We start from the raw sequence: 72,089 nt of genomic DNA, 5'->3' as shown, positions 1-72,089 counted from the left end.
CGTTTTGATTGAGTCAAAACAATTTCCTGAGAATTTGGTTTTGAAAAACTGTTTGAACTTTGAGATAGATTTTGAAGGAAAATCTCTATCTCGGTATTTTGAAAAGGGATAGAAAGTATACCTTTACCCTTTGCAGAGAAGGAGGACGACTTTGGAGTCGCTTCTGTCTTTGAAATTATTTACTTTGAAGATGGTTCGGATAGGGATTGAACCATCTGCCTTTTATATTCTTCAATCCTTTGAAGGAATTCAGGGTCTTGCTGAGCAAGCCATTCCTGAATTTGTTGGGCTTGATCAGCTTTGGAAGGATCCATTTGTTGTTGAACTGGATCTGGTTGATCAATTTCCTCCTGGATAATTTCAGTCCAGGTTCTGATAGGCTTTGAAGAAGAAGGGAGAATTTCCTTTACTGGGCTTTGAATTTGGGCCGGCTTTGAACTAGCCGTAGACTTTTCTTCTTTGGACTTTGATTTTCGTGGCATTTTTTTTCACTCCTGTTTTTGCAAGAATTCTCCAGTTAGAAAGTCAGGAATAGAATTTGATTCTCCTCGAATAAATTCAATTTCAAAATAAAAAACAGACAGAATAGCTTGCCAACGGGCGAAAATCTGTTTTGAAGCTATATTTTGGACATCTTTTTGTACAACTTCTTTTGCAGACTTTTAATCAATCCTTAAAAGAAATTTTTGATTTAAAAGATCGCTTTGAAATTTAGAAATACATAGAACTATCGAAAGGATTTCCCTTTTGATAGTAGAATAATTCTTTTGAGTATCGTTCCAGTGAGCAGAAGTAAACTAGACAATACACTCTTTGGAATTTGACACTTGTTTTAGAATCCCACCATATCCTAACTCTGATGCATCCGTTTCTACAATCTTAAATGCAGAAGGATCAGCTAGATGTAGGCATGGAATTTCCAAAACTTGTTTTTTAATGCTTTGGACTATCTTTGTATGCTGATCGGTCCAAGGAGGGTGGTTTTTCCTTAGCCTATCATGCAGGGGCTTTGCAAGACAGTTTAAATTAGGATAAAAATCCATAACATAATTTAAACTACCAAGAAATCTTTGAAGTTGAGTTTTTTCCAAGATTTTATCTGGAAACTTTAAAGTGAAAGCAAGAGATCTCTTAATTGGAGTAATTGTACCCCGAGAGATATAATGACCAAGAAATCTAATTTTCGTTTGAAAAAGAGATATCTTAGACTTTGAGACCACTAAACCATTCTTTTTGACAACATAGAAAAATGTTTCGAAGTGTTTAAAATGCTATTCAATGGAATTTGAAAATATTAAAACATCATCAATGTAGACAATGCAGAACTTTGAAAATGGATTAAAAATATCATTCATAATTTTCTGAAATTCATAAGGGGCATTTTTTAATCCAAAAGGCATTACATTCCATTCATATTGACCGAATGGAACTGTAAAAGCCGTTTTGTATCGATCCTTTGGATCAATCTGGATTTGCCAAAATCCTGATTTCATGTCAAACTATGAAAATATGAATGCAGAATGAAGTTTTTGAAGAAGATCTTTTTTATTGGGAATAGGATACCTAATCCACTTTAGAGCTTTGTTCAGAGGTTTGTAGTTGATCACTAGCCTAGGAGTCCCTCTTTCTATCTCACTATTCTTATTGACATAGAAAGCTGCACAAGACCAAGGTGATCTAGACTTTGAAATTAAACTCTTAGACTCAAGATCTCTAATCTCGACTCTGCAATGGCTTTCTAAAGACTTATTCATCTGGATGGGTCTGGCTTTAGTAGGGATTTGCTTATCTGAAAAATCATTTTCATATGGCAAATCTACCATATGTTGCTTTCAATTCCAAAAAGCATTTGGAAGATCAGAACAGAGTTCATTCTCAATCTTCATTTGAAAATCAAAAATTTTTCTTTGAATAAAATCATTTTGCAGTTGATCTAGGATTCTCTTCAAACCCACATCTTGTTGAAGATGAGAAAGATGGGTATGTTTTCCTTTGATCAAGGCATTGATTTCGAAATTGTAAATAGAATGAGCTTTGATAAGATTCAAATTTCTCTTTTTTGGTTTTTCTAAGAAAGGGAAAACAATCTTTGAATCTTTAGCTTTGAAAATAATTCCAGCAGTTGTCACTTTGAAGGGAGTTATCAAATTGATAAACGGAGTCCCTAAAATAACAGTTTGCTGAAGGTCTTTTGTAAAAATGAAAACATTCTTTAAGGCAACATTGTTATTAAGAATTGCGGCTTCAATTTACCAGCAATCTTAATCTTTGAAGAATTGGCTGAAGTCAGCCTTTCTTTAGTTTCTTGATGAAACCTTCTAGGAACCAGTTCGCAGTTGATACAATTGAGGTCTGCTCCTGTATCGAACAAGGCGATGGTTTCTATCTGGAAATCACCAGGGAAAACAAGCTTTATTTGAATCAAATATTTTCTTGAAGTAATTTCCTTTAAAACATTGATAAAGTTTTCAAGAACATTTTCAGATACTTCAAGGTTTTGAAAATCATTTTCCTCATCAGAATCAGAATCACTATTCTGTTTGAGGATCAGGCTTTGAAGCAAAATAGAATCATTTTGTTGTTTTTCTTTCAACTCTTTGAGTTCTGTTTTGATGGTTTTAATCTCCTTCTGGAGTTCCTGAACAGTAGGAAAAGGGTTTTTTAACTTCTTCCCTTTGTCCAAAATCATAGTAAGATCATAAGTATTCTTACTAGAAGAAGGAACCAGAGATTTAGTTTTTAAAATCTCTTTTAAAACCTGTTTTTGAATAAGAGGATCACTAATATGCTTTACAGCTTCAAGAAGAGCTTCTTGTTGCCTAGTGAGCATATTAATGTTCTTTGAAGAGCTTTCTGAATCTGTCTCAGAGCAATCAGTTGAGGTTTTGATTTCATCAATTTGAAATTCTTCCTCACTGTTTGAGAACTCTGATTCAGAAGAATCAAATAGAAGAGCAGAAATTTTTGCTAAAACTTCTTCTCCTATTTGGAGCTCATGGAGTCTCTTTGAAAATTTACAATACTTTGAAGTATGGCCTTTCTTACCACATTTAAAGCATGTAATTTTTGAAAAATCTTTTTTGGAATCTTTCTTTGGAAATTTTGAAAGAAATTTGGAAGAAGACGGTTTTTTATAGAGATTTTCCTTGCTTTTAGAAGGCTTTCTATGTTTTGAAAATCGTTTCTTTTTGAAAGATTTTGAATAAGAATCAACTTTGCATTTCCCTTTGCAACTAGAAGAGGGCTCTATTGGGTTGTACTCAAACTGGTTACAGAAACTACCTAGTTCCTGCCTAGTCTTTTTCATCTCCCATTTGAGCTGTCTTTGAAGCTTAAGGTCATGACAAATTTTTAAACCTTCTGGGTTAGACTAACTAACTCACCATAAGTATAGAAATCATAAGGGATCTGGCCGTTATGGGCTTCTCTTATGGTATTCCTAACTCTTTCACCTAAAATCTTAGGTAAACCGGCTAAGAATTTTTCTTTCTAGAAAGGTTGGCTAGAATCTTCCCTAAGCATGACTCTGGTTAGGAAAGTGTCTTTGTAACTTTGGAAGTTGCTAAGCTTCTTACAGGTAAGGTTGCTAAGGAGCTCGGCATTTTTGTCTTTGAGCAGAGAAGGGTCTCCTAGGAAATGAAGGGAAATATTGAGGATTAGAGTTGACACTGCATCCTCAATCAGATTTCCTATTTCATCTAGAATGGGAGTTCCTTCTACTGTGGTTTGGATACCACGTAGGATTTGGAGTTGCTGTGCTTGAGTGAGATGATAATCCCACCATCCTTTAAGCTGGCTAGAAAATCCAGCTATCAGGAGCTCAGCAATGGCTCTATCGGAGGTACTACTTTGGGTTTTGTAGGCATTGGCTGCCATGGTCATCTGTTGTAAGAGACCAAGGATATTGTACTCAGACATTCCATCTATATTCCATTCATAGACGGAGGAGGCATTGAATCTAGACTGGGTTAGGATGTTGTTCCTATTCTCAATTCCTAGATCTGGAGCAGCACTCCTAGGAGTATTCCAGGTCAATCTAGGGGATTGGATTCCCAATCTGTTGATATTGAAGGGGTTTTGAATAGGGCTTTCAAGCTCTGAATCATTAGACTCATCGCTTTGGGCTTGTCCTATAGCAACGATATTCCTACTACTTTGAGGAGTATCCGGTACTAGGTTTTGGATGACTCGGAGGTTGCTAATCTACTTACCGTTCTCGACGCTTTGGCAAACTCAGTTTGCTTTTGGAAATGGTCTTGGCTTGGCTTTGTAAGCTGATATGGCTTAAAAACTGGGTTTTTAAGCTTTTCTGACTGGTTCGACTCTTTTGGTTGACCAGTATTGGGGATTGGAGAGGTCACAACTACAGGAGGCTTTTGAATCTGGTTTTCTATCCTAACCAGTTGCTTTCCTATAGTGTTTAAACAGGTATTTGAGAAATTGTTCTGCTGAACAATGTTCTTGACATTCCTATCTAGGTCTTCACCTACCAATTTGTAAGGTGTAGCCTCTATCTCACTCTCTTCATAAGGAATGGTTATCTTCCGAAGGAGAGGATGTTCCGACTGGACAGTTAGGTTTTCTCCTACCTTCCACTCAGGGGCTTTGTTCCTTACTGTGACAGGACTAATGGTCTTATCCTTAAAGGGATAAAGGATACCATTTTCTTTGCAGTAAGTTTGAAACCAATCAAAAAATTTGATTTGGGCTTTGTTTTGAATGCAAAATTGATAGTATCTTTCTTGTATACTATCCTTTTCTTTTAAAAAATTCTTAAAAAACTAAAGTTTTTTAAGATGGTTTTTCTTTGAATAGAAATCTTCATGCAAGAGTTTTTTGTCAATTTCAAACTCTTTTGAAATCATGTTGATCTCTGCTTCAAGGTTTTGGGTTATGGCTGATGGTGATGGTGAAGATGGGGTAGAGGTTATCTCTATATATATATATATATATATATATATTCTATTATAGAAATATATTTATGAATTCTTTTAAATTTTTGTTCCATATGATTAGACTAGAATTTCTTTCTACTGAACATGTTGATTTATTGGATTTTGAATATGATAATAAGAACACTTAGAATTTTATATCTGATTTGATTAGGGTTTTGAATTTGATTAGCTAATAGTGGATATAATTAAAATATATTTCCATTATGTTGTTGATTTTACATATTCTAACTGAATTTTTACTTTCTATGCATGTGAAAATCGGTTCTAGGAATGAGAAATCGAAGAAAATTGCAAAAAGCCACCTGAAGCCCCCAGAGCCGATTCGGCTGTGCGTTGAGCCATTCGGCTGTGCATAATATTAGGTTGATTTTCGAGTTTTTGATGTATTTCTGGCAATTTCAGGTACTATAACTTAGTTTTAGGGTTTTCTTTCCAAAGTTTTAGTTGTAAGCGGGTTGTAATAGCTAGATTTATTTTCTACTCTTTGTTTTTACATTATTTGCGATGGATGCCAAATATATTTTGTATGACGGCCTAATTAAAATTGGACAAATAGACTTAAGCCCTAAAATCAAACTTGGCATGGACATTGTAGTTTATTAGGTAATAAAATGTCATATTGGACTTTAATCTAAAATCAACATAAACTTAATGGGTTGTCATGCTTTAATTAGGTTAAATTGGGCCATATTAGATTTAGGATCATTGAATTGGGCCCTTTCATAAAAAGTAGACTATTAGGTTTAAAATTAAAGCAAGATTTTTAATCGGGGTAGACTATAGGAGCCTTGTATATGATTAATAAGTTTGGTTGATAACTTTGAGTATGGGCTCAACTTTAATAAAATGGAATAGATTTAGGTAGACCACACATGTTATAGTACTTGATGTGTAGAAATATTTATGTTGCATTTATAGGGAATAGCATGTTAAATAATAAAATTAAAGACAAATATACACAAATAAGGAAGTTGGCTTTCGAATCCATCTCTAGATTTGTGATGTAAGCTTCCTTAAAGAATCGAGAATTGTCACTCATTAGTAAAAGTGTCCTAGTTACCCAGGTGGCGACTCCCATCTCTGTGCTAGTCTCTATGACTAGTTAGGGTGTTCCCAATTAGGTTGAAAAGCCTTGCAGTGTCGTAGTCGCTAAAGACACTTTCGGTGCAAGCTCAAAACTACCGCCCACAATGGTGACTCCACTAGGGATAAGAGAAGTTGATTCTAATGTACGTTTATCTTTAATTTTATTATTTAACGAGTAATTCTTGCATCATTACACCATTATCACATATTGTGCACTTTGGTCCCTATAGCCCTAATAGTGTCAGTTAGTGGTTCTTTGGTTCCACTCGAATCTTGAAATTGCGACACTAGCCAACCATCACTCATAAGTAATGAGTGAGTTTTCTTCATCGCATGGACCCTTGAGTGAAGACAAGCCAAGGAAGAATACTTTTTACCTGTGTGACCCTTTTATCCTTACCGAAGACTCAACTCACAGTAATGATAGTAGCAATCTCCTCTAGGAACCTTATTGCTTGCTATTTGAGATGTTTCTCCATATAAGTACATTAGGCCACATATTAAAAAGCCTTAGCCTAAGAACATGTAGAATAAGTTCATAGGCCCAACGTATGCAGGCTTGATATTTATATTGAGAAACATTGCCTTGTTTGTTTAAATCTGCTCTAAGAAATTATGGCATGCGTGTCAGGTCTACTATGCCCTGTTAATAGAAAGCCTAGACCCGAAATTATAGGAGAGAAAGACTCGCCATGAACTATGTGCGGGAGTAATAAGGTTGGAAGGATGATTGTGTAGTACTTTGTAAATTACTTTGTGCATCTCACATGCATCATGCTTACAATGCGTCTCATGTATCACTCTAACTCTCTATTCTTTAGCCATATAGATTTATCACCTTTGGTTTAAAAGAGACAAGAGGGTGGTAAGCTATAATGGATATCAAGAGGGCTCTTTTTACGAGCAATCAAGATAAGAGCCTAAGAAGTAGTACTTCATAAGTTGAAATAAAGATGGTCCACAAGCAAGACATTGATGCTATCAAGACTGAAATCATGGCTGACCTAAGGATTGTGATCCGAGAAGAATTCCAATAAGCTTTGGCTGAGATTTTTGAGAAACAAACTATCCCAAAGGCTGCTACTGCCTCTGTAACAACTACTCATGATGTCGAAGCACGTGGTGAGCACCTCTAGAATCTAAATGACTACCTGGTAGAAGAAGCTAAGAAAGAGTCTACTCTTACTATAAAAGCTGTTATAGAATTCAAGATTGTGCATAGTCTGACTAAAAGGCTCAACAAGATGCAAGATATGCTAAAAGATCAAGATTTAGATTCAACCTTTGATTTCAATGAACTGATGTTGATTGGAGAAGACAAGTTGCCTCCTAAAGTTCATATGCTTGAAATGTAGAAGTTCAATAGAACTAGAGATCGAAAGGTGCACTTGAAGCAATATGCTACTATCATGAGTACTACTCATTTGGCTAAGACCCAAATCATCAAGCTATTTATACTCTCATTAGAAGGGCTAACTGTGAACTGGTACCATGGGTTGGAGAGGCCCATCAAGTTTTATTGGAAAAGGCTTTTGATGCTTTTGTGCAGCAATATAACTATAACGCTCAGCTAGAAGTCTCTATAAGAGATTTGAAATCAACGAAGCAAAAGCCTAATGAATCAGTTTCTTACTTCTTGACTAGATGGAGGAACAAAGTATTTTTAATGAAGAATAAGCCTTCTGAAAATGATCAAGTTCATATGATGATCCGAAATGCTCTCCCATCTTGGGTAGAAAAGTTGCAAATGATGAATCCTAAGACCATTGCGGGCTTATACGATGATGGCTTACAAGTAGAAGAAATTGAAAATGCTAAAGCTAGTTGGGGCATGGAAAACTTTGAAGCTACAGAGATTGAAAAGCTACCATTTGAAGATGATGAAGCTTTACAAGATTCAACTCTTGATTTTTTTTAAGATAAAAACATGATTATGCTTTGATTTTTGCTTGTTTTATGATGTTTATCTTAATGGTATTTTGCATGACAATGATTACTACATGAGTTTGTTTGACATAATTCTATTCGAATTGATTGATTTAATTTGGACACAAATGATAATCCTATATACATTTCTATGTCACATAATATAACTCTTAAAGAGAGAAAAAACTGAGAAAATAAGAAAAGAAAAAGAAAGAGAAAAGATAGTATATGATACACATGATTCAATCCAAGATAATAGAATTATTTAATGCATTGGGGCAAAGCAAGAAGGTCGAGTTCATCCCTTATCATATTATAACCTTGAGAATAATAAGGACCTCCAAAGATAAAAGATATTAAAGATTGATGCTCTAGACCTGAAATATGCAAGACCGATTACATCTGATTCCAAAAAATAATTTAGATCGAGCTGGAAAATTTCTATATCAAAGAAAGAAAAGATTATGCTCAAAGATATTGAAAGGAGTTCAAATCTCAGGGGCAATAAGTTTACAAGTCGATCTTTCAAATACTATCTGAAAAAATAGAAAAATGAATCATGTTAGTTAGAAGACTTGTACAGGCTAGTTAGGCAAAAGTTACAAAATTAAAGTAAGAAAAATATTCGATTAGAAAATCCGAAAGGACTAGTTGATAACAAGAGTAGTATTATGTAAAATAGAAAATGTACCAATTTGTGCCCTTATTAAATGAATAAAATTTGATTAGAATTTTTGTTAAATTTACACATTAGTTTTCGTTACTTGTGCACTACCAAAAGGGAAAACCAAAATAAAAAGTGAAATATATGAGATCCGAATAAAAGTAAGATCATTTTCTTTAGCTCTCTTGCAGGAAAATCTAAGAATTTGTAGCACTCAAGTCTCCATCAATCTTGACATCATGCACGATGAATCAGCAGAGCCAGAGTCTTTCAGCTTTAATTTAGGAAATCTTATCTCAGGAAAAGTCCTAAAAATTAGTAGGATCATCTGTAAGCTTGACAAAACAGATTACAAGTGCTTCGGTTCACACTTCACAAGCAGCCAAATCTGCAAAAAAAAGAAAATAAGAGAAAAAAGACACTAAGTTGAAAATCCGAAAGGGCGGCTTAGGCAAAAATAGAGTCTGCTAAGTTGAAAACCTGAAAGGGCAGCTTAGACAAAAGTTAAGATAGTAGTTCGCTAAGTTGAAAACCTGAAGAGGTGGCCTAGGAAAAATTTAAGGTGTAAAAGTGACAAAAGAAAAGAGATCTGGTTGCTTTTTGCATGAGATTATCGTGAAGCCAACTATCATTGCACAAGTATCAATACAGTCTCCAGGCAAAAAAATTCAGTCATGGCATGCTTGAGTTAGCTCTAAATCTGCATTTTCTGTCATTATCATGACTTTTAGATCTTTGGTGTGAATCAACTATATGTGCTTAAAGAGCAGGAACTCTCAAAGTGTTAATGTTGACAAGCACCAGAATGCCTCTATCCAAACTGAAGAATGACTTTTAGAAATGCATTACATGTCATACATAACATGCATATCACACACCTTCATTAATTTTTCTTAATGTGATTTTTATATACTTGTATATATGCCACTAACTTGTAATAGGAAAGTGAAGAAAAGAAAATGCTCGATCCACACTCAAGTTTACTTTCCAAAGCGGAGATTATCAAGTTCACCTTCCTAAGTGGAAGATCATCAATTCACATCCCGAAGCGAAAAGTTGTCCAAAAGAGTGAAGTACATACCAAATCATCTGGCATGGTTCCCAAAATCAACAGGCGAGGGTTCCTAAATCATCATATGTGGTTCACCAAATCAACGGGTGTGGTTTCTCGAATCAACAGGGGTGGTCCTTAAATCAAAGTCAAAAACTTGCATTAGCTCGGGCTTACGAAGCGTGTCTTCTATGGCTCAAAATCATATTTATTTTTCCATATCCTTGATATATATGCTTTCTCTCGATTTATTTAAAGTTCATTTGCATAAATCTCAACAAACTAGGGGCAACTGTCAGCATCCATTTTCTAGATCTAGATATCGAGGAAATTATGAAAAATCCTATAATGAAAGTTGCCTTTCTCGAGTCTCAGTAGATGGAGGATGGTCAAATCTAAGTTAGGATTGAGAATAATTGGACTTAAAATCACTTTTCTAGAATCAATTTGCACCTAATTAAAAAAAATAAAGTTTTAGGGGTAAATGGTAGTTTTTAAAAGTTCAGGGACTAAATTGCTAAAAAATTTATAACTTTTGCTTCTTAGAGTCAATCCGCTTATGTACAATCGAATTGACTCTTTAGGGAGCCGATCGGCTTAGCATAAGTGAATAATCATTAGTATTTCCTAGGGATTCCTAACTCTACTCCTATAAATAGAATAATATAGCCTAGGTCTAGGGCAACACTAATTAATTACTAGAGCAAGAATCTCAAAAATTTTCTAGCTACATCGATCTATACAGAAGCCCTTAGCAAGCCACTAAGAAAGAACTCCCAAACTAGGAAACCCTTTAAAGAATGACAAAAGCTTTTCCGAAATCCCAAAAGTAGAAATAGATTCCCAACCACTCTTTGATTCAACAGCTTCCACATTTCCTAAGACTTGCAGAATGATAACTAATAATGACAACCTAAGGGTTCCTCGACATCCATATTATCAACATTTCTTCTTTAATTGCTTCTCATATATATATATATATGTATTAGGAATGTGTTTCAATGTTTGTTCCACATAATTCACATGATTATACTAGAATTTCTTTCAACTGAACATGCTGATTTTATTGGATTTTAAATCTGATAATAAGAACACTTAGGGTTTTAAATCTGATTTAATTAAGGTTTCAAATTTGATTAGCTAATAGTGGATATAATTAGATTATATTTCCATTTTGTTGTTGATTTTACATATTCTAACTAAATTTTACCCTTTGTGCATATGGAAAATGGTTTTGGGTGCGAGAAATCAAAGACAACTTCAGAAAGCCACTTAAAGCCCGCAGACTGATCGGTTGTGCATAATATTAGGCTGATTTTTGAGTTTTTGATGTACTTTTTGTAATTTCATGTACCCTAACTTTGTTTTAGGGGTTTTTTTTTTCAAATTTTTAGTTGTAGGTGGGTTGTAATAACTAGATTTACTTTCTGCTCTTTACTTTTGCATTATTTGTGATGGACGCCAAATATATATTGTATGACTGCCTAATTAAAACTGGACAGATAGACTTAAGCCCTAAAATCGGACTTGGCATGGAAATTGTAGTTTATTAGATAATAAGATGTCATATTAGGCTTTAAACTAAAGTCAATATAGACTTAATGGGCTATGCCATGCTTTAGTTAGGTTAAATTGGGCCATATTAGATTTAGAATAACTAAACTGAGCCTTTTCATAAAAAGTAGACTATTAGGCTTAAAATTAAAGTAAATTTGTAATCGGGCTAGACTATGGGGGCCTTGTATATAATTAATTAGTGAGTTAGGTTGATAACTTTGAGTATGGGCTGAGCTTTAATAAAATGGAATATATTTAGGTGGACCTCACATGCTGTAGTGCTTGATGTATAGAAAAATTTATGTTGCATTTATAGGGAGTAGCCATTAAATAATGAAATTAAAAATAAATATACACAAATAAGGAAGTTGGCTGCCGGATCAATCTCTAGATTTGTGACATAAGCTTTATTATAGTATCTAGAAACGTCACTCATTAGTAAAAGTGTTCCAATTACCTGAGTGGCGACTCCTATCTCCACGATAGTCTCTATGACTAGTTAATGTGTTCCCGATTATGTTAAAAAGCCTTGCAGTGTCGTAGTCACTAAAGACACTTGGGTGCACTCCAGAAACCGCCGCCCATACAACATCGAGGGAATTATGGAAAAACCCTATCATGAATGTTATAACCTTTCTCGAGTCTCGAGAGATTGAGGACGGGCGAATCCAAGTTAGGATTGAGAATAATTGAATCAAAATCACTTTTCTAGAATTATTTTGGAATTAATTATCAGAAAAATCAACTTTGAGGGTAAAACGACAGTTTCCGCAAGATCAGGGACCAACTTGTCAAAATTTTCTAAACTTTTTGCCTACAAAGCCAATCGGCTCTACACAATGCTGATTGGTTATTTTTTAAACTTCGATGCCATTCTGCTTGTATTTTGATTTTAAAACGCCTAAAAATATTAAAAGTAAAATAAGCTTCTAGAAGATTTTTATGATAATTATTTAGACTTTTTAAGAGATCTTTTTTTATATTATCGACTGATAAAGAAAATATTTAAGTTTATCATTCTATTCTTTTAAGGTTTCTAAACCCTAGTCCTATATAACATCATTATACCTTCGGTTTGGAGCTACGATCATTAAGCATTAGCAACACCCTTTTAGCAGACAAAGGTTATTTTTAGAAATTAAGAGAAATCTTGAGTTAAAGAGAAAATCCTACGTACAAAAAACACAGAGAGTTTTCTTTTAGGAATCACTAAGAAAGAACCTCAGATTAGGAAACTCTGTTTTAGAATGACAGTAATTATTTAGATCTCAAGTGGAACTAGATTCTCAGCTAATCTTAAATTCAACTGCTCCATCGTCTCCTGAGACTTGCAAAATAGCAATCTACGGTGACAATCTGGGGGTTTCCCCTACATCCACATCATCAACATCATGTTCCCTTCAAACTGGTTCTTTTATTTTATAATTCAAGAAAAATTTTTAGAATGTTTTGTTGTTATTTCATATGATCTATATGATTAGAATATATTTTTCTTGTGAATTAACATGCTACAACTTGTTGGATTTTGAATATGATAATATGAACATGTAGGATTTTGAATCTAATAATATAATGTTATTGAATTTTGAATCTAATTAGTTAATGAGTAGGTAAACAAATTGATTTATATTTCTATATAATTGAATTAAGTTTAGAGTTATATGATTGAAATTTGGAATCTTAAATTATTATGTCCGCCTACTGTCTGTTATAATTTCTAGAGTTTGTATTATTTTTAGGTCTTCTAATTAAATTTTATGTTTCTTATGTTTCCTATTTTAGTTTACATTTTTAATCATTTTTTTATCCTTTGTGTATGTAAAATCGGCTCTATGCCTTTAACCGATTGTCTGTGCATATTTTGGCCTTGATTTTTGAGTTTTTTATATCTTTCAATGATGTTTATATATTGTTTTTAGTTTGTAGGTGGCTTTCTTTCATCTGTTGTAGGAAGGGTTGTAATAGCTAGATTTAATTTTCTAGATTCATCTCTGGATGTGGCGAAGCTTCCTTATGGAATCTAATACGCCACTCAAATTAGTAGAAGTGTCCTAGAGAATTACCCGGATGGTGACTCCATCTCTGCGCTAGTCTTTATGACTAGTTAGCATATTCTCAATTACGTTGAAAAGTCTTGCAGTGCCATAGTCACTAGAGACACTTGGGTGCGCGCCTGAAATCGCTACCCATGGCCATCAATTTCTTGGATGATGCTACCACCTAAGTCATCATCATTAAAACTTATACCTCTAACCTACTTATCTATATGCTCGCCAACATCATTGTACTCACCATCATCATGGTCGTCCTCATCATCTTTAATGTCAGTATCATGACCTTTATTCACTTTAGCTTTATCGTTAGCATGACATTCAACATCTTCATTTACATCATTCATATGACTAATGTGTCAAGCATTATAGTTAATCTCATTATGGTTGAGAGAAAAAATGACCACATCTAACAGATCCTATGAATCTCCATATACATATCTTATATTCGGTCAGATATTGTACTACTTCTTCATGATTAGGAACCCCACCGCTATAAAAAGACTCTAATTTAACCATCGCCTTCCTCAACAGCTAATTCATTATTCCAAATAGGGCTAGGGCATTCTCCAACCCTAATTCTAACGGTCTAGGATTGGTTTGTCGTGTTTGTGAGTTGAAAAATTTAGCTCTAAATTAATAAGAAGTAAACTTAGTAGAATTTAATCTTATTTTTTTCTCTTCTTTTTAGGGCATCTTACATAATATTTTAATCTTCAAAAGCTATTATAATGGATAACAAACTACTTGGTTTAACTACATCCAACTGTTAACAATTAAGGGTTATAGTTATCTATGAACAAAATAACACAATTCACTTTGAATTTAATGCAAAATTACTAGGGGGTTATATATCAAGCCATTGATTTGATACGGCACGTACAAAATAAGCCATATGTACTAGTTCAACAATATATTTTTCCCCAAAGAGAAACAATCATATTTTTCATTTTATACATAATAACTATTTACTTATTGTTTTTATATTACTCGTAATTTTCATAATTATTTTTTACATATTAAATAATCGATTTTTCATAAAAAAGAAATTATAGGTAGGATTTATATATTCTTTTATTAATTTATCCATTATTATGATTTATATTTACACAATTCAACTTGTAATTTAAAGGATCAAATTAACATATGTATTATATTTCTCCTAATGAATCAAGCCATTCTATATATGTATGGCTCCAAATTGTTTCTTCTTTTATTACAGCTTACTCTATATACTCAAGCCTTATCCAATTTTTTCGGTTTCGCTGATGTAGCCCGGTCCAAGTTTATTTAATTTTTAGTTTGGTACATCTATTTCGTACTTTTACCATAATCAACGGTATATAATTTTTTACTTAGATGGGGCACTTCATCTCACTTGCTTTCCCTATGGACATCTTCCAAAGTCATTCTCTTACATGGGACTATTTGTCACTTTCACAGCAGGATTTTAACCACAACTTCAAAGTGATGCATAGATGTGTGCGTGTACCAGAGTCTCCGCGATATAAAATAAATATGTTTACAAAGCTATCATTTCCATTATTATTTTTATTTTATAGTAGAATTCAATTATATTAAAAGAAAAAAGTTCATTTAAAAAAACTTAATAACTACGTCATAGTTTAGCTAAATAATCTTAACCTCAATTAGCTTTATAAAAGGAATGTTGAAGTTGCCAAGTTTATTATCCGTACGGACAACATGATCTTATAGCTTAAGAATGAAGTTTTATACCAACAATTCGAATGAAATTAATATAAATAAAGATAATTTATTTTAATGTTTTATAAAAATAATAAGTATTAACTATTTATTTTATTTAATTATTTAAAATTACATCATATAGTAATTTAAATAATATTATTTTGAAAAATAAATATTCTTAACATGTTTTTATATTTTTCAAATTAAATTGTGCTAAAATAAAAGATTAAAACAAGTAAAATAATATTAATTATTCATATTTATTGGATACTAAAATCTATTTATGGTAAGAATAAAATTTTATCCTATTTTAATAAAAAAATATTTTTTGAGTGACTTTGATACTTAATTATATATTTAAGAATTAAATTATAATTTTAAAGTACAAGTTCCGTCCTTTGATTCTATTGATTTTATCTACAGGGGATAGTAGTTAGTTTTATTAATGTAATAAAAAAATATAAAGACAGATTTGTATATTAGACCAAACTTCAAAAGGCAAATAATAATTACCTTTAATTTTATAAAAAATAAAATAAAATAAATTTTTAAAAGAAATAATATAAAAAGGTATCATGTGGTTTTAGTATTTTATAATAAAGAGAGGTATGTGGTTACATATTGTAACAAAAAAAAAGTATATCACATTAAAATGTTTTGATTCGCAAGGATTCAACCACTTTAATTTCGATTAACTATCATTATTATATTACATGTGTTTGATAATATGAGTCTGGAGCTTAACAACCACTAATATTTGTTGATATATTATAATGTAAAAAATATAATAATATTAGTTAAAAATACTGAGATAGAAATATTCAAAAAAAAAAAACTACAAATTGAAAAAATAGGTAAAATTTAAAAAACTACCATGTGGTTTGACACTTTTACACATAAGGGATATATGTATTTTTAGTATCAAAAGAATAACATATATTTTAATTTTTTTTTAGTAATTTTAGATACATAATATATTTTTCGCATTTTTTAGATTGTAAACAGTATTAAAAAATATAAATTTTTAACAAAATAAATAGTTTAAAGTAATTTAGTATTCAACTAAATATTTTATGATCGTAATAAATTATTAATATATATATATATAGGCTTAATTGCAAAAGAATATTCGATTTTTGGCGGTTTTTTCAATTTAATTACGTGTTTTTAATTGTAACAATGTCATGCTCGACCTGATCAATTTTTTCAAATCGATACATAAATAAGATTTTCAGTGATGTTTATTCTACGTGGCTACTAGAGCTTTAGTAAATTAAACACGTAGAAACAGTGCGTTTTAAAGCCAAATCAGAACGGTGCGTTTTGGACACGAGAAACGGTGCGTTGTTGACATCATAATCAGAAACAAAAAAAAAAACGATGACATATATAGTGTAAGAAAATTCTAAATCCCTAAAATTGAAATAGCCGTTATTTGTTACTAAAACCATTTCTTTGAAGAGAGTGAAAGTAAAAGAGAGTGAAAGTAAAAGAGGAAATCATTTGTTACTGAATCCAATTGTTTGAAGAAGCGAAGACATTGTAGTACTTTGAAGAATCAAACACATTGTGATCCCTTGAAGCAGCAAAGACACTGAAGAAGATCAGATATTATGGTTCCTTAAAGTACTGACTACTAGAAAAGGACAAGTTATTATATTGTTAATGGCTTTTCTAAGAAGCTTTTACATTAACGAGATGAGTGTGATATGTGTGGGATAGGGCATGAATCATTTTTTTATTACTGCACTTTCGGGTTTGTCAAAATTTATTTGAGTTTGTCATTCTAGGGTACTATGATTTTAGTATTAACTTATTTGAGTTTGTCATGGTTTGTAGGGTCTTATTCATGTAATGATTTTGTTTGTCTTGTTGAAATATTAACATTCATGCACTCTTTAAACAGAATGCCTGACAGGTTTTCTGTGTATATAAACTGTGGTGGGCGTTTTGCATCTGTTTGTGGGAATATGGCTTATGTAGGTAGAGATATTATGCCTAAATATGGATTAGACCCATATAGGATAGGATTTTTGGACATACTTGATGAAGAAGAAAAACTAGGGTATTATGGGGCAAAGATTTCTTATAAGATTCCATGATTGAGTTTGAATGAATGGTTAAGGGAAATGGTGGATGATAAAGGTTTAATGGATATGATTAAGTATATAGATGATTCCAATGGTGTATTCCAAGTCTATGTCAAAGGAGAGAAAGGACAAGTAGCATTGCCTGGTGGCATAAGTCAATATATTCATGGAAAAGATGCTGGTGTTAGCTGTATTAGTGAAAATCCAGAAGGTGTAGATAATTTAGATGAAACTGAGGATGAGATTGAGTGTGATGATTTGAACACTGTGTTTGATGTCAGTGTTTAACATAGTGAGCAATTGCAGCAGCAAGTAGAATTAGAAGAGGATCCTGAATACTTACCAGTTGATGAGAGAGACACAGATGATGGACTAAAAGATAATGAACTGTCAGATGATGATGAGTATGTGGAAGCAAGGAAAAGTATAGCAAAGTATAAGAACTATATGCCTGTTGATGAGCTCGCTGACAGATTACATGGCAACACTGGTTTGCAGTTCAAAAGATCATCTACTGATGGCACTACTGGGGCAGAAAATGCTGGACAGGAAGCATCTAGCTTTGTAAGTGAATACGAAGACTTTGATGCGGATGTGAATTCAGACAGTACTGATGAGGATGGTATTGAAGAAGATTCAAGAAAGAGGAGAAAGAGGGTTGTATATGATCCCAGATGTGATCATGAGTATTTACAACTGGTTCTTAGAATGCGATTTGAAGATGCATATCAGTGCAAAGCTGCAGTTTGTAAATGGGCAATTATTAATGGTCACAATGTGCAGGTGATGAGAAGCAGTAAGTACCAACTTCAAATGAGATGTGACAAGGGATGCCCATGGAAGCATATGATTAAAAGAGAGCATACCTTTGCTATTAATACATATGTTGGTGAGCATAGGTGCCCTAGGAAGATGAGAAAATAGGCAAGCTACCTCTGAATGGATAGCTAAGGAATATATACATAGATTCAAAAGAAATTTCGATTGAAATGTGAAGGACTTGGAGGATGACTTACTTGATAAGTTCTATGTTCAAGTGTCAAGAACAAAGTGCTATAGAGCAAAATGGAAAGCACTTAATATGCTAAGAGGGTCTGTACAGGAACATTATGCTAAGTTAAGAGGCCATAAAGCTGAATTGCTAAGGGTGGATAAGGAAGGCAGATTTGATTTCCTCCTTGATGAAGACTGCACTTTTAAAGGTTTTTTTATAAGCTTTAGTTCCTTGAGGAAAGGGTTTTTGAAGTGTTGCAGGCCCATTATTAGATTTGATGAGTGTTTTTTGAAAATTTTTTTAGGAGGGGCATTATTGTATGCAGTTGCTAAAGATGGGAACAATCAAATGTTCCCCATCTTTTGGGCTGTAGTTGAATGCGAAAATAAGTACTTTTGGACTTGATTTTTAACCATTATTTTATAGGAGCTGCAAATTACAGATGGTTTAGGTTGGACCTTTATATCAGACCAACAAAATATGATTTTTCTTAACTGTTTTAATTGTTGTTTAGTTTATATTTGTATTTGCTGAATATTTATATTTGGTTTATTGCACAGGGTCTTACTAATGTTATAAAGAACCTAGCACCTTTTGCTGAATATAGGAATTGTGCTAGGCATGTTTATTATAATTGGAAGAAGGAGTTTAAGGGGCAAGTATTAAAAAATATGTTTTGGAATGCAGCTAGAAATACTTATGAAGTTGCTTATAAGGAAGCCATTAATCAAATTAAAGTAGAGAATGTAGCTGCCTATAGCAATTTTTTACAGAGGGATCCATCCAAATTTTGTAAGTCATTTATCTGTGAGCTTCCTAAGTATGATATGATTGATAACAATGTCAGTGAAACCTTCAATGGTTACATTGTGAAAGTTAGGAGTATGACCATTATAGACACGCTAGAAGATATTAGATGTGTATTAATGGAGAGAATGCACAATAAGTTGATGCATGCTAGTGGTTTAACTGACTCCATCACACCTAGAACAAGAACTAAGCTTGAAGAAATTAAGTACAATAGTAGATTATGTACTTGTAAACCTGCTGTTGGTGGCAAGTTCCAAGTGAACATAGGAGAGGATCAGTTTATGGTTGATATAAATATGCACACTTGTACTCGTAGAGCATGGTAGATAACATGCATTCCTTGTATCAATGCCTATTCTAGCATTCATTGGATGAACCAGGATAGTGCAACCTTTGTGGACAAGTACTATATTATAGAAACTTATATTGAAACCTAAAAAAATACTCTTAAGCCACTGAATGGCAAAAAAATACGGCCACAAGCTAATGGGCTTCCAATCAAGGCACCCAAATTTAAGAAAATTCCTAGCAGACCCAAGAAGAACAGGAAGAGAGATATCACTGAAGATCCAAAGAATCCTAATAAGCTGTCCAGACAAGGAATTCAAATGACTTATGCAGTTTATGGAGGAGTTGAGCCTAACAAAAGGAGTTGTATGAAGAAAAATGATCCATCTTTCAAGAGGCCTCATAAACTGCCAGTCAAGCATGGCAGGCCACGAAAAGTAACTTCTGGACTTGGATCTACTGCAACTTCCCCAACAACTCAGTCTGATGTCCCTAGCTCAAGTGGACCAAGTCAATTTGCTGACACACCTTCAAGTGAACCTCAATCTGGGCCAAGTCAATTTGCTGTCATACCTTCAAGTGGACCTCAATCTGGCTTAACAACCAAAAATGGGTCTCAAAGCAGGAAAAAAGAAATTGCATTAGTAAGTTATTTTAACACTTGTATTTGGTTTATATTTGAACAGTGGGAAGCCCAATTTGTATTCATTATGGCTGTACGAACAGGTTAACCAAGGTTATGGAGTAAGAATCTTTGAAGATTCTGGCAACATGTATTTGAGGGTAATATAATATCTATTTTTCTCTTTCTTATTATTTTATGCCTAGTCTAATGGAACAATTGTGTTTGTTTTCTAGATGCCTGAATCAAGGAGAGTGGAATTCATTTCTGATACAAAGGCAGTAGTTAAGGTTGCATCAGTAAAGGTAGCGGCAAGTAAGGGCAAATCAGTTTTCTCTTATGCCAGACCAATAATTACAAGTTCAACAAACAATAGAGGTGGAAGAGGAGGGGGCAGAGGTTGTGGCAGAGGAGCTAAAAATGGTGGGAGAGGTGTTGCACATGTTGGAACCCAAGAGAGTCAAGCAATTTGATTGGTTATTGCAGTTGTGATTAAATGTAGAGCAAGACATTTCCTTTTTTAGGCAAATATTGTGTCTGTTATCTTATTTGCAGACTTGTGCCTTTCTTTGTAGCAGTCTTTATACTATTGTTTGTAGTTAAATATTTCCTTTGTTTTCATACCTATGAACATAATATTTTGAAGGCAGATAATGCATTTATTTTCATCAGAAAATACTCTTCTTAAACACTTGTATTCTCCATTTATGATTTATATTAGTACCATATATGTGCAAGGCATCCAACTTCAAGTTATATAGCCTATGTAAAAATGCTCAATAATCATAAATTAACATTGTCATTTATTCAATATTTTTTGTTCAAATTACAATACAAACATGTCAAGCAGCATCATCTGTTTTCTCAAACCAACAGTTAAGCTAAACTCATAGGTATTACAATACCAATACCAATAACCACAGTCATGAGTAGTAGAATACAAAGCCTTCTCAAACCACATCAGGATACTCTCTTGTAGTATTTTCTTCTCAGAATTAAGCTTTCTGTAGTCATCAACAGTTTTCTGCAGTCATCAACAGTTTTCTGCAATAACTCAAACTATTCCTTCTTTTCTTCATAGCTACATACTTTCTCAACCATCGTTTTCTCCATTACCATCTTCACTTTTATTATCTCTTCTAATGCGTCCCTTTCAGCCTTCAAATGATTCATCACCTCTTTCGTATAAGGAGCCATTGCTATGTCAGGGTGAAGCCATCGAACTACTGATCGAGTTCGCAATTGAAGCATTACACGACCAGAATAAAAAATGAATTAATTTCAATCAACCTAATACAACATCATTATCTTCAAACTAGCAGACAAATGTGAATTTTGGGGCATATGAAGCATGAGAATAAGAACAATTAGGATTAGAGATTGCATATGAATTTGGGAATTAGGGTTAGAGATTGCAGACAAGGAGCTTCAATTTAAGATGTCAAAAACGCATTGTTTCTCCTGTCCAAAATGCACCATTTCTGATTTGACTTTAAAACGCACCGTTTCTACGTGTTTAATTTATCAGAGCTCTGGTAGCCACGAGGAATAAACTTCATCGGAAATCTCATTTATGTATCGATTTGAAAAAATTGATAAGGTCGCGCATAACATTGTTACAATTAAAAATACGTGATTAAATTGAAAAAAATGTCAAAAATTAAGTATTCTTTTGCAATTAAATCATATATAAATAATAAACTTTTAATTAAATTTATAAAATATTTTTTAAAATAAAATCTTAATATATTTATAAATTCTATGATTCATTGCTATACATCTTATTACTAATAAAAATAATTTGGAGATAGTTAAAATTCATGCATAATTATATATGAAAAATTAAAATATAAATATTTATTTAAAAAATATTAAGAAAATAAAATACATGTTATTCTTTTTATATAAAAAATATAAAAATAATTTCTTTTAGGAGTAAGAATTTTTAAAATTATTTTATATTACTTTAGCAAATTCTATTATAATAGATAACCTATAATTACATGTAAATTAAAATTATTATTTTTTCATTAGATAAAATAAATTATTTATTGTTAGTAATTTAAAATAAAATGAGGTTACTTTGTTTATAGAATTTCCCATTTAAGAATACTGGTTAAAGTTGGGAGAGAAACCAACTAACCCCAAACTATTGAAAGTCAGCTGAGTGGTCTTTGTCCCAAAAGCTTATTTGTTTGCTTACTCATTCAGTTCCATCCCCCATTAAAGATCCATTGCCACCTCTCAACTAACTTCACCTTTTACAATTATTTATTTATTTATTTTCTTAAATTTAAACTAACCCTATTTATGAATTTCTAGTCCAATTCTTGACCATGAAAAAATCACCTTCAAAAGGTCTAGAAGCCAGTGTATTAAATTGTAGGCAGATAGATTGGGAACTTAGGCCTGGCGGCATGCTTGTTCAAAAGAGAGAGGTCGGGGATGGCTCTTCTGGACCCATGATCAAGATCAAGGTCTCTCATGGTTCCTATCACTATGAAGTCACTGTCCCTGCTCAATCCACTTTCGGTAATTAATTAATTGCCCTATTGAAAACTCTGTTTGCAATTTTTCTATTTGAATAGGGTATTGATCCCATCAGATACATTCCCACTTGTTAATTTTCTCGTTTGATATGTTACTTGTTTGTTGTTTTCTTGAAATCGTTCTTGGCCATTTTCTTTTATTAGTCTAGCTTTTGATCTTAGTGTTTCTGCCATTTCAAGGAAATCAAGTAATAATTTATTGGATAGCAAACAAAAAAAAGAAACAACTGGTTTTGTTCTATATTTTCGTTCATTCTTGGATATAATTTAATGTTATACTGCTTGTTGGCGTTTCGGCTTCATGAAAGATAGGGTGTCGCCGTGTTAGACATGGGCGATTTTGGGCTCTGTGATGGCATAGGCTGGGGGTAGTGATGTTGATACTCAATTGCTGGTTTTTGTTCAATTTTGAAGGCGATTTGAAGAAGGTACTTGTCCATGAGGCGGGTCTGGAGGCTGAGGAGCAGAGACTGTTATTTAGAGGAAAGGAAAAGGAGGACAATGAATGTTTGCACATGGAAGGTGTAAAAGACTTGTCAAAGGTCATACTTCTAGAGGACCCAGCTTGTAAAGAGAGGAAGCTTGAGGAGATGAAGAAAAATGAAGCAATATTAAAAGCCTGCGAAGCAGTTGCCAGAGTGAGGGCAGAGGTTGATAAGCTTTCACAGAAGGTTAGCATCTGTTTTTGAGATAAAGTTTAAAATATGGAGCCAACTGCTTGCAGTGGCAACTAATTATGGTTTTGTTTTGGTTTCTCAGGTTGTTACATTGGAGACAACTGTTAGCAGTGGCACTCTAGTTGCGGAAAAAGAATTTATTGTCTTGACAGAACTGCTAATGGTGCAGTTGCTCAAATTGGATATGATCGAAGCTGATGGAGAAGCAAAAGTACAGAGGCGGATTGAGGTTAGACACTAGCGGTTATTGTTCCTCTGCTAGCTGAGCTATTTCTTTTATTTGATATTTTTTTTCTTTAAGTATTTTTACATTGTAGATTAGGCTATAAAATCGTTTATATGTCTATATACTGATAATAAATATTCCCATAGCGTGAATTCGGTACAGGAGTGAGAGATGCTTGCTCATTTGCCTAAAGGGTTAAAGCAGCGTGCCCCACTTTGTGACATAGTACAATAATGCTGGGAAGTTTAATGAAATTATTCAAGGAACTGTAAAAATATGCCATGAACGATTGTTGAATTCATCTTGGATCCTTACCATAATTGCATAGCTTATATTTTAGGAATGAACAAAAAAGAATATTAGAGAGGTACAACTTTAGCAGCTACTGGTAGGAGAATAGGTATGATTTTGTACTTATAATGTAAAGTAAGAGTGAGAAAGAGGTTCTCTGGTGTAGTTATACTTGGCTTTTATGTAAGTTAAACAAACGAAATTAATTCTACATGAACTGGACCTGCAATTACTTTACTTTGGACTTGCAATTGAATTGCCCTGTATTTCAGGAGGATACTGTATATTAGACAATTTGCTTATTAAGCGTATGCATTTCACAGTAAACTATGTTGTCAAAATGATAATGCACTACTCAATTTCAATTGCAGGTCCGCCGTGTCCAGAGCTTTGTAGATGCACTCGACAAACTAAAGGCTAGAAACTCCAACACATTGAGCAATAGTAGCAATGAAGTGTCAGTGACTGCCAAATGGGAGACATTCGATTCTGGAGTAGGAAGCGTCAGTACCCCAGTCTCAATACAATCTGCAACTAAAGTAACTCAGGACTGGGAGCTGTTTGACTAGCCGTGAGTTCCAACGTCAGGTTGGTTTTGTAGAAATTGACAATTGGAACATGTATATTCTGCTATTTTTATCATTATAACTGAAAGCATATTCTGCTATATTTTGATCACCGAGTCGTTTTTAGACACAAACTGGGGGGGAGGACTGCTTTAAACTGCTGCTGCCATGTATTCTCTACACTTTTTTGTTGTATAAGATAGTTTTGAGTTGCGTGTCCTTTTCACTTATTGTTTTTAGTTTTTTTTTACTGACGAGACTATCATTTCCTCCGAGGCACCTATATTCATTGCAAATTGGAAATAAATATCCTTACCAACAAAAAGAAATTGAAAATAAATATCTTGACCAAGAAAGTATCACTCCTATAGAAGCAAAATTCTATGTTGCCATTTATATAATAAATTAATGGATGAGCGAGATAAGTCATTAGTTTTAATAAGTGAATATTTATTAATTATATAATGCTAAAAATATGAAACATTCATATATACATGTTATCTACTTATTTATTGCGGTATATATATTTAGCACAGATAAAATTACCCGTTATGAAAAATCAAGATTGTTTATAGAAGAAATCTCATAGCTCACTGTTTTTTTTTAACTTTTTTTTTTTATATGTTGTTTTTGTATTTTTATATTTATAAGGTATTGACTTTTTTATACCGTTATTTTATTCTTTTTTTATATAATTTATTTTTATTGACTTAAACTCCTAAAATTGAGCATATTTTTCTATCTGTTTTCTACTTTTTTTTTTTAGGCTTTCTATCTTTCAAATTAGAACTTTACCATCCTTATCTGATTTTGATTTTAATTTTTTTTTTTATTTTGTTGCTTAAACTAGGAGTTATAATTGAGTTCTAATATAAATGAGTTCTAATATAAATGAGTTCTAATGGATAATAGCTCTATAAATTCAACTTTGGTTGTAAATTCACAGATTTTGAGAAATTTGAGTAAATCTAGCTTTGTCGAAATCGAAATAGCTAGAAAAAAGTTGTTAGTGAAGTAATAGAAGTTAGGAATGATGTTGGTGAAGAAGATGAGAAGAAATTAATTAAAAAGAAGAAGGATGCCGCTGAAGATTCTCCTAAATCATTAAAGAAAAAGACAAAATATTAGTGATAATTCTTCATTGAGGCGTTCAAAACAGGAGAAAGTAGTGACAAAAGAACCTGCCGATGATTCAACCAAAGCTTGATCTAAAAAAACAGAGTAAATCTCGATTATGCTTTTAAGGTATTATTTCTTTCTGTATTAAATTTATTGAAAACATATTTTTGATAAAGTTTTATATATTTTTCTGGTTATGTTTTTGTATTTTTGTTGTAATTTTTGTTGGTTGTTGTTTAGTTTATTTAAAAGATAGTTAGAAGATACTATTAAAACGATTGAAATATATATTTTTTATTTTTATATAACAGAATATTTAAAGTACATTGTTGATATATTAAAATATAGATTATAACAGTATATATTATTTGACTCATACTTGCATTTTCATGAACAAAATAAAGTTGTAATTAGATAAGATCTGATTTTTTTTTTATGTATGTTTTCTAGTTCATTCATATTGTAGTTGAAGTCTTCAACTTTGTATGATCTTGATGTTGCATATCAAAAAGATACTACTTATATATTTTAAAGATATTACATATCAGTATACTGTTTAAAATAATCGAAGTATATTTTGTTTTTGATTAGTCTGTAACAGGATATTTAAAGTATATTGTTTATATATTAAAACTATATGTTATAATAGTATATATATTTGAATCATGTCTGCATTTTTATAGATAAGATTTAGTTGCCATTAGATAAGGTTTTATTTTTTTTATATATATGCTTTCTAGTTCATTTATGTTATAGTTCAAGTCTTCAATTGTTTTATGACCTAAATGTTGCATATAAAAAGATAATATATATATATATATATATATATATATATATATATATACACTGTTAAAATAATTGAAATATATATAATTTTTGTTTTTCTAGAATAGGATACTTAAAGTTTGTTATTGATATAATACTCAGACTTTAAGGTATGACTGTGTTTTAGTTTTATTATTTATTATTTATTTTAATTTGTTCATATTTTTTGTAATTTTTGCTTATTAGAATTTTTTATTTTCTAGTAATTGTAGTATTTTTATTCTTGCTTTTGCTGAGTATTTTGTAAATGGGGATTGGTATGTCTGCTGCGAGATTTAATATTGATGATCTTCATAGCCGTATGTTGTTGCTCAGTACAATTATGTAAGGTTCAAAGAAGTTAATGGAATAGTTAGTGAATTAAAGGACACTTCTAAAGAGTGAAAAGATGTGAAGACGAAGAGAAAGTGGGTTAATTGCTCGAATGGTAATCAAAGTATTATTTTGTTTCATTTTCAGTGCCAAACTTTCATTTGTATCATTTATTGACCAAACTTTTATTTAGTTTCACTGATTGGTTACCTGCTAATTTCAGGATAACTTTTTTATGTGGCAATCAGAAAGTCCGCGTGGCTGCCATGTAAGATCCAATTTATTTTAAATAATGGATCCTCTAATCCTAGTCGTTTTCCACTAAAAAGATTACATCTATCCCTAACGCTAAAAATTATATTTCTTCAAACTATCTCTTTATCTCTATAATTTTTACTTCATTTCCAACTCTTATCTTTCCCCTCTTCTTCATCTTTCACTTCACCTACAAAGAATCCATCTTGATTTCTGGTGTAAGAAAACGATATGAGGAGCAACATTGTCATGACAACTGATCTTCGTCTTTCACTTCGCCTACAAAGAATCCATCTTGATTTCTAGTGTAAGAAAACGATTGAGCAGTAATGTTGTCATATGACAATTGATTGGATTAAGAGGCTCCCATTAGAAGACCCACCTGATGATGGTAAGCCAATTATGTTTTCCTTTTAGCATTAGTATTCCATAAATAAATCTATGACTCAATTCATTTCTCTTTATGTCTATAAAATACTTAGGAATTTTGTGGCTTTAATCGAAAATTAATTAATTAATTTCTTACTGAATTGATTTTTATTTTTTAGAATTTTATTATTTTGTGCATTAAGGACTTCCTTTTAATATTTCAGTATACACATGCACCATGTTGGGGTCGATTCAAAAGGTGATTTTGAACAAAGAGTTATTAGGTTTATAAATTACTACAGTAGTGATAAAATGTCTATGCTTGAGATTATAAGCATGGCCAAGGAGTTAGGTATTGGAGTAAGGAATAAAACATCTTGTGGTTACATCCAAAAAAATTATTTAGCAATGGGTTAAGAAGCTTAGATAATGATAATGATTCAATTGAAATGTCATTATTTGTGGACAGCACTAAGATTATACATGTGTATGTTAGAGATATGGGAAGTGAATTTGTGGAAGTGGAAGTGGAGGTTAGGCAAGGTGCTACTGAGGAAGTAGAAAATGTGCAAGAGGTGGATGATGATAAGAGTGAAACCGAAAGGGAAGACTGAAGATATTGATTTTCTAGATTCTGATTATGACCTAAAAAATGATAAAGATGATGATATTTTTTATAAGTATGTTGACATAGAGATAAAGAGGGATAATAATAGAAATTATGCTATTGTGGAAGAAGAAGTAGACTGCGACGAGACATCCTATGCTGATTGAGAAGAATTAGACTCTTGTTCTCAGACTGATGAGTCTGATAAAGAAACTTAAAGGCTTATATTTCATAAATTCAATGAGGAGACAAATATGGCAGATCCTCATTTCAAGATTGAGATAAAATCCCAAAGTTTTAAATAGTTCAAGAATGCAATTAGGAGCCATTCAATTAAACATAAGGTTCAAGTGAAATTTAATCCTAACAATAAGAAGAAGTGCAAGGCAATTTGCAAGCAAGGGTGTCCTTTTTATATATGGGCTTCTCCTATGCCTAAGGATAAGTGTACATTCAAATGAAATCAGGAATTTTGGAGCATAAATATAGCGAGGAGCGTAGTATTAGACATGTTAATGCAGAGTGGATTGCAAGAACATATCTGGATACTTTTAGAGCTGACATAGCATAGACATTCAATGGTATTATCTAAGCATTTAAGAGGAATCAAGAAGTAAATATTACTAAGCTAGTTGCATGGAGAGCTAAGTCAATTGCTTTGAAGATTATTGATGGTGATGAGAGGGCAAAATTTGTCAGGTTACAAGAGTATGCATTAGAGAGTTTAAGGAGCAATCTTGGTTCCATATTGAAGTTTCAATTGGAAAGTGGAGTTTATCAAGGCATGTATGTATGTTGCTGCCTTGAAAGTTGGTTTCAAAGAAGGATGTAGACCTTTAATCTCAGTCGATGGATGCTTCTTAAAAGGTATTTATGGAGAGCAATTATTAACAGTTGTTCGGATAGATGCAAATGATTGCATTTATCCAATAGCCTATGCTATTGTTGGGAAGGCGAACAAAGGGCCCATTAATCTAAATCTATTTAAAACAATGTTTAATCTTACAAGGAAAATTGATATTTAATAATTCATAAACTTATGTTGATACACCTTAGCTTTTTTTCTGAACTAAAAAATACAACTTAGGTTTTATTTACAATCTTTTAGCAGTTAAACATCATATTTAAACTACGTTAGTAGCCTTAAAAGAACACTTCATACAACCCTGCAGTTGCCTCTCATAAGCCCTATAAATGCCCCATATTCATTCAAAGATCTTCCTCATTACATAACCAATATATATTAAACTAAATATCTTAATCCATTTCCAAACAATAACTCCTCTTCTAAATAAGCCATTTCCATTCTCTTTCATTTCGTTGAACCCTTCGAAGTAAGCCAAGAATGACAGATCGAGCATGATTTGGCATGGGTGGATCATGCCACTGAAAGAAGTCACATGCTCTCTATATCTACGTTACCATAAAACAAGAAAATAAAAAAAAATCCAAAAGTCAAATTTCACTAATTTACAAACAACACATAAAGCTCACCTTATATCTTCAACAACCAAAGAATCAAAGCCCTAGGTTTGCATTAGCCCATGATGCTTTCAACATTGCCACTTTATTGCACTTGCAGTTTGGAATTGCAATTTGGTGTTCCATTTGATTGATGTTGCTTTCTTTGCTTATCTATAATGAAAGTTCTAATATTTTTTTTATTTGTCTATTACAGTAACGAAGAGAGCAATGCTAGGAAGTCAAGATGGATTTTCTTTGTAAGGGAAATGAAAGAGAAGAAGACCAAAAAGAAAAGAGGATAGTAAAGATAGTTTGAAGAGATGTGATTTTGAAGGTTAGGAATAAAGGTAAATTTTTTTAGTGGGTATAAGCGCGGCTCTTTCAGGGCCTACCCCAAGTGATTATGGCTACATCACCGTGTTAGAGGTTGTCTCATCCGTACTAGGCTTGATTCGAAGTTCGAAAATAGGTCTCAAGGGATCACGACAACCGTGGTGATCACGAATTATTGAAGAAGACTATGACCCGCCACTTGGGTAAAATAATCGGAACAAATAGAGAGGGATGAAGGATGACGGCTCAGATTCCTCGCGGAGAGCCTAACTTTCACCTTCCCCAAATAAGATATTTGGGTTCAGAAAGTTTGGTGTGTGTTGGCAAGGGGTTAGGCACTCTAACACGCTTGGCCACAAAGTTCGGCCTTCACTAGACTCTAAAGCTTTTGGTTTCCCTAATCATACTAACCTAGCTTGGTTGCCAACCATTTTACACTAGTCCAGAGTGTTCCGGAGAATTCCGCATTACTCTAGCACTCTCGGCAAAAAATTTTAGATTTGAGGCTCCACGGTGTGACACTTAGCTTTAGAACCTACACACTAAAACCAAAACACCCTATACATCATCTTAAATCATATTGAATTGAAAAGTAAATAAAAACCAACAAAAACAAAAAACAAAACAAAATCTAAAATAGATAAAAAAAGCATAATAAGAAATTAAAAGAAATTAGTAGGTTGCCTCACACCAAGCACTTCTTTAATGTTGTGTGAGCTATACGTTGGGATGATTTCTCATCTAGATTCTAGAAATTGTAAAACCTCTTTTCCCGAGTGAAATTCTCCACCAGAATAGAGTGTGAGCCTCTATTCATTTACCTTAAAGTCACCTTTTTTAGGAAGTGATAAACAACACCATGTGGAAAGACTTGCTTAACCACAAATGGACCCGACCAATGAGGTTTTAACTTACTAGGAAAGAGCCAAAGTCTCGGGTTGAATAAAAGTACCTTTTCTCTAACCTGAAATTATATGCTGGAGTTGATTCGAGCATCATTCTATTTCTTTGTGCACTCCTTGGTTAGATGAGCATTCTCATATGCATGTAATCTCCACTTGTCTAGCTCATTCACCTGTAAATTCCTTTTCAGCTCTGCGCTAGCTAGATCAAGGTTAACCTGTTTAACAAAGATACTAAATCACTAGTTTGTGAATTACTAATAATATCACAATATAGATCCCCGGAAATAGTGTCAAAAACTTGATGCGCGTTGTTATGCACACGGCAAAGTGCACTGGTCGTATCAAGTAATATAGCAATCAAATAAAAGTTACCGTTCCACTGAGAACCAAATGTAAATACTATTTTCAAACCTTAACTAATTTCTAGCAATCGATTTATTGTTTAGAACTTCTGAAATTAAAGATTAACTAAATTAAGACATGAATGAAAGTGAATGAAAAGACAAAATGAAGTGAGAATCTATATAGGTGTTGAATTCTCATAATCTATTTGCATATTTCATGAATCAATTAACAATTAAATCAAAACCAAAGAGTTGAATTGACAATCATCTATGTTAGATAAAAACCTTTCTCAAGTGATTAAACTCCTATTTCCTAAGAGAAGAACAATGAATCTCTTCTTTAGCCAACTCACTTAGGTCATGCATTAAGTTTAGAAAATTATCATGTCAAAGAGTCTTATAAGCAACCCTCTATTTCTAAGAGAGGTCAGTTCATAGAAAGCTATCTCTACTCAATTTTATGAAAACAATATCAAATCAATATGTCGACCTATCAATTAAAATAAATAAAGCAAAATCAAAGAAACAAGACAACTTAATAATAATGATTCAATTGCATAATAAATGATTCAATCTATACAAATAAATTAGAGTTCATCAATACCCAAATAGCAAAAGATTATTTCCTACACATTGAATTAAAGAAAGAAGAAAAAGGAAAAGAAATTCTCAAATTATTCATGACTGAAAAGATAAGGAAATCCTCCACTTCAATCTTCAAACTTGGAGACAATCTATAGACTTAGTGTTTCTTCCTTCAAAATCATGTCCAAAGACCCTAAATCTCTCTAAGAATAAAATTCTAAAACTATTCTCTCTTTAAGAAAGTGTAAGAAATTGAATCCTCTAATGTAGCAAACACAGGGTGACACGACAGGCACATGGGAAGATGACCTAGTTGTGTCACGTGAACTAATTTGGAATGCAGATTTTTGTCTAGATTCACATGGGAATCACATTGGAAAGACATCTCCCGATGTTAGGCAGTGCAGGAATTGGCAGAATGAAGATGTGGCCCACACGAGAAGATTGCATGACAAGGTTAACTTCCCATGTGCCTTCCTGTTGGTTCTATCCTTTTTTGCCTTTCAAGAGTGCCATTTTGGCATGGTTTCCGAAGCCACCGCGGCCTCCACCACGGCCCATAGTGGCTCAGCACCGGTTAGGGCACGGCCTGGAAGAAGTCAACAGATGCGGAACGTAGAGGTCCAACACGGCCTGGACTCCGCCCGTGCTAATCAGCACAGGCTTGACCATGGCCGTGCTGAAGGGATTATATAGGCAAAAACAATTTGCTGAATTAGGGTTTGATTTTCTGACTTGATTTCCATTATACAAGCTTAAACCATCTACTTCCGGACTTCAATTCTCGACATTAGAAGATCATTTCATCAATTGAAGGAAGGAGTACATCTGTTTTAACATCAAATTGAAGATCAAGACAAGATTTAGGAACATTCAAAAAGCAAATTAGGGTTTACTATTCTAAATTGGGAATTTAGGGTTTCTCATCCAACTTGAAGAAGAAGGGTGTACATACCTTTAATTTAATTTTCTGAATCTATTCTTTATTTTGTGTTGCTTATTAGTATGAGTAGCTAAATTATCAAACCCATTTGGGGTTCCTATGTTGTTGGATTAATTTTAATGTTTATAAGATTTTGATTATCAATGTTTGTTTCTTCTTGCTTTCATTATTAATGAGAAATCACTTTAATGACATACGTAGGGTAATTGCAATTGATAATCAATTTAATCTTTATCTTCACTAAAATCCAATTAACTTAGGTCTCCTAGGGTTTGCTTTTTCCTTTGAAAGTTTTCCTAAATCCTTCCAGATTATTTGACATTTAATTCATTGTTTGTTTATATTTAATCATAGCATAACACTTCATTGATTTATTTAGGTTAGATAATATAAGACGCTACAGTAGGTCTAGGATCACCCTTTCTCGAGAATATGACCTTGATACTCACCATTTGTGCTAGTCTGCATCGATAGGTTCACTGCCTTAGATTTTAGCTACATAAAAAGCTTATCAGAGGATGAATCAATTAATCTTATTGATTAATTACCTAGGCATTTTCTTCACAAGAAACTTCACAACCTCAAAGAATATCACTGTATGTCGCCCCTAGCATGTCTTTCTATATATATGGCATTTTAATCAAAGTCTTTAAAGATTTGAAATTTCTACAAACCTCTAGCTTATATTAAGTTAGGCTTTTATTTTTCTAATTGAACTTTGATTAATTAAGAACTAATATATGAATATCAAACCACCATAGGCTGATTATCATAAGCCCATTAGCTCTTAATTAGGTCCAATATATGTATGAGCTTAAGTCCAATCTTTAAAGCCTCATTTTAATCCTTAATTAAAGCCTATTTGAGTGTAATCCAAAAGATTTCTAACATGTTGACAATTAATATGAATTATAAATTAAACTCTTTTAATTAAATGTTAATTCACTAATTAACTCAATCTATATTCATAGATCAAGATTGATATTTAGTAATGCATCAATAACCACCCAAATGTTTAAGAATGATCAAAGTGCTTTAATTAACCTCTACACTGAACTATCTTACAATGAAATTCAATCATTTCAAAGTTTTTTTTTATCTAAATTGATTCATAGAGCATGGATGCAAGTGTCAACTCTATAATTGAACCAATCATATTTATCTTAATTATTGCATATAACATTTTGAATAAAATCTATGAAACACTTTTTATTTTTCATTCGTACAACCTTGGCCAATGATTTCATGTTAAACATATCAAGAATCATTAGGATATAAGATTCCAGTGACATATTACCTTGAGCAATGAATTCTTTATCGACAACTTAGTATCTCCATATGACTCTTACTATACCCAATAATTATTCTTTGAGCATTCCATGGATAGGATTAAAAAGTTGTGTCCATTAAGAAAGGACGTAGAGTAATTTGTTTGTCTGCCAAACAACCTAAATTATTTTTGCCTCGTATAAAAGTCAAAACTTATTTTATCAATTGAAGAAGTCATTCATTACTACCATATTAGCATCCAAAAGATGTAATTGCTAACTATATTAATACTACATTCTAAGTGGCTTTCTACGCTTTAAGTCCTACCAATTGGATCTAAAAGGCTTTCTAACTCTGTCTTACACGAGTATCCAAGATTTTCTTATCCACCATTACCACCAATGCTCCACTGTAACCAATATTAACATCAGTTGAAGATGATAACCAATAATGAGAAAATTGCCTATCCCACAATCATTTCTCCCTTCTCCGGCTCCTCTGCTTTATCTTTAATTTATCTAATCCTCCCGAATATGTTAGGAATAATTTGTTTTGCTCTATCACAAACTGCTACTTGAATTTCGATTTATACTTGTTCTCATAACACCTTACCTACACAAAAGCATTATTGTTAGTAAGATTCATTTCTTTCTACTGCAAAATGGAATTTGGATGAAAAAGTGCCAAAGAACAATAGTCACACTCCCTAAATGTCAAAATTTTAGAATATTAATTACTCTTTCTGTTGTCATTAATCCATCTTAACAATTAATTTTTCTCACTCTTTTTCACATTAGAGATTATTTCAAGCAATTTGATGAAAACCGGTAAAAATTATTAAAATGCCTATAATTTACATATATAAACATTTAATTATTATAAAAAAATATTTAGATACTCATTTATCAAATTTTTAAAATCTAAATACCACGATGTGATTATCCCAAAAATAAAAAATAAAAACTAAAATTAAAGCTGACTTTACGGAGTTAATTAAGATTTTGAAAATAAATTACTTTTAAAGAGTTCTTGAATTTTAATCACTTTTATAGAGTTCATGATTTTATGAATTATTTTCAGAGATTTTACTTAAAAATACTTTTATAGACATTGATAGACTTTTATTGATTTTTACAGATTATTATTCATCTATTTTTTAGTTATTTAAAATAAATTTAATTATTTTACTTTTATTATTTTCTTTATTTTTTTTTACGTTTACTTTAAAACATTATTCCACATAATGTTATATGCAAAGTAATAGACTTCATTTTATTATTGTATTAAATATATACCAGTTTTAAATTTTTTATCTCACAACATGAAGACTATTTTTCTTTATCAAGAGAATAATTTTTTTTTAAAGAAATTATCATAATATTATAATTTGTCTCCAATTAAACCACCAAATTCATATCATACTCGTTATATTTTGTTAATTACTTATTTGATAAATACTTAAATCAATAATAATCACGTTTATTAGTTATTTGATAAATACTTAAACTAAAAATTTTACTTACCAACAGAAAAAATTATCCAAATAATCTTTCTAATAAAATCTAGAAATCTGTATATGGTAGGTTTTTTACTCAAAATAATTAATTAAATACTTTATTTAAAGTTCATATTTTTATGAGGATCTTTTTAAAATTAAATAAAACTTTTAATTAATTTTTTTTATGTGTGAATATGATGTGTCTTTTTTAGTACTCGCAAGTGCACGAACCGTTCCTATAATAAGGGTAAGTTCACCACGAGGTCGACCTCTCAAAGAACTACGAGGCCACTTATTATAAAGACTAATTATCAACACAAAACAATAAAAGTAAATCTAAACACTCTAAATCAGTATTTTGAGAGGGTAATATTCATAAAGTAAAGTAACTAAACAATAAATAAATATGCAATACAAATGCAAATGTTTATGATCTAAAACTATATGCTAAAACAGTATTTAGTCTAGCCATTTACTTAGTAATTTCCTTGTTTTACATTAAGTCTAGATCTAATGAATGAGATGGTGATGTGCCTTTTTTCCTAAATCACTCAAGCTCATGATGCAGCTTAGGTTTCTTATGCAACTTAGGTTTCTTACACCAACATAGATTAAAATAAAGATGATGTTTCTAATACTTTTAAACCTAAAGATTTTCATAACAATTACTATTGCTAAATTAATATGATGGTTAACTAACAATAATAACTGAAACTAATAAAGATATGAAGGTAAAGAAATCATTCATTAAATAAATAAATAACAAGGTTCATACAAAAGTAAAAAGACTAAACTAAACACTTATAAAAACTAGCCTAACATATTTAACCCAATGATCATGGTATTAAATAGAAAGACATAAAAAAGTAAAAGCTCCCTCTAGATTAAGTATTTCTTCAAGTAGGAAGAAGATTGGTCCTCAGTCTCCACTTCTTGAAAAGCTCCTTAGATCCTAAAAAGAGTAATGAAAACTAAAACTAAATGTTTATGAAGAACTATAGAGAATTATGGAGAGAATAATAGTGGGCATGTATAGAGAGTAGGTAGGAGAAAACTTCCCTCCTTCTTTCTTCCTTCCTCTCTCTCCCTCTTTAGGGTTTTGCAGAGATTTATATAGAGGAGAGTCCTCCTCTAAATAAATCTCTCTAGAGATGAGTATACTAATATAAGTCTATCTAATAGATAAGATTTTATAAAATGACTATCTCATAAATAACTCTTAATGTAAATCCTAATAATTATATAAAATGACTAAAATATCCCTTGGGCCTTATAATTAGCAGTCCATGCATCTTAATCTTGAACCTTGATACGAATATGTCCTATTAAGCTTCTTTTAGCTCTATATTTTTCTCTTTTTGGTAATATTCCTAAAAATAGACAATTAAGCTTAAGTGAAGCAAAAGCACATATTTTCATCATTTTATGTATAGAAATATATCATTAAACCTTTAAAATATCCTTAAATATCTATACATAATTTGGATCGATCAAATACCCCCACACTTAAACCTTTACTTGTCCTCAAGTAAATAGCAATTGAGAATTAACTTTTGCAAAAAACCATGAAGAACATCCATACTCAGCTTAAAGATATTATTCAAAAGAATCTCACTAATGCAAAGATCATGTCAACCCAAGAACACTTTAGTCATAATAATTTTCTTTAAAAATATAAACTCAATCGTTGTTAATCAAAAGACTCAAGCATCCAATCCTTCACACCTGTTTCACAACAAATAGTCTAACTCATCTTCAAAGGATATAACTATGATGCATAATCCAAATTATCATACCCCTATTCAAAAAGACAAAACCTTCATTCAAAAACAAGAGATCAATAGATATTTATTACTTGCTTTTGAAGCTCTTACACTTTTTCTTTTCTTTTCTTTATACCTCTTGGATTTTAATTTTTGATACTTGGGGTACTTCTTTCTTTCTTGAGATGTTATGCCTTTTACGCAAATACAAACATGGGTAATGAATGCACCTGGTTACTCAATAAAACATATATCAAGATGCTTTGCATACTCATAATCTTAATTGCCTTTTTACACGAAAATCGACATTGGTCATGAAGATCCCCGGTTACTAAGCAACTAAAATTAGTAGAGTAGAGTTATTAAAATTAGAGCTTTAAACTTGCCCATATCATATCTCACAAACTTAGGCAAGCCAATTTAATAACAAGAAAATCATAATCTAAATTATACACTTCTAATCATACCTATGTCGGATGTTGCTAAACTATTCATCATGTCCATATACAAAAGATGAACACTTGATTATTTAAGTGCAAATAACTCATGAGTTCATATTTATACATGCTAAAAACTAACTCAAGAGTTCAAGAATCTTAACATAATAGCATTCTTTCATCAACTCTTATATAGAACAATAAGAAAAAGCTGAGTGGAAAAATTTAAAATTTTGCAAAAGATTAACCAAAGTTGTTAATTCTCATGGCATATGACGTATAAAGTTTAATTCGAAGAAATATTCTATTTCTCTCCTCACACTTAAATTTGACATTGTCCTCAATGTCATTGCATATAGAAAAATAAAGAACAAAAAGAGAGGAAAAAGATAGAATACTCCCCTAGAATTTTGCAATGCATACTAAGCCATGAACTTGAATCCAATCTCCACCATCCAAACCTTAGAAGCACACTTGAACACACATCATTGATAATTATAAAAAAAATAAAGAAATAAAAATTTAAAATAATAATAAAGAATTAAAAATAATAAATTATTCTAAACATACTAGAAAGATTAAATCCTAAGATAATTAAAAGTTAGGTCCTAATAAATAAATATAAATTCCAGAATAAAATTTAAAATAAAGTCCTAAATCAATGATATGACTATTTATGTGGAAGAGATAGATATTTATTTAATTTTAAAGGAGGGTATTTTAACTAAAAATAATTCATAATTAATCCCAATTTCTTGGATTTAATTATTTTAATTTTGCCCCTTTTTATTTGCAGCCGCCCCGCGGAGTGCGTCGTTAAGCTCGCTGCTCGCTGTGCGGGCCCGTTTGTGTGCTGCCTGCCGATGTTGTGGGTCCTCTTTGTGGGCTCGCGGGCATGTGGCTCGCGGCCGCCATGAAATGGCCTCTTCACGCAGCCCTCGCGCCTCGCGCCACGCAATTCTTCTCATGGGGCGTCCGCGACCCGCGGTTGCTTGGCTGCGGGCCTGTTGTCTCTCGCTATCGCCAGGCTCGTGTTGTTTCTGCCGCTGGCTGCTACGGGCCCGTGTGAAAATTCAGTACCGCAACGTGGCTCGCTCAAAATTTTTTTTTTCAAAGTTTTAGTTGCTTCTTATGGAGACATATTGCCCTTCTAGGGATCAAATATAAGCCTACAAGATAAACATAAAATAAATAAATAAATAGAAAAAAAATAAATAATAAAAATAAAAATAGAAATAAAAAAATAACTTAAATGCATAAAAATAAAAACAAAAATACAATTGCTAAGTTTATTGTCTATAGCTAGACATTCCTGATTATGCTCATGGTGGGCGTTCATCCGCGCACTCCACCTCTTCGTCATAAGCTATTCCTTTCAAATATGGCTTTATGCTTTTAATGCGAACATCTAAAGTATCACGAAAGCTCTTGTCAATTAAGAATAGAATAGCATCATATAATTGTTCATAAATAAGAGAATCTAAATAATTATATGAACACTTATCAATAGTAAATTTAGGAGATAAAGTTAGAGAATCAAACATTTTAAATTCCACAGTTTCTCCTAAAACTGTCATGGTAAATTTTTCATCATGCACATCAATCACAGTTCTAGTAGTTACCATGAAAGGTCTACCAATGAGTATAGTTTGCTCTTTATCCCTTATTGGTGTGTTTTCCATGTCAAGCACTACAAAATCAACATGAATTATTAACTTACCTACTTGTACTAGCAAGTCTTTCACTATACCTCTAGGATATTTTATCGATCTATCAGCAAATTGTAGAGACATAGTAGTAGGCTTCAACTCTCCCAAGCCAAGTCGTTCATACATCAAATAAGGTATCAAGTTGATGCTTGCTCCTAAATCTAACATGGCTTTTGTATGCTTTTTATCACCTGTTGTAATATTAATAGTGAAGCTACCAGGATCCTTCATCTTAAGGGGCAATTGATGTTGAAGCATTACACTTGCTATTTGTACTTTTTTGTTGTTCGCATATCGCCTTCTGTTGGTGTTCAACTCTTCAAATTTTTTTTGCATAAACTGGCTTATTCCTGATAACATCCAATAAAGGTAAATTAGTGTTAACTTTAGAGAGCATCTCAATACTTTCAAAAAAAAATTCATCTTTTTTGCTCTCTTTGGGTTGGTTTAGAAAAGGAATAGGGGGTCTATAAGGCTGAGCTGCCTTATAAAATTCAGGTTCATAAAATGCTTCCTTTTCTTTCTCCTTAAGCCTAAGATTAGGCTCTACTTTTTCTTCCTTGTGTATGCTTTCCTCATTGCTTTGCACTAATCCATCATTTTCAAGTGTACCTGCATAAGAAGAAGAATTTTTTTCCAGTTTCCATAGTAATTATATCATCAATCTCACGTTTTCTAATAGTAGTAATGCAATTGACTTGTTCAGGTTGACTTGATAGTTCTTCTTTATTGAGCCCTTCAATAATTTATCCCATTTGAGCTTCTAAACGTTTTAGTGAAGCCTCAATGGAATCTATCTTTTTCTCATTCCTCTCCATCCTATCATTAGAAGCCATCATAAATGATTGAAGTGTTTCTTCCAAACTTGGCTTTCTTTGTTCATTAGATCAAAGAGTTTATTCTTGATCTTGAAGGAAAGGATTGGAGTCCCTTTGGAATTGAGAATATATGGTAATGAGGTTGATTTTGATTTCTCAATAATTGTGGTGGATTTTGGTCACTGTATTTCCAAGAAAAATTTGGATGGTTTCTCCAACCTGTATTATATGTGTTGGAATAAGGGTCATTCATAGGATGCATGGGTTGGTAAGAATTCATCAAATTTGTTTGGTCATACATATTTCCTCTGTAATTATCAAAAGATGAACAAACATTAGCACTATGACCATAAATACCACAAATACCACATACTTCATTATTTGGTGAGTTTTTTTTTTTGTTGAAGTAAGCATATTAACTTGCTTAATCAATTCAACCAATTGTATTGTCATCTCACTACTAGCTACTACTTCATTTACTTCTACTCTCTTTGTCCTCACACTCTTTTGTTGAGAATTGGCTCCTAACATCTTAAAGATGTTATCAACCTCATCAGGTGTCCTTTCTAACATAGCACCTCCAGCTGCATTATCAACCATACGTTGATATTTTTGGGTCAATCCATCATAAAGTAATTGGCTGATTATTGGGAGTGGGAATCCATGGTATGGGCATTGTAATAAAAGTGATTTGAAGCGATCCCATGCTTCATGAAAAGATTCAGCATTCTTTTAATAAAAATTAGAAATTTCAGCTTTTAATTCTTTGGTCTTTTGCTGTGAGTAAAATCTACTCATAAACTTTTAATATATTTCATTTCAATTTCTCAAAGAATTAGGAGGCAAGGTCATTAACCAAGCCTTTGCTCTATCTTTCAACGAATAAAGGAAACACCTCATTCTTAGTTGATCCTCATTAAGTCCAGATAATGGGAAAGTATGAATTATGGCATAAAATTCTCTAATGAATGTTAATGCATCCTCACTGGGCATATCATAAAATAAAGGAAGCATATTAAACTGAATGCTCTTAAGTTCATAATTCCTAGATGCATAACCTAGAACTATGCATAAAGCAGTGTTACCAATAGGCAGTGCATAATCTTTCATAGTCATTCGCCTTTCAGCTCTTACTTCTCTTGGTGGGTTTACCATGACATCAACTTCTTATGTTGATTCTTCTTCTAGTTGTTTCCTGTTAAGCATACAAAAAAAAAAAATTAGATTAAAAAAAAAACTTAAAAATAAAATTTATAAACAAAACAAAAACACATAAACAAAACAAATCAGAAAACACAAAACAAACAAACAAAATAAAAACACATAAACAAAGTAAATCACAAAACACAAAACAAACTAACAAACACAAGACACTTTTGATAATCAATCAATATAATAAATTTGGACACAGTTCCCCGGCAACGGCGCCAAAACTTGATGTGTCTTTTTTAGTACTCGCAAGTACACGAACCGTTCCTATAGTAAGGGTAAATTCACCACGAGGTCGATCTTCAAGGAACTATGAGGCCACTTATTATAAAAACTAATTATCAACATAAAACAATAAAAGTAAACCTAAACACTCTAAATCAGTATTTTGAGAGGGTAATGTTCATAAAGTAAAGTAACTAAACAATAAATAAATATGCAATGCAAATGCAAATGTTTATGATCTAAAACTATATTCTAAAACATATTTAGTCTAGCCATTTACTTAGTAGTCTCCTTGTTTTACATTAAGTCTAGATCTAATGAATGAGATGGTGATGTGTCTTTTTCCCTAAATCACTCAAGCTAATGATGCAACTTAGGTTTCTTACATCAACATATATTAAAGTAAAGATGATGTTTCTAATACTTTTAAACCTAAAGATTTTCATAACAATTACTATTGCTAAATTAATATGATGGTTAACTAACAATAATAATTGAAACTAATAAAGATATGAAGATAAAGAAATCATTCATTAAATAAATAAATAACAAGGTTCATACAAAAGTAAAAAGACTAAACTAAACACTTATGAAAACTAGCCTAACATATTTAACCCAATGATCATGATATTAAATAGAAAGACATAAAAAAGTAAAAGCTCCATCTAGATTAAGAATTTCTTCAAGTAGGAAGAAGATTGGTCCTCAGTCTCCACTTCTTGAAAAGCTCCTTAGATCATAAAAAGAGTAATGAAAACTAAAACTAAATGTTTATGAAGAACTGTAGAGAATTATGGAGAGAATAATAGTGGGCATGTGTAGAGAGCAGGTAGGAGAAAACTCCCCTCCTTCTTTCTTCCTTCCTCTCTCTCCCTCTCCCTCTTTAGGGTTTTGCAGAGATTTATATAGAGGAGAGTCCTCCTCTAAATAAATCTCTCTATAGATGAGTATACTAATATAAGTCTATCTAATAGATAAGACTTTAAGTATCTTAATCTCCACCAAATACTATCTCATAAATAACTCTTAATGTAAATCATAATAATTATATAAAATGACTAAAATATCCCTTGGACCTTATTGGCAGTCCATGCGTCTTAATCTTAGGCCTTAACACGAATATATCCCATTAAGCTTCTTTTAGCTCCATATTTTCCTTTTTTTGCTAATATTCCTGAAAATAGACAATTAAGCTTAAGTGAGGCAAAAACACATATTTTCACTATTTTATATATAAAAATATATCATTAAAGTTTTAAAATACCCTTAAATATCTATACATAATTTGGACCGATCAGAATACAAGAAAATATTATTAATAAATAATTTTTAACTTCTAAAGTTTCATATAATTTTTTATATTTTTAAGATAAAGAATATAGTAAATGGAATGGAAGACGGTAATGTAAGAAAATTTAAAAAAGATGAGATTTTAGAAAAAAGAAAGTCTATTAAAATCTTAAAAAATAAAAAAATCTTACATTTTTTTATTCATAACAATGTATCTATCTCTATAAAAGTCAATAATTTTTTAATATTAATTTATTTTTAAAAATTTTATAAGAATTATAATTAAATATCGCTGATTTTTATAAATTTTTTTTTAAATTTAAAATTTATATTAAATAGTCTATAATTTATAAAAAAATTAAAATTATTATTAAATATACTTCATTTTTTAACTCATCAAAATCTTTAAAATCTTAATTGGATACACCCCGTTCATTTGTATGGAAAGTGGAACATGTGGTTGATAAGTATTTGGGATTTTGAGCAATAAAATTACTATTTGTAACTTCTCGGCCAAAAAAGAGAAAAGAAATAGAAAAAGGCAGCTGTGGCCTTTGCTTGTTAGTATCTAGGAAGCACGTGCATCGCTCATGATCGTGGCTCTTTTGCTTTTCCCTGGGAATCGGTAGCAAAACCGGAAGAGAGGAAAATCAACTGGCGCCCTCACTTTGCCAAGATTAAGGTCTCATATATTTTTATTTTTAACTAAACTAGTTTCGATCTGTAAGTTATAGCCATTCGGTTTTTACATATGACACATTGATTATTAAATTTTTTGCTTTACTCATTAATTTTAATGGTATGTTTCTTAAAATTTTTTAATCTATTGATGATATTTTGTTGCAGTTGTTGTTAGAAGCTCCTTCTGATACCTGCTCAACCCACAAAAGAAAACGTTATGTCAGTGCCAAACGAGGATAACATGTCTCCTCATACTCAGGTATTTGTCTCTGCATTAATGTCTCTGTGAAATTTTTGTCTAATTACTCTTTTGGAAGTTCTGATGATATATTCCCGTTTATGGGTTAAGAAATTCAATTTTATGAAACAAAAATGATAAGGAGATTGTAACTGTAATTAGGTTGGATTCAGTTGAATAAGAAAGTCTAGAATCTAATTAGATTGGAGGTTATGTGCTCGTAGATTTATAGCATACATTTCCTTTCAAAGGAAAATGAAAAAGAAAAAAAGAAATTCTGTATCATACTTAGTTTATTGACGTTGAATTTTTGATATTTACTCCTTGCCAATAATTTTTTTTTTTATGAAATTGAAATTCCTGCCAACTACTAAATATTTGTTGGCTTTCTCAAATATTCTCTTCAAAATCTATGCAAAATTTTCCTTATACAGCTATCGTCGCATTTCTTTGGGGACCTACTTGATTCCATAATTGTTGATGTTGCCTCTGAATGTCACCGGATAGTGAAGTTGGGACTTGATCGCAACTTAGAGGAAGAGGAAGAAGAATTGAGGTTGTCAACACAAGCTCGTGTTAGGGTTGCTGATCCTAGTATTAGTGGTGAAACAAATAGCAAGTATGTGGTGGACATATTTGGGCAAAGCCATCCACCTGTTGCAAATGAAATATTTGATTGCATGAATTGTGGGCGATCAATAATGGCTGGAAGATTTGCTCCTCATTTGGAAAAGTGCATGGGAAAGGTGATCCTTCAACTGTTAATGTCTTGGCTCTATTACTTTATCCTAACATAATACATATATTTTCTGGTCAAGACTAGCCTAGCAGAGTTTGTATAAGTTTCGGTGTATATTTGATATATATTCCTTACCAGATTCTTTCAATACCATTTTGTGAGAATTCCTTATCTCTTACTCATGGCGTTTTTATCACACTTCTGTTTTTAATCATTAAATGTGCTTTTGAAATTCAATGCAGGGAAGGAAGGCTCGTCTTAAGGCAACTAGAAGTAGCACAGCTGCGCAGAACCGGCACTCACGAGGCAGTCCTGTCTCCACATATTCTCCTTATTCAAATTCCAGCAGTGCAAACCGGTTATCAAATGGAACACCCAATCTTGCAGGTGAAGAATATTCAAATGGCACTTTGGATGAGTCATGAAGCACAGCTTATTGCAGGAAGGCTAACAATCGGGAAGCAACCCCACAAATGGGGCTTGTTTTCTTTTTATTGGTCATGTATGCTCAAGGGTTATGGCGCATAATCTCTCAACAATTTTATTGAGGGAATGGGAACTGGTTAGAATCTGAATCCGAAACTAAGAATGAAAGAAATAAAAATACAAGTCAAGTTTTGAATATCATGATTCAAATATGCAACACGTGCCTGCAGTTTTAATGTCAATATTTCACCTATAGGGGTAATGATCTTTGACTGGCATTGAACATCTGCTAGTTGCTGATATTTACATTGTAATTCATTTAGCATTTTTCTTTTTTATCTTTATCTTTTTTCCTCTTCCAGCGGATACCTCGCATATATTCCCAGGTTCATCCCTGAGCTGTTATTGCCAATGTTGCATTGAATACTTCATCAGAACGGATATTTTCTTCTACCTGACATTTTCTTGCATATGCAAATATGACAATCCTAGTTCATGGAATCAAAGCTTTTCTTGAACCTGCAAGATTGAAGGGTTTGCAAAGGCCTGCCCTGTCGACCCCTGAACCACTACTGAATCCTGTAATTGGTGAAGCTGTAGTGTTAAAACGTCTAATTGGTCATTGTGATTGGCTAGCTTTCTGGATAAAACTGCAGGATTTGTAATACCTTTGATTTCAGGATTTCAGCAGTTAATATCTTTAAACTTAAACTTCAATTATAGTAACATCTACGTTCTGTTTATTACATTCCCGCATAGTTTTTGCTATACCTGTCAATTCGAGTGGATAAGAAAGGAACACAGACACCCTTTTTCACATCCCTACGCCCAACAATATAACAAACTTATAAAAGTATTACTTTATAGAATCATTTTATTTCCTTTTATTATAATGTTTAACAAGACATCCAAACACTAGAACTAAAATAAATTCCTCATCAACACACTGGAAATAAACAATGCGTTACACTTAGAGGCAGCAGAACAAACATGAATGGGTATAATTGGTACATTTCATTTGACTATTTGCATTACACAGAACAAATAAAAATACATTATCTGACAACAGTAAGTGATCTCAATTATGCCCACTAGGAAGTTCACACGAGTTCTTGACATCAGAAAACAAGGGTTCCTAGCAATATGGAAGTTACGGTAACTGTGAGATTGTCATCAAGCTCAGTACTTATTGGCAGTGATTCTACGAGAGTTGAGGCAAGAGAAACGACTAGGAAGCCCAAGATCATTTCATAACTTTTCCGAAGATATCCAAAAGAGGCAAAATAATACATAAACCTGTCGGAGATTTAAAAACATAAAAAATAAAGCTACTGCATCTTGTGGAGCTTCCATCAAACATCAACAAAAGCTGTGAGGAGATGAATCAAGACTTACATAACAGATGCTATAAATCCAGCCAGTGCCATTGCAATGCTACCTGCTATAGACTTATCCCTGTTGTAAGGGATTTTCTGTCTACCAAACCGTCTTCCGACAATGTCTGCAATTCCTGAAACCAAGCAGCAGTAGTTTTATGCTAGAACGTAAAATGACTTGGAACATCCATTTAAATGAAAGTATTTGAAGTTTACATAGAACATTCCAAAACAATAAAACAGAATCTAGACAGAAGTACCATCTCCAGCACACAGGTTGCATATTGCTGCAATAGCAATAGGGGAAGTCCTCCAGTAGATTGCACAGGCCAGGGTAATGGTCAAAGCATAGTACAGTGGACCCTTCAGAAGTTCCCTGATGAACAAGAAAAAAAAAGTATAAACTGAGAAGTCATAGTGGAAAAATCAGCAATGGTGTATGCTATTAAAAGAAGAAAAGAAAAAGGATCATTTCGTATTTCTTTTGCTATCTGCTCAGCTAAATTCATTTATTAGTGCCAGTCGCTTAAAAGCTTAGCAGCATCAGAGCCAGTAACTAAAAACATAACAAGTTTCCTAATCAAACCATGTCAGATAAGAGGACAAAAGAGAGAAGATTCTGTATATGGATTTGCAATTTAGCACAAAAGAGAGCTCTCTAGGAAGGACAAATACTCAGAGGAAAGGCACAATTAGTTATGCAGATTTAGCACATTTCCACATTTTAACACAGGCAAACTAAATAAATTTTACATCCAAGGTTGTAACCTGTGGTCTCCAAATCTGCTCATTGATTTCACTGTAGCTTCATCTTTCCATATCCCTAATCCCAAAAGAAGCATCCGAAAGATGTTGACTCCTGGAGTAAGAGCTGCTAAAATTGCTCCCTGATGCCCTGAACTGTAATAATTAGGAGCTGCTATGTCATCAGCCAAGTACATAGTAGCTTACGTAAAGCTTCATCAGTCATGAGTTTACCTGAATAAGGGCCAGCAAAGCATGAATACCAGCCCAATGCTTATGTGCACAAGCTTCCTATTCAGTTTCTAACCAAGAAAGAATGAAGGATAAGCAACCTCCAAGCCAAAGAAGATAGAAAATTTAGTTCTTTTGCTTCCATTTTAACAGACTCACTTATCTGAAGCAAGGATGTATACATGTAAAATTCAGAAAAAGAAAAAAAATCAGAGCATAGCAGACGACAGGGAAATTGCACTGCGAGAGCCTCTAATTACCCAAAAAAAGCAAAAAAGCAAGCAAAATAATCTTCAGAACCTGCATATATAGGACTTCAGACGTGTGATTAGCTAAAAAGCTTTTAAATGCGATTGCCTTCTCCTAGTAAAAGCTAATTCCAAAATAGGAGGAAATAATTAAACCTGGTCAAGCCCATGCTTGGCTGTAACTTTCCAGAATTCAAGAAGCGCGAAAATGATTCCGGCAGTTGCAACAGCCGCACAGACATCCGACACGACGGGGTTACTGCCGAACATCTTACCCCTACAATCACAGCCACAACCCTTTCTCTCTCTCTAGTTGTGCATTATTAGTTGTTGATTACTTGTGATCCTATCATTTTATTTTTTAAGTTTTTTGTCTGTTTCTATATGGTGACGTCTCGTAATGGCCAATTATTTAATCAAAAGCCAGAAAAGCTAAATAATAAGGAATAAAAAAGAAAGACCAATTTCTTTTCTTATCTAGTCTCCATTTTCAACAATTAAGCATGAGTAAAACATTAACCTGGTCGAAGATGCCCCGTATTGCGGTTTCTTTCCAGAGACGAAGAACCGAAAGTGCAATCGCGCCGGACAAACCAGTAGCACAAAGATCGGAGACAATTGGGTTTTGGTGGAGCATAGTGGCCCTCACCGCTGACCTTAGATACCGACTGTGATTAGACCTCTGTGCTTTATCAAGTCTAGTAGAAGTATAAGGTAAAACTAAGTTGGTTTGCGGACTATGGAGAGGAAGGGGTAGTGGGGAGTAGTTGTAGAACCAGTGGTAGTAAGAGCAAGATGAGCGGAGTAATTTGGCAGTCGTTGCCATCTCGGATTGGCTTTGTTTCAATTTCTTTTGGAAATGTTTAGCCAACTAATGCGTAAGAAATTGCGTAAGAAATTATTAGCTGATTTCTTCCTATCACGTCATTTATAAAAATACTAAATAAAACTCAGTTTTATAAGATGTTTATTTAAAATTTCTCCTAATACATGGGCAACCATAAGAAAGGAACTTTTCAATTATCTCATTCGAAAAACTAAATGATACAAGCATAATAAAATAAAAGTATGCAATTAGAGCAAGTTAAAGGTTTTTACACATAAGTATATTAAAGTATTTGGAATAACTACTTAAAACTATTATGTGGTTTTATCATTTTATAATTTTTAATATGTGATTTTTTTTTGAAATAAAAAAGATAAGTGGTTACAAATCATGACAAAAAAAGTATCTCATCATTAAAAAGTCTCGATTTGTAAGGATTCAACCATCGTTATGCCGATCCGTCATCATTATTATGTTGTTCGTGTTTGATAATGCGAATTTGGAGCTTAACAATTCATTATTCCATATTTAACTGTTAAATCGCGATTTAAGAACTCATTAATTCGATGATATCAATTTAACGGTCAAAAAATTACGTTTTGAGTTGTTAAGATCTATGTTATCAAACATGAGAAATATGATAATGATGGCTCATCGGAGTAAAGATAACTAAATCCTTGCAAATTGAGATTTTTTAATAGTGAAATATTTTTTTTTATCACGATTTATAACTACATGTCTCTTTTTGTTTGAAAAAAAATCACATACTGAAAATTATAAAATGATGAAATCACAAGATACTTTTATGTACTTCTTCCAAAGAATTTTTTATTTTTAGTCTTTGATAATTCTTGGTATGTGTTTTTTGACAAAGATATATAGCTATAAATCATAAAAGAAAAAAGTATTTGATTATTAAAAAATTCTAATTCATAAAAATTTAACTATTTTCACTTTGATCAGCCATTATTATTATATTGTCCATATTTGATAGTGGATATTTCTTTTAATAGAAATGAAACTTCATAAAGATATATAAGGGGAAAACATCTCTAAGGAATGGGAGAGAGTTATCAAATCATTCCTAAAAACCGGACAAAAAACTAGCAACTCTGGCTAACAAGTGAGTTGTATGGTTTGCTCATCTAAAAACAAAGGACAAGCTGACATTCACCAAATCATTCCATTATGATTTACAACCATCTATCACAATACCAAAATGTGAAGAATTAGAAAATAAATTATGGAACGCAGTAATTACCACTTGAGAATCTGACTCAATCGAAACATTACTCATGTTAGGAATTAATTTGAAAATATTAAAGAGGCAATAAAAATAATTTAAATTTTTTCTCAATACCTAAGATAGATCTCATTGATTAAAATAATTATAACTCATAAAACAACCAAATAGAAAGAGATTATTACAATGAGTGTTTCAGCCATTGATATGATCCCTTTTGATATGGGCATCAAAGCTAATCAAATGGTCAACCTCTAATGGTAACACACAAAAGTTTTAAAGTTTGGAATCTCTTATGAACAATCTTTCACAAGAGAGAGAGAGAAGATAATTAGGAGTGAATATTAGTTCCTAGTAAGGTTGAATCTTAATTAATCAAATTAATTAAGTATTGGTGGCAACAACTCTTAGCCTAGTCGCCCATGCTCTTCATATATACATGAGATTTAACCTAGTCCTTTAATAATAAGTATTCCTAACAAGGCCTTACTTACTCTTACGTTAGGCCTTAGTTGGGCTTGTTAGATTAAGTTAACTTAATTAATACATAAGTATAGAAATAAGACCCTTATATCTGAATACCATAGCCCAACCTTTAATTAGACCCAATGTATATAAGCCTAAGCCCAATTTTAAACCTAATTTTAATCTTAACTGTAAGCCTATTTGTGTATGACCTAAAAGGTTCCTAATATATTGGAAATGAATTATGAATTGTGAATTAAACTCTTTTAATTCATTGCTAATTCTTTAATTAACTTAATTCATATTTCATAGATTAAGATTGACATCTAGTAATGCATCATGACCACTCAAATGTGTATATAAGAAGGATTAGTGCCAATTAATCAACCTTGTTGTAAACGATTTATCCAATGTAATTCAATCCTTTCATTATCCTTGTATCCCAATTAGATCATAAAGTATGGATTCAAGTGTCAACTTTATATTTGATCTAATCATATTTGTTCTTTGATACAATGAAATTAACTTGTGAACTTGATCTACGAATCCCAATCCATAATCAATATATTCAACTACATTGCCTAAGGATTTGTATAAGTTAGTATACTATCAAGAAACTATAGGATATAGTCCCATGTAATAATTATCTTGGGTAATGAATCGTTTATTGATAATCTCCATGTAACTCTTATTATACCTAATTACTATTCATTGAGAACCTCATAGTTAGAAGGTTATAATATAGTATCGAACTATAATAGTGCTCACATGAGATTAATAGATTATCTCAAGTCTAAGGATCACATCTTACATAATCGTTTACTAGAGTAGTGTTATTTGGGTTATTAAATTTTAAATAAAATAATCATAACAAGACAAAACTAAAATATATTTTATTATATAAAACATAAACAATAAATTTAAGTAAATAAAGTGTATAGAAAAATCTGTAATCAAATCAAATTAAGGGTAGAGTTTTACTCTATTTACTTAAGAAAAACTTGTTTCCCATTGGTGTTAAGGGTTTGATAACAATTGTCTCCTAGGATACACCGATTTCTTCTTATAAAAATAGCACTCCAATTTACAAGAAATATGAACTAACAGTATTAACTCTCTCAAAGGCAGGATGAAATTTTTTTTAAGAATAAAAGAAAAACAAATAATGAAAAACAGTTAGAGGAAGTCTTTTATAATGCAAGATTTATAAAGAGATATAACTCTTCTATGAGACCTTATTCAAAAGACATGACTCTTCTAAGGGACTTATCTTTAAAAATGTCTCATTACCACTTTCATCAATGTTGAAGAGATTTATCGTCACTATAGGAGCGTTGATTAATAACTAATGGTTAGAGCTTTTTTGATGATAAATAATTATAGTAATAGAGAACATTTGTGTTTTTTAATAAATCAAAGTGCAATATTGTATTTCTGTTAAAAAAGAGATTTTTTTTTATAACGGTATTATTATAAAAAGTAATGAACCAAAAAGAATACCATTTGATCTTCATGAACACCATATATGCACATAACATATAAATCAAGTGTTGATTTGATGAGTTATACGCATAATATGGGTTGCTTGTTGGAATTCAGCACATGTGTGGTTCTTGATCTATTGGCAAGCCTTTTGAGGAAGAACATCAGATCTATTTCATGCATAAGATGGGTTCTTAAAGTAATCTTAAAGGTTGATTTGAATCTTGATCATGTTTCTTGCATAGTTGCCTTATTTTTTAATGATTGCCATGTGAATCTTGATTATCTTGAATTGTTTAATATAAAATTTGATTTTCTTGATGATAGATCTTGATGAATTCAATTAATTCTGAAATTAATGTGATTAATTAGCCTCGTTAGATTTTTAAATCTTGTTAAATAAGGAGTGCCCTTGTTTGTAGGGATTTCTAGATGAAGTTTCCTAGTTGGCATGTGACTCCTTGTATTAAAACATATCTTAGTTGTTTTAGAATTATAATTACTTGTCCTAATATAATTAGGAGATTAAGTAAAAGGTCGTTTAGTTAATACAAGTACTATAAATTTTTTAGGCAAGGACTTATAATTTTAAAATCCTAGTTGGACTAGGAAGTTGTCTAGATTAAACCAAGAGTTTGATTTTTGTACTAAAATTTAGATATAGCCAAAAATTTAAGGAATTACAAGGAAATTTTAATTTTTAAATTTGAATTAATTAAATAAAGTTTCTCATTAATTTTTTTTAACCTAGGACTTATATCTTAGTGTCCTAGTATGACTAGGTTGTTTGTCTTAATTCAGACATAAGTTTGACTTTATGTCTTAATGTTTGACTTTGTATTCTAAAAGGACATAAAATTAAAATTAAGAATATTTTAAAGGGAATTAGTTATTAATTAAATCTAATTTAATTAATTTTAATTCTCTACAACTTTCTTCAACTAAGACTAAATCTTTGTTTCCTAGTATGACTAGGATTAGTAAAGTTTGTTTAGTTAAAGGTTGACTTTATATCCTAATTTTTGTTTTGGCTAAAAATTGTCCTCTAAAATAAGGAGAATTGTTATTTTTGAATATCATTTAATTATTTTAATTCTCCATACCTCATTTAATCCTAATTGCATACAATGATCAAATAACTTGAATTATGCTATCTTGATTCTTTTATATGCTTTATATAATAAGATTATATTTGGCGTGATGGATGGTTATGGACTATAAAGACCAATGTGATTGTGTTGAATAGTTGAATTTTTTGATTTGGTATTTTTGAAATAAGAACTACGTTCCTTGCCTTTCTCTAAATTTCTCTAAGTTGTAAAATTCTTTTCTCATATAACTCCCATTGAATGCAATTAAAGGTTTCTCTAAATCTTATGTAAATATTACATATAGTTTTAGATTAGTTAGATAGAATTTTATTTTGTAATCCGGATGGAGATTTAACACCAAATAGAGATGAATAGGATATTGCTTCAAGACTTGAAGATCATGAAGGCAATACCTAGGTTTTGACCATCTAGTTATCTTCAATGACTCGAGATAACTGGTTTAGAAAGTCTATAATCATCCATAGTAGTTTGACATATTTAGCTTATATTATATATGTGATGTATAATATATGTATGCTCATTGCCAAAGCTTGAAACCCTTACATTCGATATTTGTATGATCATGCCAAAGCATGAAACCTTAATCACCACTTTTTAACAAATCCCTCATTGAATATTAAGTCACATATTAAGAACATGATTAAGTTGCCTTCTATAATTCAAAAAAGGAATGAGAGCCTTGTTCATAGGTCAATTTGTTGAGCAAACTAAAGGTTGGCCATTACCTGAGTATGTTCTCTATTTTAATTGATGGGTCTTACTTAACTATCTTATATAATTCGGATGCACAAAGCCTTGATTATATGAAGATAGAAGCATGAATTAGCTGAAACATATATGCTTTTTGGAACATCGTAATTTATATTTAGACAAACATCGTTGTCGCGTAATTGATCTAGAAGTTGTATAGAGATACAATTGACAAATAGTTGTCTACCTAATTTATTTTAATCTAGTTTTTTGAGCAAACTCAAGTTCATATTAAAATAGATGGGATTCTAACCCACTAGGATAACTAAATTGTTAGCATCCCAAATTGACAGTGAAGGCTATTAATTTATATCGAAAAATAGTGGAAGCTAAGTAACTGGTTGCAAGACCTTTACTAGTTACTTTTATAAATTAACTTATATTTGTTTATCTTTATATTGGAAGGTTATAAGAAAGGATGAGTGGCAATCTATCTTTGCGTAGTATCTTTGACACCAACAAGCTTACTGGGTCAAACTTTCTTGGTTGGCATCGCAATGTGAGAATTGTTCTCAAATAAGAAAAGAAGTTTTATGTGCTAGAAACACTTCTGTTGCATCTCCCTGCTGATGATACACTCGAGGAGGTGGTCCAAAGCATCAAGAAGAGGATGACCAAGTTGCTTGTATGATGTTAGGAAGTATGACTTCCAAACTACAAAGACAACATGAAAATATGGATGCTCAAACTATCATCTTACATTTGAAGGAAATGATTGATGAGCAGTCAAGGATTGAAAGGTATGAGACCTCAAAGGAATTGTTCCGATGCAAGATGGTTGAAGGTGCATTTGCGAATGCACATGGACTAAAGATGCTTGGATATATTGAACATCTAGGGTGTCTTGTTTTGTGATGGACCATGAATTAGGTATAGACTTAATTTTGCAATCTGTACCTGACAGTTATTTGCAGTTGGTTATGAACTTTCAAATGAATAAATTGGATACTACGATACCCGAACTTATTATATGTTAAAGACTGCGGAGGACATCATAAATAAGCAAAAGGGAGTAGTTCTAGTGATAGAACATTCTAAGGCTGCTAAGAGTAATTCTAAGGAGGAAAAGGGAAAGAAAGCCCATAAGCTCAAGAAAGCCTTAAATGCTATTAGAGGTGTCAACAAGGATAAAGGAAAGTGTCATCATTGCAGGAAGGAAGGACATTAGAGAAGAAACTGCAAGGCTTATCTCGCTGCTTTGAAGGATAAGAAGTAAGAACAAGCTTCTAATTCCAAAAAAAAGGAATAGACTAACTTGAAGGCAATTGTTGCCATTTAGTTTAATTATTATTTTTATTTTTCTTATTTAGAATTTAATATATGTTATTAATTCTTTTCTAGAACAATTGTTGATTATTACTTTATTTAATAATATTTGGTGATTGTTGCCTTATTTAGTTAAATAATTTTTGTTTCTAGAATATCATATAAATGGTTGTATAAAAGTAAGAAAAATAAAACTCTATTGCGAGAATACTAAAGCAATCCTAAATAGGCATAAGGATTTATTGATATTAAGACAAATAGGTAACATAAATAAGTTATGTAACTTATAAATCCTATGAAATCAATATTATAATCAAGTTGTCCTGGAGAAAGACACATATGCGGAATTCCTAAGCGATACATAGGATGTATGCTTGTTTTAGGAAGAGTTATGATAAAGTATCATATCAAGATTAGATCATGATAGGGAATACTTTAATCATAATTAGAATGTCTATAACTTGCAATTATCCAAATTGATAAAGTTTCATAAGATGATGAAACCTAACTCTGTGAGACTTAGTTATATCAATAAAGAGTGTTGCAAGCCTTCTCATAGGATATATACTCTTATAACCATCAACTCTAATATGTTCCATTTATGATATGATAAATCTATATAGGACATAGACTAGTATGCGATATTTAAGAGAAACATACATAATTAGACAAAGCTGAAAGGCTTGATCTAATAAATGTAAGTTTGTGAGATATCCAAAAAGGATTTTAGGATATCAACACTATCATACTCTTGAAACAAAAGTATTTATTTGGAATATATTTTCTTTCAAGAAAAGGAGTTTTTTGAAAGATGCAATGGGAGTTTGATAGATGTTGGTAGAGATCAGGATAAACAAATTAGCATTAAAATGGAACATAGCTTGAAGGTGTTTAGCATAAGATGCACAAACCTTAAGTTGTCATATACACAACTTTTGGCATGCAGTAGGATACAACATATTTATAAGAAATGAAGATCTCTTATGGAATATGTAATTATATCTCTATTACACTATGTTTGACATTAACTCTTAAAGTTAGCATCAAGCCATTTGTGGATACTATATTGTTTAACCAAGTGAAGACTGTGGTAGACCCATTTAAATGGATTAAATTCATTAAGGTGCAAGTGAGTTTTTTTTTTTGAGAAAAACTAATATGGAAGTCTTTGCACAAAGTTTGAGCAAAGAAAACTTAATAAATTACATACTTAATCAAAGGGTTGATTAGTAATGTAATTATAAGTATCATTCTAAATAGAATAAACAAGTATATACAAAGGTGCTAGTGGGAGAATAATAATGTTTCCTAATATTGTATGTTGTGGACATATAGATAAAGGGAATGGGAGATTGTTTAGAAATGGCAAGGGCCTCAAAGGGTTCGCTCCTTCCTTTGGCTCGTGTTGCATAATTAGACTGTTAACAAATGAGCAGTGGAAACGAAGGCATATGAAAGATGTTAGCACCTGTTTAGTGACAAATCCTTTATCATGAGTCTACCAAGACTTATAAATCCATAAAGAGTTTGAACATGCAGTTTACTTTTTAGGATTAAAATCTATGGAGATAGATGCCTCAAACTGCACGAATGTTCCAAATTTTAAGTACATAGACATATGTGTTAAAAGAGTTTAACATAGAAGAATCCGATAAAGATTCTTGGCGATGTCTCTTAACATATCTCTTTCCAAAGATATGTGCCATAAACATTCATTGAGAAAGAGGTTATTAATACAAAAATTTATGCGAAAGCATAATATTCGATTATGTATATATATATCATGTTATGTACTAGACTTTATGGTTATTCTAGATGTGGATTGTGAATCACATAGAATAAACTCACAAGATAGATTCAATTCATTTTTATAAGGAAAGCATGAGTTTTTGAAAGAGTTCCAAAAGGATCATTCTTATGACTTGAGCTTAATACATCTCATTATGTTTGAGGCAATATACGAGAGATAATTGGATCTTAATATTCTTTTTCAAGAATAAGGTATGGCTCTTAAGGATCGTTAATCTAATGAGTTAGATGGACAATAGAGCCATTTTTAAAGAACCAAGGTCTCATATGCGATCCAAAATATTGTATTGAAGCATTACCAATAAATGACTTATTAGTAGAATATATATATAAAACAAATACCCATTGAGGATAACAAAGTTAATCCTCCCATAAAGCTATTTGACCTAGAAAGAACATGATCATCATAAGAAAGAGCTCAGTGTTGAATATCATTATGATTGGCTTTGATTATGCTTTAGTGCAAGTTGGAGATTATTAGCATGTGCCATAAAGACAAGTAGTTGTTAGAAGATCTATGTTAATTTATACATCATATTGATGGCATGCAATTATAATAAGAGAATTGTTCGACTCTAATGGTACAAGTAGTCGTGGTATTATAAAAAATAATTCAAACCATTAGAGATGAACATTATGGAATATAGTCACAAATGTAAGAGAAATTATAAAGTGAGTTTATAAAGATGAGGTTGTCATTATATACGTTCGTAAACTTTGTTCATAGTCGATGTTTCATCAAGAATATTGATCGTTAGTAATTGATCAAACGCTCGAGACTACTATAATATGTTATCACTTACTTGTGAAGTAAGTAATCTATCTCATAAGGTTGAGGAATAAGGATCCCGAGATAAGCATATGGTTGCTTGTTACAAGAATAAGTTCATTGAACATGACCCTACTAAGTAGTCCATATGGAATTTACCCCAAATGTCAATGGAAAATACTCTTCTGAAAATTATGTAAGACGTGATCCTTAGACCGAGATAACATTAAATTATCTTATATAAGGATTACTATACTTTGATACTATCATATGTCCTCCTATCCATGTAGTGCTCAAGGAATAGTCACTAGGTATAGTAAGAGTCATATGAAGATAATAAGGTATCAATAAAAAATTCATTGCTCAAGGTAATAGGTCATGGGACCTTATCTTGATGATTCTTGAAATACTTTAACATGAAAATACTTGGCCAAGATTGTATAATGAAAATTATGAAAAGTTTTTTATAGATCTTATTCAAAATATTATATGCAATTATCAAGAATAAATATGATTGGTTCAATTACAGAGGTGACACTTGCATCCATACTCTATGAATCAATTGGGATAAAAGTACAATGAAAGAATTGAATTAAATTGTAAGATTGTTCACTACAAACCTTGATTAAAGTACTTTAATCATTCTTACATATTTGGATGCTCATGATGCATTGCTAGATATTAGATGTATGTCCTAAAAGCCAATTAGAATTTTTGCTTTTTGGTTAATACATTATGATATAATTCTATAATGAATATCTTTTTATTTAATGCTAATTATCTTTCATTCATTTTTATAGTGATATAACTATTGAATAAGTCTAATTATATTTATTAAAGATTCCATTCTTAAGAGTTGAGAATCTGAGTGATGGATGATCTTTAGAATAAATATTATAAAATAGTTCTTGTCATAGGATTGAATATTGGATATTTTTAATCTAGAAGACCAACATAATGTGTTTAACTCTATAACTAGTATGAGATACTAATAAATATAGGATGGTGAGTCTCATGCCATTTAGCATGAGTTACTAAGTTATCATTATGGATCACTTGTGAGACAAGTGGACTGAGCACGACTTGAAAAAATAATGAATCACATGGATGATTTACTTAAGTCACTGATTCATTTTTAATTTATGATGGTGTAACTAATCCATAAACCTGAGGTGACAGAGTTGTCTCATGAATATATAATTGAAATTTTCTTATGCTTTAGGTATCCATTCATAACTAGAACAGGTACTAGCAGATAATGACTCCAGTTGTATAGGCATGGAGGCATGTGTTCATCAACAAGGAATCCATTGCCTTGAGTAAATAAGGGAAATATCCTATGTGATCCCATAACATCTTGACTAGGAAATCCTTGGCCGAGGTAATTTATGGAAAATGAATTTTCGCATTAATCATATTTAGTCGAGATGTATCCTAGATTTGGTCATAGAATCAATGATGTGCGTAAAATACACACATCTAAATGGGGTTTTTAAGATCAATTTTATGGATATTTGGATGTGAATTGGTATCAACACTCACCCTATGCGTATGTTTGTGTGCATTAGGTCCAAAAGAAGTCAAAGAATGAAAAAGGAAAGAATTGGAGCATAATTGGACGTCAAAGCTGCCGAAATGAGCTAAGTACGAGCATGAGGAAGCTGAACATGGCCGTGTTGGTCTCAACACTGGCCGTGTTCTCAACACGATCATAAACACAGGCCGTGTTACCAACATGGCCGTGTTGGACATCAAAGAAGAAGTAGATCTTATGGAGCACGGCCATAGAGAATAACACGGCCGGGAACACCAGCCCGTGTCCTTAACACGGCCAGGGACACGGCCGTGTTGGAGGCGATAGGGGGTATTAATTAAAAGAACGAAGAGAGGAAAAAAAGGAGGAGGGTAGGGCTAGAACGTCCCAAACCCTAATTTTTCTTTCTCTAAGGGTTTTCTGAGTTGAAACTAAGAGAAAAGGAGACTTGGATCAAGGTTTCAATCAGATTCCCTTGAAGGATCGAAGATTGGGTGAGGTTCGTTGATTGATTTTCAAATCGAGCAAGAGGAACAAGAATCGATTCAATTGGAGCAAAAGGATTTGGGGCTGTTTACTCTCATCCAATGGTGTAATCGGGTTTTCTCTACCTTTGCTTATTGTTGTAATTGAATTCTTGTATACTTTGAGAATGAACATGATTAGCTAGATTGATTAAATCCATTGGGATTTCTTTACTATGTTGGCTTGATATTATATTGTTGGATTGTTTGGGTTAATTTTGTATTCTTCTTATTTCGGTGATTAATAAGATAATGCATTATTCATGAGACGTTGTGAATTGTATGTTTAGATTGCTTTGTGTGATTGAGAAGTCCATTTGGCAATTGGAATTTTGAATAGCAAGAACTGGTTAATAATCGCTTAGAGATAAGGATAATTAACTAGCCGGATTAAGAATTAACAAAGCTTAATAGAGGCGGATTAAAGCTTAATGCTAATTTAAGAATCAATCGTTAGGAAGAGATTCCAAATTTAGGTTATTAGGTTTAGAAATTCGGTTATCTCGAGAGAGAAACCGAATTCGGTTAAGAATTCATCCACGGGTAGCATAATTAGACTCATCGATCCTTTATCTTTTGTTTGATTGCCAACTAGTTTAGATTCCCTTTGGGTTTGTCTTCTTGTCTTGATTATTTCATTTATCAATCACTCTTGCATCTCCCTTAAGACTTAGCTTGTAGCTATTAGTTAGTTTAGAAACTATTTATCGCTAATTTTAGGTTAATATAACAAAGAACAAAGGAGTAACTCTGGGCTTTCACTTTCCCGAGGAATGCGACCTTGATACTCACCATTAGTGTTAGACTGCATCGATAGGTACACTGCCTTAGATTGTAGCTAACACGAGTAGCACACATCAATCAAGTTAGTGAATTTGACTATTCTATGATCCTCATTCGATCAGAATATTGTTCAATGGAAGGATTTAAGGGATAATTGATTAATAGTTCATGAATAATCAATACCTTTATTATTAATTGGGTAATTATAATATGTTGCTAGACGTCATTTATAATTTATGGAAATGATTAAGGGATAATTGATTAATTGTTCCCTTAATTTGATTAAATTGTTTTAATTTATATTAAAGAGTTTAATATTAAATTCCAATTGCCAATTAATAATGAACCTAGAAAGTCACAAACGTTAAGATCAACTCAAGCACGACGATGGACTTGACTTGTACGTCGAGTAGGAACACTAGCATCTTCCAAAGTTAAAGTCTATAAATGTCTAACTAATGATAATGTATAATATATAAGTGTTATATATTGAAGGAGCTTGACATATGTCATCACAAAAGAGTTTGTAATGATATGTGTTCATACAGTAGTTTGACAAGTGTTATCACAAAAGGGATTTTATGATGACATGTATTAAGAAAGTGGCTTGACACGTGTCATCAGAAAATATTTTTATGATGAGATGTGTGAAAAAAGTAGCTTGACACGTGTCATCACCAAAACGGTTTTATAACGACATGTCTCAAGAAAGCAGCCTGACACGTGTCATCACAAAAGAGTTTTATAATAACATGTGCCAATATAGCTTGACATGTGTCATCATTTTATGATGACATGTGTCAATACTGCTTGACACATGTCATCATAAAAACATTTTGTAATGACATGTGTTTGTACAACTTTGTTAAGTATTATTAATCCTTAGCACTATATAAGAGAGTTTCTTACTACTATTATCATAATTATAATTAACATACTTACTATTATCATAGTAGGAAACTTGAAAGGGGAGAAGAAGTTCTTCATCTTCAAGGATTGAATAATTTTGCTTGAGATTGATTGTGTGAGATAATCTAGAGGGTTTACAATTATGAATCTCTATTTGATTCTCTAACAAAAACATCATCAACAATCAATAATTGAATTTTGCTCTTCAAAGGTTTTAGTATTTTTCTTTATGTTCTTCACATTCATAAAAGAAAATTTATTTCCTTTTTCAACTTAATCCTCAATTACAACTTGTAACCTTAATTTCCATGAGATGTGAAAAGTTTAGAGCGCCACTGCATGTGTTTTTCCAATACTAGATGTGAATCTTGATTTATGAATATGAATTAAGTTAATTAGAGAATTAACATTGAATTAACGGAATTTAATTGATAATCTATATTTATTTCTAACATATTAGGAACCATTTGGGTGAGACACCAATAGGTTTTAAGTGACGATAAAAATGAGACTCATTGGGCTTAAGCTCATATGTATTGGGCTTAATTAAAGGTTAATTAATTAAGACCTAATGGGCATTGTATAATGGGCCTATGATGGTTTATTATTTATGGATTAGTTCTTGTATTAATTAAATTCCAGTTAGGATAATAAATCTTAACTTAATGTAAGCTAGGATTTTGTAGAAATCCTAAACCTTTAAGGACTTCGATTAAAAGGCCATATAAAAAGAAAGAGATGCGTGGGGCGATATTGGTTGATGTCTTTGATGAGAAGAATGTTTTCTTGAGAAGAACACCCTATTTGAATCAATCAATAAGATTAATTGATTCATCCCCCTTACTTGGAACTGGCATTTAATCTTCTACATCTCTTCTCAATCTCTTAGAAGTTGTTTAAGAGATCTTTGCTTAGAAGCTTATGTGGATCACCAAAAGTGGTTGGTCATTTGAGTAGCTTTAAAGTGCATCAGTCCTCCTTGAAGAATGAAGAATCAATAAAGTAAGAAGCATTTCTTGGATTGGCCAAAAACTCCCTTTGTAAGCCTTTTCTATCTTTTGCTTATTTTGTGTGTTCTAACTAATTTACATCAATAAGATCCTTGGTGGGAATTGAAAATTTTCTATTTTGCTTATGTTGCACCTTTCCTTATATTTTAATATCAATTCCAAACACCCACCAATACTAAGGCCTCTACAACCATGTTAGAGTTTGATCCTATATTTGGATGTAGAAGTATAGGCTATTGGAGCTATGCTGGCCTAAGCAGCTGAAGGTAGAGTTGAACATGCAATCTACAACATCAATAATAAATCGTTGCCGTATGAGGTGAAGTACAATGAGGTAGAGAAAACCTGCTTAGGTATGGTATGGTGTTTGAAGAAGTTGAGGCACTACTTTTAGTCTTATCAGATTGAGGCTTTATCAAGACACGATCCAATGAAGTACTTGCAAGAAACCCCGCCCTTGGTAAAAAAATTAGAGAAGTGGTTACAGAGTTCGATATTGAATATGCCACCAAGAAGGTAATAAAAGGACATGCGGTAATAGAATTTTTAGTACAGAACTCTATTAAAGTAGATGAGCCAGCAATTTTGAGTTTCTAGATGAAAGCTTGCTCGTGATATTGGTAGTAGGATGGCAAAAATTCTCTATCGCCAAGAAGTTGAGGTTTAGGTCACTAATAATATGGCTGAGTATGAGGCCTGCACTTTCAGTCTACAAACATTGATAGCTATGGGGACCAAAGTGGTTAAAATCCTTGGAGACTCTATGTTAATAGTATCTCAGGTGACTAGAGATTAGGAGTTAAAATAGGATAAACTGAAGCCATGCCATGACTACATTTAAAAAATCACTAAAGAGTTCAACCGGTGTTAGTTTATGCACAGTAGTGAGGATGGTAATCTGATGACAGATGTAGTGGTCGGATGAGGCACTATGGGTGGCGGTTTTGGGTGCGCACCCAAGTATCTTTAGCGACTACGACACTGTAAGGCTTTTCAACCTAATGGAGAACACGCTAAATAACAGTAAGACTAGTAGGGAGATAGCAATCACCATTCGGACACTTTTACTAATGAGTGCGTTTCTCAAATTCCATACGGAAGTTTACGCCACAGAGTCTAGAGATGGATCCAAAAGCCAACTTCCTTATTTGTGTATATTAGTCTTTAAATTTAATGTTTAACAAAATATTCCATATAAATGCAAGCATTTTATATACAGACATGCCAAAACAACACAAAATACACCTAGGTCTAGCCCATTTTATTCAAGCCTAGCCCATATTTAAGTTATTAATCTTACTTACTAACCAATTATGTATAAGGCCCACCTATTCTAGTCCAATTATATGTTATATTCTTTGGATTCTAGCCTTTTAAACCTAATGGACTACTTGTTATGGGAAGGCCCATTCATTGTGATATCAACCCTAACTAAGTTCAGACCCTAACTAAATATGCTAAAGCCCGCTAGTCTAATTGGATTTTAGAGTTTAGGCCTAGTTAAAGTGGATTAGCGTATTAAACTATCAAATTCATGTTGGATTGTTTTTAGCCCTAAGTCTGTGTGGCCCATTTTTATTAACCAGTCAATTAATCACGTATTGGGCAAACATACAACAAGCAAAATAAAGAAAATAGAGCAGGAAGAAAAATCCTAACTATTACAACCCGCCTACAGCTACGATTGCAAAACTGGAAAGACCTAAAACAATACAGAGGCTGAAAATGCATCAAAATACGTCAAAAATACACAAAATAAAGTGTATAGCTTAATCAGTCGATCCACTATACATGAAGAGCCGATTGGCTCTAAATTGAGCCAATAGACTCTCGAGTCCCGAGGCAAATTTCTATCAATTTTCCTTTATTGGCCAGTACAATCTCACACCTAAGAACCGATTTTCACATGCACATGTATTAGAAATTAATTAGAATGTGATAAAATGGATAGAAAATACTAAAATAAAAGTTACAAAAGCTAAAAAACTCAAATCACTAAAACCCTAAAAGCTTATTAACTAATAAAAGATTATCAAAAGAAAAGAATCATGTTTTAACAGGTACAATTACTTAATCATATTAAAAAAAGATCTAAATATTTAACCTATAACATGTTTTTAATCAAATTTAAAACCCTAATTGGCTAAATAATCAGATTTTAAAAAATCTAGTTCTTAATATTAGACTCAAAATCCTATTATTATGCATATTAATAAAAACACCTAATCTAGTCATATTTATCAAAGATCAAAATCCTAATCATGTTTCTAAGAACAAATAACATACAAAAAACACAAGAGGAATGAAAGAATCAATTTTTATGATTGATGCAGATGTATGGTTGAAGGAATCCTCAAGTTGTCACCGTGGATGTTAGATATGCGAGTCTCGGGCGATGAGGAGGCAATTGAATAAAAAACTGGGAAGGAATCCAGAGCTGGATTTGGCTTTTTGAAATCTTTTATCAATGAAATTTTTTTCCAAAACTGCTTTTTCTTAAGTTCCTTGTTTTCTAAAATGACTCTTACTTAAGTAGCTTGGGTCTTCAAGTGTTAACTACGATCGTCAGTGCAATTCCTTCTATTTTCTTCTGATTGTCTCTCTTTTCTTTCTTTCTCAATATTTCTTTTCTCTTGATTTCACTTACGATCGAACCAATTCTTCCTTCCTCTCCCGAAACTCTAAACACCTCTTACTATTTATAGAGATAGGGTTCAAAGAAAACCCTAGAGAAAGAGATAAATTTTAGGAAATATCGATAAATATCCCATTTATTTAAAATTTAAGTAATTATCGATAAAACAATGATTATCATCAGGGAAATCTTCTAGAATCTGTATTTGGATGTAAAATCATCCAGAAAACGATGTCGGGAGTCAAAATTCAATCGGTTCTATAAAGAATCAATTGGCTCTATAGAGGAAATTTTGAAATTTGTAGTTTAGTCCGTGATTTTATAAAAATTACCATTTTGATCCTCAAACTGAATTTTTTCTAACAATTAGGTCCAAATTGATTTCAAAAAGATAATTCTAGCTGGATTAACCTTGACCCTAGCCTTGGATTTATCTGTCCTTTACCTTCCGAGACCCGAGAAAGCAGTAACTCTAATCATTAGGATTTTCTGTTTCTTCCCTCGATATTTGGATCTAGAAAAGGGATGCTGATAGCTGCCCCTGATTTGTCAAAATTTATGACCATGCATATGCGTTAAATAAATTGAGACAAATCTTAGAGATCAAGGATATGGCAAAAGGATATTTGAGTTGTATAAGCCACATTTCATAAGCTCGAACTTCGGTTGATGAAGTGGGGCCACGCCTGCTTGGGTTGAGGACTTCACCTGCTTAGGACTTTGCTCCACTAGGGAATTGCCAATTTCACTGGATTAGGGCTTGAGGACTTCGCCTGCTTTTCGAGAACCACGTTCGTTTGAATTAGGAACCATGCCAATGGAATTAGGGCTATGCCTGTTGAATTATTGATTACATAGACCTCCCTCTAGCTACTTTCCATTCTAGGAAACAATTTCGCCACTGGGTCAATTTGGTAATTTTCTATTTTCAGGTACTTGGGTTGAAATTTCCTACCTCGGGGCACAATTTGACTTGTTCTAATGCTTTCCGAAAGCTATATCAGCATTTGGCCCGTCTAAGGACTAAAATGTAACTTTACTAGATCAAAGACCAAACTTGTAATTTTCTTAAAAATTTTCCCTCAGGGTGTCAATCGTGCTTTTATGTGTCCTCTGTGGGCTTGTACCAACTTTTGGACTAAATTCAATTTTGACAGGTTAGGGACCTAAATGACATTTCTGCCCCCCCCCCCCTTAGGACATATATATAGGCTGATCCATTCTTCTTTCTTCACCTTATTCATTTTCTTAGTTTTCTCTCTAAATCTCATTTTGCTCTTCCTTTGATTTCTTGCTCAATTCTCATCTGATTTCTATAAAATCAGTCTCCAAATGGCAAGTTCATCTTCTAGACTTATTAGACGCACCCTAGTTGCACCAAATTGGGAGCTTACCGCTCTGATTTTCTGCCAGAATGACCTTGGGCTTGTGAAAGGAGAGGAGATTCCTCTTCTAGCAAAATTAAGCACATATCGCGCCTTTCAAGCCATTGGAGAGGTAATTTCTTGACCTAAACTTGTTTTTTGCGACTTAGAAACTTAGAATGCTTGTTAATCACTCAAAACACATGTAAATTTTTGAATAAAATAAAGAAATCCAAGAACCATAACTTGTATAGCTGATTGACACTATGTAGTGCCAATTGGCACTATGTAGTGCTGATTCAGCTCTACATAGCGCAAAAGTCTGTATACCGGCCGAGCAAAGGCATTTTAGGGTTTTTTCATGAAAATAACACCGGATAGACACATATTTAGCTCCTCAAAGTCTTTTGTATGTGCATGATACTTAAATACTTATTATTTTTACCTCTTAGGGAGATGTAGTTCAGATCCGGTTCGCTGGAAACTTCTATGGCGCACATGAGTGGTTTAATGAACTACCTAGCTCAGTTTAGGCCAAGATCAGGGACACTGGCTTCCGCTAGTTCATGGCCATACTTCCTTCGTTCACTAGGAGAGTCAATCGCTCCTCGATTTATGCTTTGCTGGAGAGATGGATGGATACGACACAAACCTTCCAAACTCTTGTTAGTGAGTTGACTCTTTCTCCCCTTGCATTTTCCACTATCACTAGCATCGATTTCTCTAGCACGCCCGTGTATTTTGACGATGCAATCTATTATTGGCATTCTGAGGCTCATGAGTGCTTCATCATTACCTTACTAGGATTTTTGTCGACATTCAAGAATGCAAGATGCATTGCTTACCAATGCATCCCTTTCCACTACCGGAGCTTCATTTCTTGAAATGCTCGGGAGGTTGACCAAATGGCCCGGACTTTCTTGGTGTACCTTTTTAGTACAACCCTATTCAGTAACTTTGGGAAGTCGTTGAATTTTCACCATCTAGCACCTCTGCGAGAGCTAGACTAGGTTTCATCTTATGATTGGGGGTCAGCGGCCCTTGCATACCTTTATCATTAGATGGATGTCACCGTTTGTGGTGGCAAGATGATTTGCAGTTTTTGGCATGTGATTCACGTAAGTTTTGCTGACTTCTTTCTTTCAATTCCTTTTATATACAATTGTATGTGCTGACTCTTTATTTTTACAGGTTTGGGCCTTAGAGATCAGTCTCATGGTGGGTTTACAGCCCATCTGCCCCTCGCGAGCTTTTCCTCGCATAATGCGACTGGTGAAGCTTGTCAATTACATTCCCATGATTCCTTATGCCAATCCTTATGATGGAAATCCTAGTGCTCCTACAAACCCATCCAAACAAGATCCTCTATATATGTGGACAAGAGTAAGAGCCAAGAAGATTAAGGATGCAGCGGCCTTATTTGCTCAAGCCTTGGTGACAACTCACATTGTGGAAGAACAAGCCTCAAATAAGCCCAATGGGCTAGATTGTGTCTTGATGATTCAAGTTAGTGAGAATGGGCTTCAAGTAGCTTGACTTCTTATTAATTTCCCCTTGGGTCGAAGCTACTTCTTATGTATTTTGGCCCTTGAGTGTTTTATTACTTTAAAACTCTATTTCTTTAGGCCATTTTCATTACTTGTTTAGTTTAGGCCTCTAGTTATGTTTATTAGATTAATTCTAACTATGGACCGCCCTTTGCATTTGGCACAATACTCATTAGTTTGTTTAAACCCTAAGTATTCACTATAAATACTTAAGTGTTATTATCTTGTAAGACTTTAACTTTGATTACAATTTGATGCTTGAGAGTGTTCTACTTCTAATTTCTTATGAGGACTTATTGTTTTGGACATTGCAACTTTGTTGATTGTTCATTGATAGCTAAGGGTTCCTTCATTAGATTGCTGTGAGTTCTTAGTTGTGTATCCTTTATCTTATTCTTGATAAATCCTCAAAACAGATTTATATTGGTTCTATGCAATAGATTTTCTAGGGTCATATTAGTTTTAGTATCAGAGCTTAGGTTCAAGTTCAAGATTGTAGTTGTTTAGTTAGTTCTTTTATTTCCAAAAAATTAGTTAAAAAAAGAGTGAAAAATTAGTGCAAAAAAAAAGTGTTCATTTTAAGTAGAACTCCATTTAAGTTCGAAAATCCAAGCTTGGAGGTGACGGAGCTGAAATTTTGGAAGTTTTTAATCAAGGGAATACATTTTGGAGACTTATCATAAAAGAGGAAAAATTCAACAAGTTTCCTAATGAAGGAATAGAAAAAATATCTCCTTGATATATCCTTGACTTGGCCGAAAATCTTTTCCTAGAAAAGGGAGAACTAATTTGGAAACAAGGGAAAACACAAGATAGGAAGTTTACTACTCAAGAAGATCTTTGCAAAAGAGGAAACTTTACACTTAGGAAGCAAACTTTTTATCTCCACAAGGTGTGCCAAATTACACAAGCTAGTTAAGGAATTATTTCTTTCATTCCTAACTTAGGAAAAAGGAATATTTCTAATTGCTTCTTACCTAACTTCCTTCTAAAACCAAAACATACATACACACTCAACCTTAGCTGCCCTACCTAGAGGAACAAAACTCATCTTTTTCCCTTTCTACTCTTACCTAGCTGGCACCCTAACACCTTTGCTCAACATAGCAAGATTTTTACCTTTTTTCTTTACCTATTGAAAACATATCTTACCACTATATAATACCATTGCTTCTTGCTTGCCGAATTACATGCCATATGATGTGCGTAAAATACACACATCTAAATGGGGTTTTTAAGATTGATTTTATGGACATTTGGATGTGAATTGGTCCTAACACTCACCCTATGCGTCTGTTTGTGTGCATTAGGTTCAAAAGAAGTCAAAGAATGATAAAGGGAAGAATTGGAGCATAATTGGACATTAAAGCTGCCGAAACAAGCTAAGTACGAGCATGAGGAAGCTGAACATGGCCGTGTTGGCTTCAACACTGGCCGTGTTCCCAACACGGGCACCAACATGACCGTGTTGGGTGCATCAAACATCAAAGAAGAAGAAGTTTTTAGGGAGCACGGCTATAGAGAGAAACACGGCCAGGAACACCAAACCGTGTTCCTAACATGGCCAGGAACACGGTCGTGTTTGCAGCGACAGGATGAATTAATTAAAAGAAAGAACCAAGGGAAAAGAGGGAGGGCAGGGGGAGAACGTCCCAAACCCTAATTTTTCTCTCTCTAAGGGTTTTCTGAGCTAGAACCAAAGGAAAATGAGACTTGGATCAAGGTTTCATTCGGATTACCTTCAAGGATTGAAGATTGGGCAAGGTTTGTTGATTGGTTTTCAAATCGAGCAAGAGGAACAAGAATCGATTCAATTCGAGCAAGAGGAATTGGGGCTGTTTACTCTCATCCAAGGGTGTAATCGTGTTTCTCTACCTTTATTCTTTGTTGTAATTGTGTTCTTGTGGATTTTGATAATCAATATGATTAGCTAGATTGATTAAATCCATTGGGATTTCTTTACTATGTTGGCTTGATATTATATTGTTGAATTGTTTGGGTTAGTTTTGTATTCTTCTTGCTTTCAGTATTAATAAGATAATGCATCATTCATGAGACGTTGTGAATTGTGTGTTTAGATTGCTTTGTGTGATTGAGAAGTCCATTTGGCAATTAGAATTTTGAATAGCAAGAACTGGTTAATAATCGCTTAGAGATAAGGATAATTAACTAGCCGGATTCAGAATTAACAAAGTTTAATAGAGGCGAATTAAAGCCTAATGCTAATTTAAGAATCAATAGTTAGGAAAAGATTCCAACTTTAGGTTATTAGATTTAGGAATTCGGTTATCTCGAGAGAGAAATCGAATTCGGTTAAGAATTCATCCACGGGTAGCATAATTAGACTCACCAATCCTTTATCTTTTGATTGATTGCCAACTAGTTTAGGTTCCCTTTGGGTTTGCTTTCTTGTCTTGGTTATTTTAGTTATCAATTACTCCTGCATCTCCCTTAGAACTTAGCTTGTAGCTACTAGTTAGTTTAGAAATTATTCATCACTAATTTTAGGTTAATATAACAAAGAACAAGGGAGTAACTCTGGGCTTTCACTTTCCCGAGGAATACGACCTTGATACTCGCCATTAGTGCTGGACTGCATCGATAGGTACACTGCCTTAGATTGTAGCTAACATAAATAGCTAACGGCGCCAAAAACTTGATATGTGCTAAGTCAAGCAAGACTATGACCTAAGGCAGTGTACCTATCAGTGGAGTATAGCTAACAGCGAGTACCAAGTGTCGTATTCCCCAAAGAATGTGTGAACCTAAATCTACTCAATCTTCTCTGTTATCTAATCATAGAAAAAAATAGTGTTAATGAATAATTCCTAAATTAACTAATAGCTACTCTAATTGTTTTCGAACTACGTATACTAGGGAATGATTAATTCAAGTAAAGGAATAACCCTTTGGGAATTCTTGTCTCTAAGGAATAGAAACTAAAGGTGGAATTGATTGATTGAATCCAATTTCCATGGGAAAATCTCTACATAATTAATGCCTTTCTCAAGGACACTAACATCTTAACTTAGATTAATTATGTTGAAATCTCTTCCTAACTCTAATTACCCAAATTAGCATTATGTACCATTTAACACTATTGAGAGTTGTTAATTCTCAATCCGGTAGAACGAACACCCTATCTCTAGGCGAATTCAATTCTAGGTTGCAAAGGACAATCCAGACCTAAACGTCTTTCTCAAGATCATTCAAATTTCAAAAATCATTCAACAAGATATGAAGAACAAATCAATAAATACTTCTATTGCAAACCAATATTGACAATCAATACATTGAATTCAAAATTGAATTACAAAAATCCCTAGATAAAGAACCCCAATGAGTTAATAAGTTTAGCTAATCATGTTCATAATCACAACCAACAAGAATTCAATTACAAAAAAAATGAGTAGAGGTAGAGGAACCCGAATACACCTTGGATGAGAGTAAATAGCTCCAATTCCTCATGCCCAATCTTGGATCGATTCTTGTTCCTCTTACTCGGATTGAAACCAATCGACAATCCTCGCCAATCTTTGATCTTCGAAGAGAATCCAAGTGAAACCTTGATCCAAGTCTCATTTTCCTTTAGTTTCACCTCAAAAAACCCATAGACAGAGAAAAAGATGAGTTTTGGACGTTCTAACCCTAGCTGCCTCCCTTTTTCCCTATCTTGGATCGATTCTTGTTCCTCTTACTCGGATTGAAACCAATCGACAATCCTCGCCAATCTTTGATCTTCGAAGAGAATCCAAGTGAAACCTTGATCCAAGTCTCATTTTCCTTTAGTTTCACCTCAAAAAACCCATAGACAGAGAAAAAGATGAGTTTTGGACGTTCTAACCCTAGCTGCCTCCCTTTTTCCCTTTTCTTTCTTTTTAAATGAATTTGACCAGCTGCCATGAACATGGCCGTGCTGATGTCCATGTTCCCAATACGTTCTGGTGTTGATGCCTGTGTTACTCTCTGTGGCCTTGCTCCCCAAATACCTCTTTTTTCTTTGATGTTTAATGCATCCAACACGGCCATGTTGGTGGCCGTGTTGGGAACACGGCCATGTTGAATACAACACGGTCGTGTTAACCTTCCTCATGGGCATACTTAGCTTGTTTCGGCAGCTTTGACGTCTAATTATGCTCCAATTCTTCCCTTTATCATACTTTGGCTTCTTTTGGACCTAATGCACCCAAACAGACACATAGGGTGAGTGTTGGGACCAACTCACATCCAAATGTACATAAAATCAATCTTAAAAACCCCATTTAGATGTATGTATTTTATGTACATCACCATACACCAACTACCCCAAAAAAACTTAATCATTCTTATCCAGTTAATTACTCTCTGATTCTTGATTTGACTTTAGTTTATCCATATTACTTTATTTATTTACTCAAATTTATCTTATAGTTTCTTTTTTCTCATGAAATGAGGGCTTCAAAATATAAAATCTGCATGCTACTTGAGGCAAGTTAGCATATTATTTTAGTGTAATAACCTATGGGAATCAAGTTTTCAGTTCTTTCAAGAACTATGCAAGCTTATCAACACTCGCGCTAATGAACATAGACTTATCGCTCACGTCCTTTCATTCTTTTGTGTTCTTTATCTGCCCTTGTGTTTAAATGAATTTCATTTGATCCTTACGCTTAGCTGTATAGAAGAGAACAAAGAACTTATGCTTTCTTTCCTTATTGGATCCGAAAATCTTACCTATTTTCTCATTTTATTTGTTTGTTTTATGCCTCTCTTTCTAATCTCTGTCTAATATAATGATTTTATTTTATTTAGGAAGCATAAGTATGAGTGTTGAGTTAAAGCACATGGAAGCAGCAATCATAGGTACTGATCCAATGGTTGGACAAATGAAAAGAAAGAAAATTAGTTGATCATGTATGATATCATTCTCAGAATAATCCTTGACAAATCTTCTAGAGGAAAGTAGGAACAATGAGAATCGAGGCACGATAAATATTCTGATGTAGGATT

General features: G+C 32.6%; 4 protein-coding genes and 1 non-coding gene across 7 annotated transcripts; 3 read left to right on the top strand and 2 right to left on the bottom strand.

The window, feature by feature from the left end:
- The first annotated feature begins 22,007 nt into the window (after positions 1–22,007).
- Positions 22,008–24,336, top strand: LOC8272399 (BAG family molecular chaperone regulator 4). Its single transcript, XM_002516599.4, has 4 exons — positions 22,008–22,333; positions 22,765–23,021; positions 23,110–23,256; positions 23,916–24,336. The coding sequence occupies exons 1-4, from the start codon at positions 22,138–22,140 to the stop codon at positions 24,111–24,113; spliced, it is 798 nt and encodes a 265-aa protein (XP_002516645.1). The 5' UTR covers positions 22,008–22,137; the 3' UTR covers positions 24,114–24,336.
- A 14,124-nt stretch (positions 24,337–38,460) lies between these two features.
- LOC125369289 lies at positions 38,461–40,265 on the bottom strand. The gene is made up of 4 exons (XM_048371305.1): positions 40,090–40,265; positions 39,885–39,973; positions 39,253–39,459; positions 38,461–39,197 (listed from the first exon to the last, which is right to left on the bottom strand). Exons 1-4 carry the CDS (start codon positions 40,263–40,265, stop codon positions 38,461–38,463), a joined length of 1,209 nt encoding a protein of 402 aa, XP_048227262.1.
- Positions 40,266–40,323: 58 nt separating this feature from the next.
- LOC112534473 lies at positions 40,324–40,431 on the top strand. Its single transcript, XR_003078760.1, has one exon. It is a non-coding gene; the product is annotated as a small nucleolar RNA R71 (small nucleolar RNA).
- Positions 40,432–42,909: 2,478 nt separating this feature from the next.
- On the top strand, positions 42,910–44,834 carry LOC8272400 (SAGA-associated factor 11). 2 transcript variants are annotated; one of them, XM_015717707.3, is made up of 4 exons: positions 42,910–43,112; positions 43,236–43,329; positions 43,743–44,054; positions 44,290–44,834. In XM_015717707.3, the coding sequence occupies exons 2-4, from the start codon at positions 43,288–43,290 to the stop codon at positions 44,470–44,472; spliced, it is 537 nt and encodes a 178-aa protein (XP_015573193.1). In that variant the 5' UTR covers positions 42,910–43,112; positions 43,236–43,287; the 3' UTR covers positions 44,473–44,834. The 2 variants fall into 2 exon arrangements, with proteins under 2 accessions (XP_015573193.1, XP_015573194.1); XM_015717708.3 differs by having other exon boundaries at positions 42,912–43,071.
- A 625-nt stretch (positions 44,835–45,459) lies between these two features.
- On the bottom strand, positions 45,460–47,968 carry LOC8272401 (farnesol kinase, chloroplastic). 2 transcript variants are annotated; one of them, XM_002516601.4, is made up of 6 exons: positions 47,593–47,968; positions 46,828–46,895; positions 46,618–46,749; positions 46,110–46,225; positions 45,869–45,983; positions 45,460–45,769 (listed from the first exon to the last, which is right to left on the bottom strand). In XM_002516601.4, the coding sequence occupies exons 1-6, from the start codon at positions 47,896–47,898 to the stop codon at positions 45,592–45,594; spliced, it is 915 nt and encodes a 304-aa protein (XP_002516647.1). In that variant the 5' UTR covers positions 47,899–47,968; the 3' UTR covers positions 45,460–45,591. The 2 variants fall into 2 exon arrangements, with proteins under 2 accessions (XP_002516647.1, XP_048227009.1); XM_048371052.1 differs by lacking the exon at positions 47,593–47,968 and adding an exon at positions 47,229–47,551.
- Between the last annotated feature and the right edge of the window lie 24,121 nt (positions 47,969–72,089).

Source organism: Ricinus communis, chromosome 2, assembly GCF_019578655.1.
Source record: "Ricinus communis isolate WT05 ecotype wild-type chromosome 2, ASM1957865v1, whole genome shotgun sequence".
NCBI classification, from domain to species: domain Eukaryota; kingdom Viridiplantae; phylum Streptophyta; class Magnoliopsida; order Malpighiales; family Euphorbiaceae; genus Ricinus; species Ricinus communis.
This window is presented reverse-complemented; position numbering and strand designations above follow the sequence as displayed.

Coding starts and splice junctions, on each gene's coding strand:
- LOC8272399 (XM_002516599.4), top strand. CDS start 22,138: ATGAAAAAATCACCTTCAAAAGGTCTAGAAGCCAGTGTATTAAATTGT. Junction 22,334..22,764: donor CCCTGCTCAATCCACTTTCG/GTAATTAATTAA, acceptor TCAATTTTGAAG/GCGATTTGAAGAAGGTACTT. Junction 23,022..23,109: donor TTGATAAGCTTTCACAGAAG/GTTAGCATCTGT, acceptor TTGGTTTCTCAG/GTTGTTACATTGGAGACAAC.
- LOC125369289 (XM_048371305.1), bottom strand. CDS start 40,265: ATGGTTGATAATGCAGCTGGAGGTGCTATGTTAGAAAGGACACCTGAT. Junction 39,974..40,089: donor CAATTGGTTGAATTGATTAA/GCAAGTTAATAT, acceptor TGATAATTACAG/AGGAAATATGTATGACCAAA. Junction 39,460..39,884: donor TTCCAACACATATAATACAG/GTTGGAGAAACC, acceptor CTTCTTATGCAG/GTACACTTGAAAATGATGGA.
- LOC8272400 (XM_015717707.3), top strand. CDS start 43,288: ATGTCAGTGCCAAACGAGGATAACATGTCTCCTCATACTCAG. Junction 43,330..43,742: donor ACATGTCTCCTCATACTCAG/GTATTTGTCTCT, acceptor TTCCTTATACAG/CTATCGTCGCATTTCTTTGG. Junction 44,055..44,289: donor TGGAAAAGTGCATGGGAAAG/GTGATCCTTCAA, acceptor AATTCAATGCAG/GGAAGGAAGGCTCGTCTTAA.
- LOC8272401 (XM_002516601.4), bottom strand. CDS start 47,898: ATGGCAACGACTGCCAAATTACTCCGCTCATCTTGCTCTTACTACCAC. Junction 46,896..47,592: donor TACGGGGCATCTTCGACCAG/GTTAATGTTTTA, acceptor TTTCTTGGTTAG/AAACTGAATAGGAAGCTTGT. Junction 45,984..46,109: donor CAACCTGTGTGCTGGAGATG/GTACTTCTGTCT, acceptor GCTTGGTTTCAG/GAATTGCAGACATTGTCGGA.